At 32.7% G+C, this 64,920-nt stretch overlaps 1 protein-coding gene across 1 annotated transcript; it reads left to right on the top strand.

Annotated features, from left to right (window-relative positions):
• The first annotated feature begins 19,756 nt into the window (after positions 1–19,756).
• Positions 19,757–57,955, top strand: LOC123665585 (sodium-dependent neutral amino acid transporter B(0)AT3). Its single transcript, XM_045599870.1, has 11 exons — positions 19,757–20,018; positions 21,502–21,734; positions 22,204–22,434; positions 23,838–23,948; positions 25,814–26,055; positions 48,235–48,385; positions 50,090–50,291; positions 51,492–51,651; positions 52,706–52,868; positions 53,245–53,445; positions 57,733–57,955. The coding sequence occupies exons 1-11, from the start codon at positions 19,757–19,759 to the stop codon at positions 57,898–57,900; spliced, it is 2,124 nt and encodes a 707-aa protein (XP_045455826.1). The 3' UTR covers positions 57,901–57,955.
• Positions 57,956–64,920: the final 6,965 nt, after the last annotated feature.

Below are 64,920 nucleotides of genomic sequence, written 5' to 3'. Positions count from 1 at the left end.
GGGAGACCCAGAAAAACAGATATCCAAACCGAAAAGAAATATTAATATGAGTACCAATATCTATCCCGAGCGGGAATTGAACACGCACACCACCGGTGTTAAACACCGGCACGTACGTGGCACACGTACCACCAAAAAGGTTTTCGAGAATCAAAAAAAATCTAATCTTTTAAGTAAGTCAATCGTGGTAGTAAAATCATCATCATCATCATTGGCCTTAGTCTGTCTATTGCAGAAGATTTAGACAGTGTCAGAGAGACACTGTGTCGCCTAGGACACTCTTCAGGAAAACGCAGAGTTGTCTAAGCTCTGCGCCACCCGCTCGACCTCACTGGCTAGGCCCACAGAAACGACGAGTCGATACGTATGGAGCCAGTTCGGCTGCAGGAGTCTTTTGCATTTTAGAGCTTTGCCACGAATGCTTGGCGGAGACCCCATTCCGGGTTTCAAATAAAGTTTTCCTTCTCCAGGACCCAGATGATTTTGAGCCAGGTTTATCCCTCGGTCACCTTTTACAACTGCCACGGGAATAAAGGGGGTAAAAATCAACTTAACTTATAAATCCCTACATTTTGACGTTATGTACATTTATAAACCCTAGGTAACCATATTTTGAGCAGGATTTTTCCTGCTGTGCCCTACCCCAGCAATATCCTGCTCAAAATCTGGAGCAGCCCGACCAGGGAAGTCGACCTTGCAGAAAATCAGAGCTAAATAATACTGCTTTCAAGCAGTGTTGTGTTCTTGTGGTGAGTAAGGTGATCAGAGCTCCTATGGGCGATTAGGGGCAGGGTCGACAACGCGCTTGCGATACTTGTAGACTTGAAACCTCCAGAGGCTACGGTAATCGCTTACGATAAGGTGAGCCGTACGCTTGTTTGCTAACCGCACAATGTTACCCAGTTACCATTATTTTTCCGTAATATTATCCCAAAGAAACTGTATAAAGCTTCCGGATAAACAATTGTGCCCTAGCTCACGTTGTAAACTAGAATCATGCTATCGTTTAATTCAATAAAGTCCATACATATACGGAAATACACAAAAAAGTCAAAAATGCCAAAAAAATACATTTTTGGTTTCAGTATCCATTATGGAACGTCCTTCAAGATATTTTCAATATACAGAATTAAATCTTTTATAGTTTTATTATACGTATAGATATTTGTAAGTTATTTATCTACATTAGGAAGTATAAATAGGCAGTATAAATAATCAGAAATAAATAATCAAGTATTTAACGGTTAAAATCAGAACAATAGGTAGGTACTACTAATTAAACCGTAAGAATTAACGATTTTCTCAAGGATGTTCTATCTCTGAATTCGTTTCGACTGATTATAGCCTATTTATATATATCTTAAAAATGGTATATGTATGTGGTTTAATTAAATGCATCTCGCGTGTATCTATGTTTACTTGTTAATTAATAATAGTATTTTATCAATCCGTGGCTTCATCCGCACGCATTACAAGATTTTAGCTGTTCTGTTACCTTCTGTTAAAATATAGCCTGTATAAAATATAGCCTGTATATATATATCTTTTAATGATAAAGATGTGTGGATTTAGTGGCGCTGTAGGTCATACAAGATTTTTCTAATTCTATAATAAAACAGTTTTTTTAAGTAACCGCTGTGTTTCTTTCTTGATTTATAGCTTAACTTTTAAAAATAATTAATCAATTAAAACGAGCATAGTTTTAATTTGTAAAATGACAGGCTAAGTGCTTTTGAAGCCTACTTAAATAAAGTACTTTTGGATTTAATTTAATTCACTAAGAATAAATTATTAAATAAAAAAATTACAATATGTGTTATGGTTTAGCGACGACGTAGCATTTTACTTATAAAAAAGGGCGTGCGTTACAAATTTAAAGCTTTAGATTTCCATTCCAGCGCCATCGACAAAAACGTTGCCGTTTCATCCGCAAAAAATAAATCCCTCATGCGCCTTAAGAAGTTTCACTTCAAAAATTTCAATGTCCGCTTAGTAGGTTTTGAGTCAATCAATGACAAACAAAAATATTGGTATAAAAATATAGATAAGGAAATCATTTTTTTTTTCTCAATTTTAAATTTGTATAATAACTATAATATTTTCACAAGCACCTACTTTCAGATGCTAAGAACGCTGGAATGTAAAACCTCTGACGATCATTACATAACCACGATTTATTATTGATTTTCGCTTGCAACATACATTTCAAGCTAAGACGCTGATTATTTTTACTAACTAAACAACTTACTATAAATATAAATATACTATGTACTAATCAATTGAATTAATGTTTATAAATAAATAGCGATATTTATATCTTTATTTGCGTCTAGTTTGTATGAAAAGGAACTCGCTTTGAACGAAAGAAAAGAAATGGCGGATGATTTCCGCGCATGCTCAACCCCAGCTTGAATCAGACGTGACGTCATTGGGGATAGTGATGTGATTTTTAAAACCAACCCTTCGAATCGATAAAAAGATTGTTATATTAATTTTTTTTTTCATTAAAAAAAAATTGTTCAAAATTTGTTATCTTAAATATTTATTTGTTAAGTTTTTGTCTGTGTGATTTTTTAATTGAGTTAAATTTTAGTATTTCACATTATTATCAGAAATTAATTATTAATAATTTTGAAGTTTTCCAAATTCAAAAGCATCCAAAAATTATTTAAATTTATTTTTACGCATTAATTTAATTATTTTCAAAATTAGATTAAAGCGAGTAACACAATAATAGTTATTTTTATTTAAAAGATATTATCTATTATATATCAAATATTAGATATGTTTATTTTAGTCAAACCTACCTGCTTGAATAATTTGAACTTGAACTTATATTCTGTTTATATTTTAATTAACTAATTAACAAACTATCGTAATAATGAGATATTATCTAAGCCAAAATATCCATAAGGTTACGTTATCTTAATTTACTTTAAGTGTTATCACTTTGTCCAAATGACAGTAATGGATCATTTATATCGAAAATAAATATTTTTCCAAATTAAGATTTATTACTTACATTTTTATTATTTTATGCATATTAAATCTTTTAGATTAACTATATCGTATGTCATTCGATGAAAGAAAATAACAAATGAAATGTTTAACATACGGTCGTCTTTTCCTAGGGTTTAGGTAATAGGCGACTGACAACATATATACTACATCACAATCAACTTCGGATTGAAATTCGAAATTTTACTTACTTCAGCCTATCGCAGTCCACTGCTGGATATAGGTCTCCCTCCTCGAAACCGTGTAATGCGGACGACAGATCCCACGATCCGTCGTTCGCCAGTCCCGGCGAGTATGTGGAAAATCCCTACTCTATTAACTCCGTGCCTTCTCGGTGACACACCCTCAACGCCGCGAAACCCCGCGCTGCCCCTGTACCCTAGATTATCCATTCAAAAAATAAACAAATACTCTAACTGTTCAGTTAAAGTTTATATACGAAAAAGGACTTGATGATTGCCCTTTTTTATTTTATTTAAAAAATTGTCTTTGATACATGAAAATAGCATATTCAAATCTTACGTAACTGCATAAAAATATCTATCGATCAGTTTTTTCGATAGAAAAACTGTCGATAGTTATGCGTGAACATCTCTACTCTCTCCTATGTCGACAGTCAGAGTCAGTGTAGAACGCCCGACGCGAATGTCTGCTCGCGTTCGAAATTAAAATTTTTCGAATGAAAACTCGGGGTGTAAAGAAATAATTCCTGTGTATGGCCAGTGTTGATAACGTAAAAACGTGAAAGAAGGTTGTAGTTTTTATATATTCTATAATTTTTACACACATAAATTATTTATTATTAAAATATTTAAAGCTAAATCGGCTTAAATTGTTGCTAAAAACATTATAAAATCAATGCATGTAAATCATTGTAATATCAAAATTAACGCTTCATGATTTTTTTCTCTAGAATTTAAACTTTAATTACATGATTAATTTTTTTAACTACTATGAAGTAGTATATATATATGTATATATATATGAATATATTTTACATTATTTATGATTTTAAATAAATTCATTGTATAATAAATAGATATATAGTCTTAAACACACAAATTAAGTATATAATCTAATTATGATAAGAAATTAAAAAAAAAGATCACCAAAGAGTTTTGGTGCATTGTAGGTTTTACATATCCTGAAGGTGTGTTATTGATTGTGCGCGGTGGGGAGGGGGGAGGTGCAGGGCGGGGTGTGGGAAAGGTCGGGAGCTATTTCATCGGTTCCTCATCACGTGGATATAGCTCACCACGTGTAGGATGTTTACTCTTTTAAACTTTAGGCTGTATAGCTGTATCTTTGCTTGTGTATGATTTTGTTATTATGTACAATAAATTGTTACGTAATGTTTTAATTATTTATTTATAGTAATAAATTTAACATTACGGCTTAACAATGAATAATTTACTCTTTATTATAGAATTTTTCAGTCTAGTGTAGTAATCTAGTGTAGTGGTGCGAGTAGTCGCCTAAAACACCGACGGTTTGCGGATTCGATTCCCGCTCGGAATGGATATTTGTATTTGTACAAATATTCCTTTCCGGTGTGGATGTCTGTCCTTGTGAGTCTCCCCACCGTGCTCCGGAGAACTCGTTAAGCCGTCGGTCCCAGTTGTGATTTATGATAATAAATACCTGATAGCGATCGTCACTCTTAGTAGGGAACATATCCGCCACCCCGCAGTGGAGCAGAGTGGTGAATTAAGCTCCAATCCTTGTCCTACATGGAGAAGAAGCCTATGTCCAACAGTGGTATGTTACAGGCTGAATCGCTCGTTTCAAATATAGTTTCGTCCTACCGGGGCTTGAGTGTGAGGCATTTACTATTTACTAAACTGTATTTATTTTCATAACTAGCTAATCCTGCGAACTTCGTACTTTTATATATATTTTTTTTAAATGATCATTATTGATTTCATTTAATTTATACAGACCTTGTCATGAGAGTAGTCAATATTTTTTTTTATAAAATTACGTACGGTACGGACGGACGGTACGGTCGATCGGAAGTTACGCGCGTACATATCCGCGACCATTTTTTATTGACATGTATTTATAAATAAAATGGACCATCTGATAAATTTGTCGCTTATTATTCAAAAGATCTAGTTACAGCTCCGTACCTACCAGATATCAAATAAATTAGAATTAGATGGAGTAAAAGAAAATAGCATAATAATCTTTTATCTGTTGGATAACTTCATACGTCAGATAGGTATCTAACCGTTAAGGTTAACGGCACAGTGAAACGAGCCCTTAGTATGTCATATACATATTTACGACTAGCCGACCTGTGTCCACTTCGTTGGACGCTAATTATTATTTATTATTTTTGTGATGCAAATATATAGTAAATATTTCAGCTCACTCGCATTTATCCGACTTGATTTACATATACTATTACATCTCACTGAATTGTTTGTTCGATAACAATAAAATATAGCCAATATCACTCCTGAATAGTGCAGCTTCCTCTTAGTGAAAGAATTTTCATGATCGGATCAGTATTTGAGAAGATTACCCTCTACTAACAAACAAAGTTAGAAACTTTACCTGTTTATAATGTTAGTATAATTAAATCTGAGTTATGATACTCACAGCTAGACAGTGTAACTGTTAATGAACGTTAATTTTAATTCCAGTAACATTAGACCAATTAAAACGGAGGTACAATTAATTGACCTTCTCGACCTTAACCTTTATATATTGTAAATTTTATATTTATACGTCTTCGATAGTTTTAGTAAGAGATATTAATAATGTAAAACGATTTCAATTATAAATAATCTGTTGTCGATAACATTTAAAATATAGAAACTCATTAATCTTTAATATTTATTTATTTATTTTACACTTTATTGTACACCAAACAAATAAAATAAACAAGCAACACTAACAATAATGTGTAGAAAAAAAATGTACAAATATTTGCAGACCGGAAGGTAACATATTCTATGTTTGGATTTTACTAATGTTAACCGTGTACAACTACAATACCATGTTCATGCAAATAAATGATTGTTATTATTATTAAAACACGAGGAAAAGTTTATTATGTATATGCATACGTGTATGAGTTAATATACATGTGTATGAGTGAGCGCACTCTGCTTGAAACCTGGAGCAGCTGGACTAGGTAAGTATTGAGATACTTAAGGTCTCAAGTAGTGTTGTGTTCTGTAGTGATCAAGGTAGCCAAAACTCCCGGGGAGAGTCGAGGATAGAGTCAGTAACGAGTTTGTGATGCACTTGGTGTTGCAAGCTACAGGTCCACAGGCTACAGTGTCCGCTTACCACCTGGAGGACCGTATAGTTATTTTCCATCATGGTTATAAAAAAGGGAGTCAAACCGATCCATGCGACAAAAGTCAAAATGGTCAGAAATATCATAAATATATAACTTCTATTCATAGCTGTTGTTTTCTCTATTACGAAAATAAAATGATTAAAAATACCTGATGTCAAACGCTATTTTCGTAATGTATAGTCTGAAGGAAGATTTTATTAAAGCAGAAAAGATCTTACGATTTATATTTTAAGAAACGGACAAATATACCAAATGTAGACCAAATATGGTATGTTTGTCACCTGTTTCTATTTATGACTACTCCTTAGCTCTTTGTGAATCCGGAATAAATCCTTCAACGTCGAATTCGCACTAAATTAAGTTTCGTTTATATGTTATAAATAGCAGGGCTCAATAGGTATTACGAAATTTAGCGGTACGAGAAAGAGGCTCTAAAAAAAAAATAGGAGCTTATTTGATAAATAAAATGGTAAAATCGACAATTTTGTGCCCTTCGCACTTTTCGTGCCGGATATAAATTAAAATGAATGATCAAAATGTCAATCATTTCCAAGCGACTAAATTGGACAATTCTTTTCTTTTTTTGTTTTCGTTATTGTCATGACAAAGTTTATATAAAAGAAAGTTTCAAAGAAGCCGTTTTGGTAGAAAAAATGTGACATTACGAAGTTTGCCAGGTGCGCTTGTTTGTAAGAGCTCTCTTTGCTACCAAAAAAAAAGACTTTCGGTATTTTATTTTATGCTATTTACAGGAATTAGACAATTTATTCATAAATACTTGACTTTTAGATCTAGCGTCTTAGCAATTGTATTTGTTATTCTTGGCCAGAAAAGGTCACATATTTTCTTCCAAATACGAAAAGTAGGGCACTTACTTATACAGCAAAGAGCGGGACAGGGAGGGACTAAAAGCGGGACGGGCTCGCCCAAGGCCGAACGTTGATGATACACGTGGTCCCCGGGGTAACTGAATTATAAATTATGTTTACAGAACTATATACACCTTCCTAAATAACTTCTTATTCTGAACAATTCTTATGCATTACCTTAAATCGTTTCATGCGGAATCAATTAATATTGGTATAATCGGTATATCTTATATAGTAAGTGATTAACTTGGCCTATGGACGTTTGCAACACCAAGCTCACAAGCGCGTCGCGGAATCTAGACAACATAGAAACACGATACTACTCGAGAACAGAATTTTTTGGCTATGATCAAGCCATTCTGTAATTTTGAGATATTCGCCGAGTCCGGCTATTTTTGATTTCTTAGTAAGATATTTCCGTTTATGCTCTACTTATTCAAAACAGACTACTTTATACAATGATGCTAATCTCTTCTAAATTGTAATTGATTTTCATTTCTTTAAACTCAAAAGGCATTAAAAAGTATTGAATTGTCAATACTTTTTAATGCCTTTTGCAGGCAAACGAAAAAACCGACTTCAGTTATATCGACAAGTAATACAACGTAGGTAGACGAAAAATTAGTCAAGTAAATACGCATTGTCAAAGATTACTCCAAATGTTGTAATCAGATCTCGATGAAATTTAAATGTGACCACATGATAAACATCGGCTATCGATTAAATTAATAATTGTGTTTACAAGCAAACGAAGAAAAACCGACTTCAATTATATCGACAAGTAATACAACGTAGGTAGGCGAAAAAATAGTCAAATAAATACGCATGATCAAAAATTACTCCAAAAGTTGTAATCAGATCTCGATGAAATTTAAATGTGATAAACATCGGCTTTCGATTAAATTAAAAATCATTAAAGTCGGTACACCCATTAAAAAGTTATGCGTATTTTCGAGTTTCCCTCGATTTATTTGGGATTCCATCATCAGATCCTGGTTTCCTTATCATGGTACCCCACCAGGGATATCTTCTTCTTTCAACAAAAAGAATTATCAAAATCGGTTCGTATATATATATACTAGCTGTGCCCGCGGCTTCGCCCGCGTTGAAATTAGTGTGTCACAAAGTTTTCCCGGCAAACTTCCAGTGAAACTCTCATCAAAATCGGCTTAGCCGTTCCGTAAACCTTCCTCTTGCCAATGGTAGAGCCCTCTCTCCAATGGTGAAACCGCATGAAAATCCGTTCAGTAGATTTTGAGCGAATCGATCACATACACTTTTGGAGACTTTGTTTTATAATACACTAACTGTTGCCCGCGACTACGTCCGCGTGGTTATGCAGATATGCATTACTATTAAGATGTTTAACGCAAAATATTTTTTATTTCAGTCACTTGAAATGCTTATCAAACTGAGTAACTTTTTAAAAGGCACAATTTAGTATAATTTAATAGTTATTTTTATAAAACCTCTCTATAAACCAAATTTTTAGTTTTATTTTCAGGCTGTATATGTTTATACAAACTATCAACCCCAATTAAATCCCCTTAGCGGTGGAATATCGTAAAATCCGTTCTTAGCGGACGTCTGCTAATTATAATCTACCTCCCTGCCAGATTTTATCTTTGTCCAACCTGGATAGATAGACCATCCAGCGGTTTTTGAGTACTCGTGATGAGTGAGTTAGTGACCTTTCTCTTTTATATATATATAGATTACGATTCATTATTTGGACACCTCCTCACCATCTATAGAGCATACATTTTAAATTTCAAGTCTCTTACTTCAAAAATATAGAACTTTCATACAAACTTCCAACCCCTGTTTTATACCTTAAGGGTCGAGTTTCGTAAAATCAGCTCTTAGTGGATGTTTACGCCCTATAAGAAACCTACCTGCCAAATTTGAAGTTTGTAGCTGTTATAGTTTCGGAGATTTTGTGATGAGTGAGTCAACCTACCATTTCCCGTTTTAACCCCAAAAGGGAGTTGATTTCTAAAGATACATTATTTGGACACCTTCTCACTATCTAAAGAGCGTACATTTTAAATTTCAAGTCTCTTACTTCAAAAACATAGGACTTTCATACAAACTTGCAACCCCCGTTTTACCCCTTTAAGGTCGAGTTTTGTAAAATCCGTTCTTAGCGGATGTCTACGTTCCAATCCATCAAGTTTGTAGGTGTTATAGTTTTGAAGATATCGTGATGAGTGAGTGACCTTTCGCTTATATATATATATATAATATATATATATATATATATATATATATATATATATATATATATATATATATTATACGGTCTAATTGAGTAACCTCCTCTGTTTTTGAAGTCGGTTAACTATTCCAAACGTTCGTGGATATTCAGTGGCGCCTGCGGAAGCACCAAATGTGCGGTCACAGTAAAAGCGATCGATCTATAACGTAGAAAGGCCACATCTCTCAACATTTGCGTGTTTCACTGATTTGTTGCTGCATTGTATCACGCCATTTTTGACGCTTAAAATTAAAAGTTACCCTCAGCTTCGTTTATAAGGTGGTTGTTTTCTTTTTTCGGATCGGAAATTAATCCACCACGCTGCTCCATATACCGGCTGATATATTCGCTATTATGTGTAACGATCGCTATCAGGACATCCAAAAAGGAAAGACATATTTGTACAAATACAAATATCCATTTCGAGCGGGACTCGAACCCGCAAACCGCCGGTGTTTAAGTGCGTACATTGCACACGAACCACTACACCAGGCCGGCTGTTATTGTATTTAACCTATATATCCATAATGTAGATACACCTTAAAAGTCATTTTAATAAATAATTAAATTATTAAGTATCTGTAAATTCTTTTTAATCTAGAATAATTTTATTTTTCTAATATAATTAACAAATGCGACGTTTTGAAAATTTGCTAACATTATTGTACAATCATATTTAAATGTGACTAATTTTAAAAACTATTACTATTTGCTGAGACTATTTGATTAATTATTCGACGTCATTATTGTGAATGCCGTGCCCATCTGTAATTGCAGGTAGACGAACATTTTAACAAAATGTACGTACGCTCGATAGTTTGTTGTGTACCTTGCGTTGATGAGCCTTGAATAAATAAATAAATTAATAAATAAATATAGAAGATAGATAAGGACATTATTTTTACTTGTATTTTACTAATATATCTTTATCAGTACCTAAACTAAATTTTCGAATAAGTATATAATTTCTATACATAACCGTTTTAAGTTATTGTATTTTCAATCGAAACAGATAAGCGTAATGTAAGAAATCATCCTCTTAAAACTAAGTTATTAGTTTTGATAACTCCTTACAACTTCTTTTTTAGATCACGTAAGTCTTGCCTTAAGATATGACCTCGATGATAATAGTTGTTAATATAGTTTTAACTAAAACTATAAAAATGAAAACAAGAAAAAATATCTTTGTTTTTAATAAAATGTAAATCATTGAATACTACTTCAAAATTAATCTGTCCACGTACTTACATTAATCTGTACACGAAGTCTTACGTAAGTCTTTTCTGGAATATTTTAGCTGGTGGTTGGTCAGTGGTGCGTAGGTGGTTGGTAGTATTCGAGATGTCAACTTGAATCAATCGCTAACTGATTAGTGAATACCAAAAACTGGAAATGAGTAAAACCATATCTCTTGGATAGTTATGTATAATAGTTTCAGGCGAGCAACGTACCCACCACGTCTCTAATGTTACAGATGTCTGGACGATTGTAGCCATTTAACATCAACTGGGGTCTGCTCCTTTGCCTCCCGTTTATTAAAAAAAAGTATAATTTTGTAAATGGAATATGGAAAGTTAATATTTTGATGTTAATAAATTACTATCTCGTGTTAAAAAAGATATAAAGTCAGTAGCACTACAGAATACATAAAAGCTTTGATACTGACACTTGTATCTAGATGTGATAAAATTAATGAAAACATAGATAAATTAATTTGAACTAGCCCGTTGGCGCAGTTTGTAGTGACCCTGCTTTCTGCTCCGGCGGTCGTTATTTCGATTTCCACCCTGAGTCTGGGTGTAATATTTATTTATATATATGTATTCTTTATAAGTATGTTTATCGAAAAAAAATGTAGCTATACCAGTCGGCTATTACCTATAACACAAACATTAAGTTGCTTACCTTAGAAACAGACGACTGTGTGTGTATTGTGTAGATATTTATTTATGTAGATATTTATAAAATGTCAATTTAGTATTAGGTCATAAAACATATTTTACATTCTTAATATTTTTCTTCAGATTCTAAAACACTGTAATCACAATACAAACTAAAAGCTTAATTATTTTCAGTATAAAAACGAACACAACACATTTCTATTTCGAAAACTCAGACATATTTTCATAAGTTTGTAATCTCAAACACAAATGAAATTAAATTTACATAATAATATATGAAATTTACATCTAATTATATGTATAAACAAATAACTAAGAACGTATTAAAGCGTGAAGAAAGATTTCATTGTACTTTTAAATACGCAAAAGAAAAGGATTATATTGCGTATTCATTAATATGACATGCATATCTAAGTTGGTTTTGTTTCGCTTATTATGTCAGTAAAATAAAATTAATAAAAAGATAAATTGCATAAAAGAATCTATATAAATGATAATTGTGTTTGCAGGCAAACGAAGAAAAACCGACTTCAATTATATCGACAAGTAATACAACTTAGGTGGACGAAAAAATAGTCAAGTAAATACACATTATCAAAGATTATTCCAAAAGTTGTAATCAAATCTCGATGAAATTTAAATGTGACCACATGTAAGACATTGGCTTTCTACTAAATTAAAAATCATTAAAATCGGTACACCCAGTAAAAAGTTATGCGTATTTTCGAGAGTTTCCCCTCTATTTCTTCCAGATGCCATCATCAGAGCCTGGTTTCCTTATCATGGTACAGCTCTAGGGATATCTCCTTTCCAACAAAAAAAAGAATTATCAAAATCGGTTCATAAACGACAAAGTTATCCCCGAACATACATTAAATATACATATATACGGTCGAATTGAGTAACCTCAAATAAAAAGTAAGTAAATAAGATCACAACAAAATAATACTGCTCTCAAGTTCCGTTAAATTTCGAACAACACATGTTTGAAATTAAACGTTTCGTAAGCTCGACGAATTGTTTGTTTTTTTTTTTTTTTTTTTTTAATTTAGGAACAGGGCTTAAGGGCTAGACTCGCTCGGCAGTAAACTTAATCTACATAATGACTAAACAAAACGGAAGCAGTCGGTTTATTAACCGCCTTAAAAACAGATCGAGGTTCTCAATTCAACTGTATTTTTGTGTTACCTTATAATTTTTATTGGGTGTACTGATTTTGATGATTCTTTTATAATTTTGATATGAGTGAGATATGAATAATTTTTGAATTTTCCCTATTAATGCATATTTAATTGATTTCGTAATCGTTTTATTAGTTGTCGATGTTAATATTGAAGTCTGTTTTTTGTGGAACAAATATAATGTGTACCTGAATAATCGATATATAGTTTACCGTTATAGCTTACATAATTTATATATTCAGAAATATTTCTAACTATTAGTCATAAATTCGTACAGTGCAGATTGTATGGCGCAATTATATCGGATGTGTGTCAAGGACGGCGGGTCGTAGGCCATTGTTGGTGGAACTCGTTCTGTGAATAGTTTTTAAGGGGTGAGGGTTCAGCTTTATAAAGCCCTTAACTGATTTCGTAATGCTTAAAATTTAACGGTTGTTTTACTAAAATATGTTTTAGTTTACTAATATTATAGATGAAAAAAATTGTGAGGATGGATAGATGTTTGTTACCATTTCACGCTGATTGATGATGAAAAATCTACTGAGCTGATTGAAATGAAACTTGGGGCGTAGGTAGCTCCAGAATAACATATTATTTTTTTTATCGCTGGGAAATGCATTTACACACTAGCCCCACAGCCCGGAGGCAACGGGAGTGTGGGGCTCCCGGTACGGTCAGAACGCTCACGGACTACCCACTAAAACCCAGCGGTGCCCTCATGGTCATTGTGGGGCGCCACGGGATAGCTAACACATGCAGCCGCGACCGAATAAACAATATTCCAAACTATCTACGTGACAAGTTTCGGTAACTTTTTCGTGAAAGTTTAACAAACGTTCATCAACAGTAGGAAGTGGAAATATCTAATCATATAATAGAATTGGCTGATTCATACATGAGAGTAATTTCGGAAAAAAGCGTTTAAGGTGTCTTTATGAAAGATAAAAAAGTGAAAACACCGTTTGTGTCTTTCATCCCTCATCACAAAATGTCTGTTCTACTTAGTTCACAAAATATGCTATAGGTTTTATTGTGACTCATTTTTTGAGTTTAGTCTGGAATAGAAGCATCTAATTATTACTCTGTAAAAAATTGAAGCGAAATCGTAACGAAGTGGTTTTGTACACTTATAATAAGCAAAGCAGATGAAGTCATACGGATCAGTAGGTTCAAAACAATGGAAGTTTTTTTGTTCATTAATCACTTAATTAGCTAAAATTGTGTTACCGCGCTTAAATAATGGTTCGTTTTAAAGTTTAGTATCGATATTTGCTCGCACATAAGTCGTGTATCTGATATATCATAAGTTCAGAAGCAAAGCCAAAAAAAATTTGAATCATAATGAAAATTAGAATTAATAGCGAGTGCCAAGAGAATTGAGAAGACCTAATTAGATCGATAGTCGAATTTGAGACAATAACCTTAATAGAATTTTGGAAACCAGAAATAATAGATACTTTTTGTTAACCTTTTAACTAAAACTACACAAACATTTAATAATAACACAATATATATTCCCAAGAGTAGTTATAAAGTAAAAGAGACAAATCTTTGTGGTCTGTTTTACTACCTCTAATAAAAAATATCCTATATGTAATTTATATGTAAGCCAGCGACCTCTTTCCGTCCATATTTTTTTACACGACAAGTAGTCACCAACATATTATATATTAAAACCTTTTCCGAAGCACGCTGCATCTTATGGTATAAGTATTATTCCAATCGGTTCAGTAGTTTTTACGGTAAAACCGAACAAAAAACCGGCTTTCGATTTATTAGTATAGATAAGATAAAAAAAATTATAAATAAAAAGTGACATACGTTCATGTAACTTCAGCTCCGTGGTATTTATAGAAAAAATTTAATTAACCATTAATAACGTGTTGACATGGAGCTTGTTATCTAAGAGATAAGAGATTGGTAAAACTGACAGTTTGTCATAATGGATATTTTAAGAAATATACTAACGGGCCCGGCAGACGTTGTCCTGCCCGGAAAACAGCGCCACCTACTGGGTCCCATTGAGATAAAAACTATACTATCTCCCAAGTTGGACCAAATTACAGATGCTTACGAAAGTTGATAAAAAATGGCTCAGTAGTTTCGGATTTTATCGCCCACGTACAGCGTGATACGAAATTTTTATATATATAGATAGGAAAAATGCCTCAAAGTCTATATAACTAAATAGTAAAAAGAGATCGCTTTTTAACGATAAGGCACCAATGAATATATTGTTAATGTTTTTATTTCATTACTATGTATTATTTCTGTTTCTGGTGTACAATAAAGTGTATTATTAATATTATTATAGTATATGTTTACAAGTTGGAAGCATATAATGTCTTGAGACATATATTTAATTTTTATATACTCACTAGCTGAGCCGGGGGACTATGTACAGTTATTTATTTTAATAAATATGTCGATTTTACTTAATAACACATTATTTAAAAAAAAAAAACCTTGTCCTTATAATAAGGAGCACATAAAAAAATCTAATTTAGCGCAGTCGTTCTAAAGTTATGCTCGTACATTTCAGCGATTTATTTTTAATTCTATAGATTAACGGACTGTAAATCCGAAATAATATTTTTTTTATTATTATTTATAAAAACATAACTAACAAAGATGACGTCTCAGTAGTATTCAAAGTAAATGATGACGCGAGCTGTCACCGGTTTGATTCCGAACATGAAATATATATAAACTAGCTGACCCCGCAAACGCTGTTTTGCCATAGTACAAAATTTCAAATATTTTTCTCAATTTGATCGCAGCACCAACTGTCGGGACAAACTGAAATTAAAATAGAATGATATTTAATATTTGATGCTGCGATGGTAGCGCAGTCTACCGGATCCAATGTAAAACATTCCAAAATTAACAACTACTTATAAATGAAAAATTAGTTAAATAAACATTTTCCAGTGGACCAAATTGTGAATCTAAACCAACCTCGAATCCTCTTGATCTCACACAAAAAAATTCATCATAATCGGTCGAGCCGTCTAGAAGGAGTTCAGTGACATACAGACGCACACAAGAAATATATATATATAAAGATAGGCCGTATATGTGTTATTATTTCAAAGTAACATATATTCACATAGTGAATATTGACATTCTAAGCTTCAATATTCATATATTACATAGCGTTTATTATATTCAATCGTTTCTTAAGATTAATAACTTTCAATACCGCCGAAGGGAGGAAGATGAATTCGTTGATATCACGTAGGATGAAAAATACGTAAAGGAGATTGATAGGGAAGGTGGAGACCAATATCAATTGAATTTCAAAGAAATATGGAAATTTCATTACAAATATTAAGCCCACATACAAACGAATTTGTATTAATTTTTTTGATAACCAAATATTTAAATATAATTTACATGATGGGGTTTTAAAAGTAATCGTATTTATTAAAAGTATCTTTTCTATATACCTATATGTGCCAATGGCCTATATATGCCAATGGCTTTATATAACTATCGGGTATTTCAATTTTGTGCCTAAAAACTACTTCTACTACTTTTACTAGTTTAACTTATTTGTATACGTATCTGAGAAATGATTTGTTGTAATTTAATGACAGTCGTTTGTTGTGCGTATGTATATAGTAATTTATTTATTTGTTTCCTTTCGAGTTTATGGTATTCGCATGTAAAGCAAAATCTCAAAAACGATTTTACAATTGACAGAAAATAAATTTAAATTTTATAAGAAGTATATTATAGTTAAACAATATTATTCGGTTCAAAATTACAGTAGTGATAAAGATGTGGGTTTAGCGACTTTATTTCATTGAAGAGTAATTGTTAACACCAATTACACAACAACGTAAACTTAATCTTAATAAATACTTTAGAGCTGAGTGTTACAATTTATTAAGGTGAACACCACATGCAAAAAGAAGCGTTACATTCCAATATTAAAAAAAAAAACATATTTAGTAATTATTAATAAAGTAATTATTTTATTAAGAACGAGCTTTGCCGCAACCTAGTCCGCGTGGAATGAAAAAAAAAATTATTATTCAGCTAGCAGATTTATAAAATAAATACATTTCTAAAATAAAAGTAGCCAAGTTACCCCTTATTACATTAGCTATCAGCTAGTGAAAATCTCGTCAAAATCGATCCAACAATTTCAGAGATTAGCCGGAACAAACAGACAGACAGACAAAACTTTAAAAAAATGTTATTTCGATATATGTACCGTGTATACATCCATTTGAATTTAGTAAAATGCGGTTATTTTAATATCAGAAACAGACACTCCAATTTTATTTATTTGTATAGATGCCAAACTAATGTCAGCCATTTTGGTGTCCACTTTCCAAATTAAAGGTAAAGTTTCACGAGTATTAAAACCCAAGGTTATGTTTATATGCCTAATTACTATGTTAACACTTTGGTCAAAATTTCCGCAGACACATCTGTGAAAAAATTAAGCAAAATTTTTAGTTATCTTTCATATAGAATTCTCATGTTACAGTATTAGTTAACATACTCCTCCGAAACGGCTGAACCGATTTTAATGAAATTTTGTGAGCATATCGGGTAGGTCTGAAAATCGGGCAACATCTATTTTTCATACCTCCAAGTTATTAAGTATATGGCAAAACAACGTTTGCGGGGTCATCTAGTATACTATACAATTTTATATACGTTTTGATTCTTCATTAGCTTTCAGTAAACCGTATTGACACATCTTAAATAAACTTTAATTTAAGTGTTCAAGCGAACGACTCAATTAAATATTTCTTTTTGAAGCTCATGGATAATTTCTTTGAATTTTCAGCTGAATCGTAGTTTGTTTAGTTTCATCATTACAGCCTATACAGTCCACTGCTGGACATAGGCCTCCACAAGTTTACGCCAAAAATAACGTGAACTCATGTGTTTTGCCAATAGTCACCACGCTGGGCAGGCGGGTTGGTGACCGCAGTACTGGCTTTGTCGCACCAAAGACGCTGCTGCCCGTCTTCGGCCTGTGTATTTCAAAGCCAGCAGCTGGATGGTTATCCCGCCATCGGTCGGCTTCTTAAGTTCCAAGATGGTTGTGGAACCTTGTTATCCCTTAGTCGCCTCTTACGACACCCACGGGAAGAGAGGGGGTGGCTAAATTCTTTAGTGCCGTAGCCACACAGCACTAGCATTATTCAGTTTAATAGAATTCAATGTTTTACTGGACGTCTGCCAGAGCAAACTGTCCATTGCACCACTAACAGACTTGTTAAATACGTTATACAGTTAACCTACTTTTATAATTCATATAATTCTTAATATGCCTTTAGCTTTGAAGCCAACTTGTTTTCACGAATGACGCATTTGTAAATCGCTAAGCTTTATATTTGTTTAAAAGAGCGTTAATTTAGGTAGAGTCGAGAGTGGTTCGACTACGCTCTAGAAAATTTTATTTGAAATAACGATACTTTATGATATATTAACATGTCAATTGGCGTATTAAAAGTAATGAGTACCTTAAATGTTCTATTTATTTATTTATTTATTTATTAATACTTTATTGCACAATACATTAAACAATTGTACAAAAGGCGGGCTTAATGCTAAAAGCATTCTCTACCAGCCAATGTTAGGACGTACAAGAGCAGACGTTTGTAGGTGTGCAAAATCGGGTATTAGTAAAAATTCAGATAAAGAAGAAAATATGCATTTTATTTCTATGTAAATTTAGTATAAAAAATGTATCTTTTCATTTTATTTACAAAACTAATAAGCGATAATCAAAAGGTCTGAATTAAAAACGCATTTTTGTTATGTACTAGCTATTTTTTTTTGTAGTATTAAAATTCCTTTCGTGGACCTTAAGGAACATACAAAAAAAACGTGGGGTGCTTGATATACTAAATGTAACAATTATATTACTTGCAACTATCTATGTGCGGAGAGTTATAAAAACATGATAAAGGGTTATGAAAATATAGTAAAACGCACCCCACGTTTTTTACTCTGAATTGAACTATTCTCTTAATAACTTAAATTTTATTATAATTTTATTTTGAATTAATTAATTATGATTGATTGTTTGATCTTCTACTACTTAATATAAACTCTTTGTAATTAAAAATTAGTTTCTACTTTTTAGTTCGATTAGCTACAAAAGCGTGGTTTTTTAGTTTTTTTTAAACTATAATTTATTAGTTATATAGATATGAGTTTGAACAATATAATGCGTCTTTATATTGACGTATTGTGACCAAGTGAGTGTATGTTTGTTTGGACTCCCAGATAGTAAAAACTATGTGTAGATAAGCTTTAGTACATGTACAATAAATAAGAAGAATTAAGTACAAAACAACTAAACTCCACGAATGTATAATAAGGTGAAATACACACATTGAAATTACAGTGTGAATCTAAGTTTCATTACAGAAACACATAAAATATGAAATACAAGTAAATAATGTATATATACACGAGTAAATATAGCATACATTAAAGTTATTATACTGCAACGTCAATAACAACAACGCAACGTCATGACGCACGACTTAATGGCGTACGTACCGGTACAGTACGAATAAAAACTACGACTTTTCGACCGTTCTACAAATTAATTTTGTTTATTTTTGAAATTTTCTCTCATTAATTTCAGTTCGTTCAAAAAATTGTAATATTGATGTTGGTAAAAGCATTTATAAATTTTTATTATTTTGTTTCAGATCCTCCACAAATATTATCTCTTCAGCTGATTACATATTCAAAATGGACGTCATAACGAACTAGTCACACTAAAAAAACCGTTTAGTGTGCAGCCATGTTCGTTTAGGTTTTTAGTATCATATCAATTAACTCATATGCACAGAGAGGCCACATACGTATTTCGGGATTCTCTAAAATTAAGACAGAAACTATTACAAAGAACGACGACATATTTTAAAGTCGTCGAATTTGTAAAAAAGGACGCAATACGGTATTTTACATACGATTACGAATTAAACACCTAATATTAGATCATATATTATGAACATATTCATAGGTAACGACTATCATTCGAAGAACCTCGTTAAATTGAAAACTATTTAAATTACGTATAATTATTTTTAATAAAAGAAAATACAGACAATAAATAAATATTATTAAGGTTAATTTTCTTAAAGAATATTAAGTTTAGAATTCATACAGTGAGCTAAATTTATAGGATACATTAAAAAAATCTGTCATCCTCGATCGTTCGATTTTCAAAAATGGCGGCTAAAGCTGAGCCTATCGGACCAAGAAACGGTCATGAGTTGGCGCCGTTGAACACGAGGGCAGATGGGTCTGAAAGGCCTCACGGAGTAACGATAGTCCTTCAAGGATCAAGGAATTCCTTACAAAGAGACGCTCCGGATGAGGATAGAGCTGCCTGGTCCGGAAAACTTCAATTCTTTTTATCTATTATCGGCTATTCGGTCGGACTTGGTAATATTTGGCGGTTTCCGTATCTGTGTCAACAAAATGGCGGAGGTGAGTCATTCTTAATTATAGTTATACGTAGAAAAAGTACAATTTTGGTAGTTAATTAAATTTTAATTTGTATTGGATGGCGGTTGCAGAACATATTTAAAAAAAAACAAACAAAAAATTTATTGGTTTTGAATACAAATATTAAAGGTCGTGCAGATCAAAATCGTAGTCTAAAATTAAACAGTACCAGCGCGAGGTACTGCGGTATTGATTTTGATGCTACGGACGTCTACGTCGTAGACCGTAGATCGTGCTACGACCCACGTATTTGTCTTTTATTACCTAGAGACCGTGAAATGAAGATTAAAAATTAAATTTAGTTATAAAATAAATACAATTAATTTTAGTTTGTACATGTATTTAATTGGAACAAATAAACGTGTATATTCTATGGTTTCGATGCTCAGAAAAATTAGTCTTAGAATGCTAAGCTTGGGTGATAATTATTTTTAGATACTTTTTAACTTTAATCTTTATATAAAGTCAAAGATTACTTAATTTTTTTATTTTGCCTATTTTTTTAAATAATATTTCATTTATTTTTTATATAATATTATTTATTTAATTTGTAAATGGCAACTCAATTTAAATTTTTACATATAAATACGTTTTACATTACAAGGGCCAACATTACCGAATATTTGTTCAAGAAAGTTCTTCAATAACGTTTTGTTATTGGTCGCGCGTGTCTTGGCATAATAAAATTTACGACAGAGAATCCACTTTGTTCTAAAAAAAAAAAAAAAGAAATGTGTGTTTTCAACAAATTCTTAAGGAAGTAATTACAATAAAATGTATTTAGTATTGGAAAAATAGAGTATAAGTTTATTCTCTATAGACAAAATATATTACTTTATAATGGTATTTTAAACTCTTTCTAATTTTCTCGTATTTTTTTTTATTTAAATTAGTATTGCAATGAATAGTATATTTACAAGAAAACCTAATGAAATAATGTAGCCTTATCTAGGTTACAGCCGCTCAATCTATTAAAAAAAATATATATTTTTCCGTAGCTATGGCTCATACAGTCTTAACATAATTGTCATGAACTTGAAAAAAATTCTATTTTGATGTAAAACTGTCCTTATAGTTTAACCAGTCATTATTTTTAATGATCACTTATTAAGTTGTTGTTGAATCGTATGCTATTCTACAGAAATTGGAAGATACACTAGCTTATATGACATTAATTAAACATATTAAGTTAATATAATATACAAAACTAAAACATTTAGTAGCTTAACAAAATATATTTACACTGTGTTATGAGCTTTATTTACCATAATACATCATTTGAATTAGCGTTGTCTTTGATATAAGGGCACTAAAGGCCCTCAGTATCCAGTTACCTCAAAAGACGGACTTTTACTTACACACTAAAAGAACGAGTTCTCAGAGATCCCTGAGTGGCCTAAACGACTCTAATGATTAATGTAAATCGTAATATGCCTTAATATTACCATAATATTTATTATTTCAGGTGCATTTCTCATTCCATTTTTCATAATGCTCATACTGGAGGGTATACCTCTGTTCTTGATCGAAATGGCAATTGGTCAGAAGATGCGCCTCGGTTCTCTTGGAGTCTGGAATACTATTCATCCCTGGCTAGGAGGGATCGGGATAGCCAGCTGCGTTGTGACTCTGTTCGTCGCTCTGTACTACAATGTCATAATTACTTGGGTCTTCTTCTATCTCTTCAATAGTATTCGAGTGAGTTTACTAACTTAACTAGTACTGATTTGTATTCACATTATTAAGTTCACAAACTTCAAGTTACGTCTTTGGTATAATCTGAAAAAAATAACTTAGATATAACTTAACTTATATATACCAAATTTAAAGCAACGGTAGCAAAATGCCGTAAAGTTGTGACTTTCGAGCGCGGCTAGAAAAATTTATTTCATGACTTTCAAATTTCGTAGCACCATATAATAATTTGACAAAGATTTGAAATAGCACTGAGAAAAGACAGAATAATACACTAAATTAGGAATATATAGGAAATATATAGGAATATAATTTAAGAAAAAAATTTTGCGTCCAGATCTAAAGCCCAATATTTGCGAAAGTTCTGAAAAGTTCTATAAGCAATAAAAATTACCGTAACTACATTTTTGGATAGCTTTGATTAATTATGCAATAAATAAACAAGTGTGTGATGGCAAAATTTTATGTGTAGCTTAGCGCTGACCAGCTACCCTGGGCCCACTGTCCTCGAGACAATGGAACAGCCGAAGCCGAATGCACCAAAGCTTCAGCCACCGTGTACTACTGGTACAGGGAGGCTCTTGACGCGTCCCCGAGTATTGAGGAACCTGGTGTCCCTCGTTGGTGGATAGTTCTCTATTTGCTTCTGGCTTGGGTCATTGTTTTCTTCATCGTCATGAAGGGTATTCAGAGCAGTGGAAAGGTAAGTTGGACGAATTAGATATTTTTTTCTTTATTTCGTAAAGTTATAGTGTTATATTCTAATTAATTGTCTGAGTAATCATCTGTACTCGTGTTGTCCGATATTAATATATAACTTAGCCTGTTTTGCGCAGGTTTTAATACCAAATTTAATTTTATTCAGGAAAATAGTTAACTCTAGTTAACTTAATAAATTAATTTTATTAGATTTGTAAAAATTGCTATTGAGGATGATAATACCATAGCAGTTTTAAATTACATCACAGAGTTATCTTAGTAAGCGCTTCGTCTATAAGTTTTCATCTATGTATTTAAAGTACAATCAATACAACAGGAAATAAATAAAAGACGAAATTTAAATACCAATATATTGTAGCAATAGCAACAGTTTTCATTATAAAAAAAAAAAAAAGTTTTCATTAATCAACTGTTATCACTGGATTCAAATGAGGTCACAATTTTCATCGCAGTATCGACCTTGTACACAAACACGGCATATTCATATGTTCTCAAGAGACAATAATTATTATGATTAGTGATCGCCCAGTGGTCGAATTTCGACCGTAATTAATTTAAATTATAAGTTTGAACATTATTAAGGTTCTGTTGTCAAGGACTCTTCTATAATAATAAACAAAAGAGTACATATGCGTGTGCGTGTCAAATACATGGTAGTGTGTGTAATGTTTTTTTTAATTGATTTAATCTATATTTATACATAATTAAAAAAATATATTAGCACCTGACTATTACACACCTTCTCTATATAAACTATAAGTGTTCAAAATTTCATATCCCTCCGTCCGCGCAACTTTCGTAAAAAAGGCGTACAAAGTTAAGGCTTTACGTATTAAGATAATCATTATATAATTAAAATTTAATCTGTAAATATACGTTAATCATAATACTCTTTCAAACAATTAGTTCTACTTCCTTCATTTCTTTGTACATAACTGTAAAATTATCATTATATACTGATTTATATTTTGGCAAATAAAGAAAGTATATAACATTTATAACTCCCAAACTCCCGACTGATGATTCATATTTAAGTTAAAAAAAACAAGTGTGCTTTAGACCATGCGACTGAAGTAAAACTTCTTTACTTGTCCCTACAGTAATATACTAAACGTAACTCTCTCTTTCTATCTTCACTAACTTATATCTCCTTCTCAACTTCCGTTCGCCTCGACTAATCACACATTTCGTAACGCTCTCGTCACGAATTCACCAACTTATTCCCCAAGTCAAGCGTTCGTAAAGAAGTTTTACTTCGAAAATTGACGATCCATTTGTTGATAAGTGTTTACCGTGGATTATGTATCCAAAGAGCTCTTACCACACCACAGGAGCACATCACTACTTGTTAGCAGCTCAAATGCTCAATATTTTATATTTCTTCAGGTTGTCTACTTCACTTCTCTGTTTCCGTACGTCGTGTTGACTATATTCTTCGTTCGCGGCATAACTCTGCCAGGATCAGCTGATGGCATCATTCATATGTATAAACCGAAGGTATGATTTACTTTGAATCTATTTTAGACATGTTCATCGCTGTTTCGTTTATTTAATTTCTTTTAGTACATAAATAAGCCTATAAAACTATGGTTATGGTATGGTTTAGTTATATGGTTGAGTAATTAACGAATTCTTTTTTCAACTAATTCAGCTACTATACAATTGTATTACAAACATGTGCACTGAGGATTTCTTGTATGATAATTCTTTTATCGTTTCTATAAATTTTATTATGTATATATATGCTCGTAAAGATAAAGAATCACATCTACACTTGATGAAAACTAAACAAAAGGACAGGCCGGTTTCCGCAATAACAATTCAACAATAGATCTTAAACATGTTCTAAGGCAAATCCTACAAAAGTACAACGAATACAACAAACATTATCAGGGGTTTGTTGATTACAATAAAGCATTCGACTCCTTAGACCATGATTACACCTGGGAAGCACTGCGTATATAGGGTAAGTACATAAAAATACCCCAAATCATATATTCTAAAAGCACAGCTCGAGTTAGACTAGAAACTACAGGAGAAGAATTTCCTATAGAGAGAGGCGTTCGGCAAGGGGATCCAATTTCACCCAAGTTGTTTTCAGCGGTCTAGAGATTATATTCAGAAATCTGCAATGGGATCACGTTGGATAAACGGTGCAAAGTTAAATCACTTACGGTTTGCAGACGACCTAATTTTATTTTCAAAATACTCAAAACAGTCAGATCAAAGCGCGATAGCAGAGCTTACAATAAACACGGCAAAAACATAAATTATGACGAACACCTCACAGACATATCACATCAGAGTCAATGCACAGGAAATAGAATACGTGGAAGAATTTATCTAGGACAACTCGTAGCCGCACGAGATACTATGTCTAAGGAAATAGATAGAAGGATAGCTAACATATGATAACAAAAGATACTGGTCCCTTAGTGAAGTAATGAAAAATGAAGACATGCCGTTTAAAGAGAAAAGAAAAGTATATAATATCTGCATTTTACCATGCTTAATATATGGTTGGCAAACATGGAAAAATTAATGAATAAAGTAAACGTTTGTCAAAACGGTATGGAGAGAAGTGTGATTTGGGTAAAAAGATTCGGTAAAATAAGAAGAAATAAAAAATATTACTAAATTTAAGGAGGTAAAAAAGACATGCAAGACTTTAAAATGGAGATGGACGGGACATGTGATAATAGAGACAAACGAGAAATGGACATAAATGATAACGGAGTGGTATCCTAGGAGTGGAAAAAGAAGCAAAGGGCGACAACTGAAACGTTGGGAAGATGACCTTAAGGTGGCTGGTCCAGTGTGGATGAGAATAGCGAGAGACATATCAATGTGTAAAAATTTAGAGTAGGCCTATGTCGAATGACAAGCTGTTTGGAACCGATTGTCGATAACAAATTAGTATAAAAATCCTATTATTTCTAAAAATTGTGGAACAGTAATAAAGGCTTATTTTATTTTATTTTCATTTATATGTGCTCGTATGTATGTTTATGTGTATATGTATGTATGTATGTATGTATGTATGTATGTATATATGTATAATTTTATATTCTACTGAAATTTATTCAAATTTATATAACAATTATTTATACACTTCCTAACCGCTTTTCTATGCCCTGGTCCTATACTCAAAGGTTCTAGAAGAAATCGCTCTCTTAGCGATAAGACCGCCTTTCTATCACTTTTGACTTTTGACACGCCTTATTTCTCAACAAAGGTTGGGTGGTGCAAAAGTACAATGCAAGGTGCAAAAAAGGATATTATTATTTTTACTAATATATCGTCAGAAAAATTAATGTCAATCTAGATAGTCAAGTTTTCTGATCTGAGCTATTGTTCTACAGCTCGCCAAATTGTTAGACCCGACAGTGTGGCTTGACGCGGCCACTCAAGTGTTCTACTCGTTCGGTCTCGCGTTCGGTTCCCTCATCGCGTTCGGTTCCTACAACACTCCCAACAACAACTGCGTGAGGGACGTGTTGCTGGTGTCTGTGTGCAACGCCCTCACCGCCATCTACGCCTCTGTGGTCATCTTCAGCATCCTCGGCTTCAAGGCTTACACGATGGTCGAAAAATGTATTACCAAGTAAGTGACTTTGTATATTATTTTTTATTCTATTTAACTCCTGAAATATAAATAACGACGTTGATTATAGGGATGATGTTGAGACCTTTTTTGGTTATTACATTAATTTGGTTTACTTCGATACTTCTTTGGATTATTTCAACTTTGCTTTTATCTTTGATTGGGTTTGGAAAACTAAACAGAATTTCTATTAAATATTAGCTGATCAAAAAACTAACATTATCTAATCGACTTTGAACAGAATTAGACTAGAATTCAATTTAAAAAATCTATAAATATAATATTTTAAGCTATGGCAATATTCCAAGTTCCATATAATGCTGACTTTTCGTTTACTTCATTGCAATAATGTACCTCTATTGACGATTCATTATCGTAGCAAAATTTTTGAAGTAAGTTGAGTAATTCGAGGTTTACTTAAAATCCCAAATACAGTTACATAAGAGTTAGTGTCGGTATGTATAGCGATTTGACTGCTCTATATGTTTCCTAAGTCATATCTTTTATGCATAATATCGATTAAAATGGAATTTGTTTTCTCTGCGAGATATTATTATTTTCTATAACACTCTAGCTAACTCACGAACTACTTTGTCTTACTTATATATACGTGCTGTGTTGTTACGGCAGTAAAGAATATAGCCATCCCCTCTCTTCCCGTGGGTATCGTAAGAGGCGACTAAGGGATAAAACAGTTCCACTACCATCTTGGGACTGAAAGAACCGACCGATGGCGGGATAACCATCAAACTGCTGGCTTTGAAATAGACAGGCCGAAGACCGGCAGCGTCTTCGACGCGACAATGCCAGCCCTGCGGTCACCAACCCGTCTGTCCAGCGTGGTGACTATAGGCACATGAGTTCATGCCATTTTCGGCGCGAAATTGTGGAGGCCTATGTCCAACAGTAAACTGCGATAGGCTGAAATGATAATGATGATGAATGCTAATATATATGTTAAAACAACTTCGTTATAATTTCACTATAATGACAGATAGACAATAAAATATATCTGAAGCTAACAGTTATGTCTTCTATTACTATCTAGACCACAATTCGTGGATTTGTTTTTCGAAATATTTCTTAACTGAACGTTGTCTGGTTATAATTTTTAGCCGCTTAAAAAAAAAGATGATTTGAGTAAAACTGTTTTGGATTTTGATTTTGATGGAGGTTCTCGATTCGACTATAATTTTTATAATTGTTGCCTCATAACATTTTACTTGGTGTACTGATTTTGATATTTTATTAAATCGAAAGCTAGTACTTATCACAACCGAGAATCTATGAGTATATAACTTCGTATTTAATACATAATTTTTTCGACTACCTTCGTTGTATTACTTATCGATGTAAATTGACGTGAATTTCTTTGAAGTTAAAAGTATGAGGGTAAAATTTTCACGGATGAAACGGCAACGTTTTGATAAAGCGGCAACGTTTTTGTCGACGGCGCTGGAACGGAAATCTAAAGCTTTAGATTTGTATAAATATAAACAAGACTTAAAAATTAGTTTGCCAAAGAAGTTTTGCTTCTGACATGTGTACTTTGTAAATTTTGTTTTGTGAGCAAACACAATTATATATATGTCGCCGCGGACGCTAATCGGACTTCAAATAGACAATCTTCGATTAAAATTATAAAATTGTTTTCAAATTATTAAGTTAAGATTTAATGTTTAAATGTTTTTAATTAATGAACGGCATCTTAGTGAATTAATTATCTGTTTTGTAATTTCTTGAAGTAAGTACTTGTTTAGTTACTATTTATTTTTATGTAATGCTTTCGCTATTTAAATTGCTGAATGATTAACGTGAAATTATTATTGTAATTTTAGAAGTCATTTCTATGCTTTTCTACTTTGATTTATTTGTTTAATAACTTAATTTAATATTGTAACGATTCTAATGCGTGTACTTCCTCGACCAATAGGAATGCAGTATGACAATGTCTTGATGCAATGTGCATTGGCGGGAAATCGAGTTGACGTAAGCGTATTTGGATCGGTAAAGAGGCAGATTCTTTTTGGTATTAGCGAGTGAACGATAGCCATTGTTAAGTAGTGGAAACTCTGTCCATTTTCTGCCGTATATTTTGAGACATTTAAGTTTTAGTTTAAAGTGAAATTTAAGCAATCACCGATTTAGTGTTTTAGATTATTTATTTATTTATTTATTTAACAATTTATGTACACTAGGAAAGCAAAAGGAAATAGCTCTTATAAACAATGCTGGTACAAAGGCACTACTTATCCCATGATGGAATCTCTTCCAGTAGTCCTGCTACAGGAAACTTATAAAATAGTCGCAAAATTAGCGTGTACAATCTAAACATATAGATAGTAAAAATATAATATAAATACATAATTATATAATATATAAATAAATACATAATAATTTATACACAAGTAGATACAAATAATACGATACTTATATATACACGCATACACATATACGATACATAATATAATACATACGATAATAAATTCCAATACGCATAAGGACACTTAATTAAATTGATTTTAGACTAGGATTGATTAAGGTAGAATTTTCTCACTCTTTTCTTAAATAGCGATAGTGTTTTGCAATTGCGAATTTCATATGGTAGGGAATTCCAAAGTCTAACGGAATGTACAGTAAAGGAGTAAGAATAAAAATCGGTACGGTGGGTGGGCATCTGAAGAAGAGAACGTTTAAGTGATCTGCACGGAGAATCATCGTCGTGAGAGAAAGAAAAGCGGTCCCGTAGATACGAAGGAGAACGAGGATTAAAAAGAGTCTTAAAAAGGAAACAAAGTATTCTAAAATTTCTACGATGGCGGATAGGTAGCCATTGAAGCTGTTTACGAAAGTGACTTACATGATCATATTTTTTTAAGCCGAAAATGAAACGCAAGCATTAATTTTGTAGTCGCTCAAGTCTGTTAAGCAATTCTTCGGTGGTATCTAAGCAAGTGACATCGGCGTAATCAATGATCGGATGTATGAGAGTTTGCACAAGAGAAACTTTAGTCTTGAAGGGTAAAAAATTTTGTAGTGCTTTTAGAGAATGGAGCGAAAAGTATACCTTACGACTGATCTCATTGATATAAGCATCCCAGTTAAGATTGGAGTCAAAAACAACACCTAAGTTCTTAGCCGAGTCGGAAAAAGTAATAGGAACGCCGTCGACGGTAATAGGGGGTAGTTCAGCTATATCAAGTCGAGAGCGAATGCGTTTACTACCTACGATTAATGCTTTAGTCTTTCCCGGGTTAACAGTAAGACCGAAACTATTAGCCCATTCAGCAATACGCCTTAGATCATCATTGATGGAGATAATAGCAGACGCGACATCATGTAACTTACAATGGCGATAAATTTGCAGATCGTCAGCATATAAGTGGTATTTGGAAGATATGACCTTAGTGATCGAGTCAATAAAAACTGAAAAAAGAAGAGGGGAAAGTACGCCACCTTGGGGAACTCCCACAGTAAGGTTACACCAGTTGGAATACGATGTATTTACTTGAACACGCTGTGAACGATTCCGAAGATAAGATTCAAACCACGCTAACGCGGATAAAGAAGTATTAATAGATTTTAGTACGCTAAGAAGGAATCGAAGTCGATAGAATTGAAAGCATTACTAAAATCAATAAGTATAAGGATTGTAAGCGATTTATTCTCCATGGCTAAGCGAATATCATCAGTTACGTCGATAAGAGCCGAAGTTGTGCTATGGCCTGGACGAAAGCCAGATTGATGTGAATTGAGAAGATCATTAGAGTATAAAAAGAAAGAGAACTGCTTGCGGACAATGCATTCAAAAACTTTAGAGAGAGTAGGCAATATGGAAATAGGTCGGAAATTAGCTAAAGAAGAAGGATTGGTAACTTTAGGCAAAGGAATAACATTCGCTTGTTTCCAGGCTTTCGGAAAGGTACTAGTGGTAAGAGAGTAGTTAAAAATATGGTTAAGAATCGGTAATAAGAATGGAAGAATCAGCGTAATCATTTTCAAACATAACTTGTCATTGCCAGTGGCCTGCGATGAAATTGAAAGGACTGCAGTTTTAATATCTGAATCAGTTATAGGTGTAAAGGAGAAAGGAGTATTGGACAATGGTAATTCTGATAAATATTTTAGAGTGCCTTTTTTGACGTTAGAACACAGTCTCGTAGGAGAATGGGAAAAAAAATTGTTGAGAGCATCTAAGTCAAAATCGCTAGGTGAAAGGATAGGTGATTTACCGATACCCACGGACTTAAGAAATTTCCACACGTTTGAAGTACTTCTATTTTGGAGAGAATAGTGAAAATATTGACGTTTGGCGGCACGACAAAGACGGTTGCATCGATTACGAAGAGTTTTGAATTTTTGGAGATTACTTCCGGAAGGACAAATTTTGAATTTCCTTTTAGCGCGATCTCTTAATGCCATTTGCTCCTTGATAGTATCGGAAAGCCAGGGAGCGGGATTATGCTTAACTTTGGTTCTTTTAAGTGGTGCATGTCGATCATAAAGGTCTAAAATCTTCGCATTAAGGCTTTTAACTTTTTCGTCGATACTGATGCCATTCAATACATCAGACCAATCAATATTCGAAGCGTCGCTTTCCAGCGCCTCCTGGTTAATATTCTTGTAGCTACGTCGAAAGATTACTTGAGGTATACGTTTAGGGGGACGCACACGATTATTTTTATTATTTTGTTTTTTTCTTTGTGACGGTAGTGTAAAAAATAAAGTGTAATATACCCACGAAACATATTATCCTTTATAGTTAAATCCATGTTATAATTAAATCTTTATTTTCCATTTTGCTTTCGGCTTTCATTTAACGTTATGGATAGTACTAGCAGAACCGTAGGCCTACCTAAGGCCAACGGTTCTGCCGTTTTTAAAAATGCTAACGAGTCATCAAATTTGACATATACTATTTTATAAATGTATGTGGTAATCAAATTAGTTACAGACAATGTAGTACTTTATATAGTTTATTTACATAACACTTTACATAACAGTTCAAGGGGTAGAATTAGGATAACCCTTTCTCAAGGATCAATAGAATCATGTTGGTGTAATGAATTTAAGTGATTAGTGTATATAATTAATTGTGAAATCCTTTGTTATTCACTGAGCAATTAAATTAATTCAATACATCGTCCTCAAACTGTGAAATACATTCGAATCAATTTTATCCCAACAATAAATGTTATAAATAAATAAAACAAATAAACACTTCACATTCAACGGCCCCCAGTAGGATTTTCTCTCGTGTTGGGGGTCCGGAAACACACAAAATACACAAGCACAACGCCCAGACTACGACAAACATCTATATGGCCGATACAAATGTCTGTTGTGAGCGGGAATCGAACCCGCGACCGCCAGCGCAACAGCCAGTGCTATGACCGCTGCGCCAAGGCGTCGTCGAGTTATATAAAATAGTTTACATTATTAATTGTAAGAATTGGTATATTTCACAATTCAAAAGTATATTTTATTTTACAACAAAAAACATATTACCTACGTTGAAACAGTGGAAAAAAGGCGCTCATATTGATCTCATGTGTCTCTTTTTTTGTCGCTGTCAAAACTGCAAAATTTTTATCTATTTGTCTATGAAATGGACGTGATGTTCAAAAGCGTAATCACAGCCAAACTCGCGGTTACAGCTTGTTAATAAATATAAACTAGTGTTAGAAATATAAGCTTAATAGTAGCTGAGCTTAATGAAGCTTTTCCATTAACTTGATCGTTCGTTAAGTAATAAAAGCGTTAAACGCCACCACTTTATTTTAATTGACCTCTCGGAAATCGCGATCAACGATGCTGTAATATTAAAGAAAAAGATTAAGAAATAATCTATCGTAGACGATGATATAACAATAAAGTTTTTTTTCAAAATCCATACAATAAAAAAAACGAGTGTGCTTTAGACCACACGACTGAAGTTAAACTTCTGCACAATAGGTGCACTGTGTCTTAGATATGCGAAACGTAACTGGCTATTAGAGAGAGAGAGAAAGAAAATGTGTACTCGCATCTTACACTTTTGCACCGTTCGTCTCGCTCGATCATACTTTTTGTAACGCTCTCGCCACGCATTCACCAGTCTACTCCTCAAGTCAAGTCATCAAATTCAAAACAGTAAACAAAAACTAAACATATTAAAATATACATATTTTTTATACAGATTTAATTAAATACATTGTTTAATGTCAATACTAGACAATGCTATGTCAATTCGTCAAATAAACTAACAAAAAATTACGCAACTGCTTTCGTTGTATAATATTTATAGCGGAAAAAGCAGACTTACACATACAATAAAATTGTGTGATGTCTGAAAAAAAAAACAAAAAAAAAATTTTACGAGTCTCCCTATCTGTAGAACACATTGTATTGGCGTTATGCAACATCTGCTGCATGAAATTATATAAGATCTTCGGGGTTGTGATCCTGAACCACGCCTGGAAATATGGACCAAATCCAAATATCATAAGTAATATTGTAGTGAAGTTGTAAAGTAGTGTAACCCGTAACTACGGGTTCTGTAAAAGAACTCACTATAGACGGCGCCGCGGTCGCTTAGAACCGAATATAAAACCATCATATCAAAAATTTCCACCTAACGGGTATATTGGTCCATATTTTAATTGGCTATAGCACCGACACGGTCAGTCGGAGATGTATCATGCAGGTTCGATCCCCGCTGGTACAGTCGATTTTTGATACGATATTTAAAAAAAAGTTTAGAATTCCCTAATGTGTGGGTAACACAAAAATAAATTAATACGAATTGTAAAGCAGGATTTAACAATTCCCAAGAAATTATTGATACGTAAATTAATTGATTGATAGCCTAATAGCAGAGCCTATAGAGAGTCGTAAGAGTCAGTAAGAGAGTCATCCATCTAACTGCAGTGGAGCAGTATGATGGATTAAGATCTAAATCGTTCTCCTATTTGGAGAAGAAGTGGCCAGCAGTGGAAATAATCAAAATTAATTGAATCTCTCATTCAAAAATTAAAATATAAAAAATATAAAATTCACATTTTCGCAGCCAATTTTATAATCACATTTTGGCATCAAGATTCACTAAAAAAATCTCATAATTTAGTTTGTGAGAATGACTTAAATAGCAAAATGTTTTTGGCAAGAAAAAATGAAACACAAATACGATTATTCAAATCGATTCCTGTTGAAATTTTTTCTCAGTATTATGGCGCTGAAGACACGTGACCTCGAACGGAATATTCCCTTTGAGACGAAATTTACATTTCAAATGACACTTCATAATAAACAAGACTAGAATATGTTGAAATGGCTTTTGAAACTACCCCTTCTTGAATTATAATTACTACAAAGAGTCTAACGCCGAGTTGCACGAAACAAAATTAAAATTTAAGTAGAGATTAAACTAATTTAATAACAAGAATTTCATACAATTCTTGCGATTAAATTAGTTTAATCACCACTTAAATTTTAATTTATTTTCGTGCAACTCGGCGTAAGCTATTTGCTCCGTTTCGGTTAGCCTAACTATTTTAATCATGTTATCAATATTTTCTACATAGGGTAGTGGTTGTGTGTAAGATATGTTTGCGACAAGAACGCCTTATTTAAGTTGGAATATTGTTAATTTATTAAATATAATTATATTTTTACAATAAAGTCATAAATAAATATTAATCATTCATTTTACAACCATAAAAACCACTAAATAAATTTTAAAATAATGTATATGCAACAGTCGGCTTTATTGATAACATACCGATCTCTTTCAGCCAACCGTTTTGAAAAGCGACAAATTCTGTTGCCAAACCAAAAAAAGAAAACTTAAGAATAATAAATACTGTAATACTGTGCTCGAATAATCGCAATAAGTATTTATTTTTTAATTAAGGATTCGATTGTAATTAAAAGAAAATATTGATCAGCGTTTTTCATTAATTAAGTTTTCAATTAAAAGTCAGTATTGAGGTACAAAGAAGAGTTCAGTGATCTTACGTTATCAACATCAAGAGTGAGAGGATACCCATTAGTCGGCAGATTTATTTGTCCACCTTGTTCTCAATTAAACTGATAAACTCTCATTATTAAAGATTCATTTGAGTAACAAAGACCCACTTGTGTTGCTATCTCATTCACTTAAACAGAAGGCCATGGTTTGACGTCCATAACTCATAAGTAATATTTCTTCGACAACCGATATCTATAATGTTATACGGTTAGTGTGGTATAATTAAATTTACCTTTGTCGACGACGAGTTCGATACGCAAGTAAAGACATTTGTTTTTTTTCAGATACCTGTCTCATTTGTTATCTTTATACCTTGATTCAAAGAGCACGATGTCATTTACGCTCTCAACATCGCAATCCCTGTTAGATGTTTCTGCGTTTAGCTATTGATAGCAAAATATTCTATTCTATAATAAATGGTCACCAGATATTGCTTAAGGTTTTATAAAGATGGAACGGGTAATCATTATGTTGTTATATAAGATCTGAAGTGTGTACGAGATTAACGAGAATTTCCTGAACATGTAATACAAAAAGGAATTTAAAATCTTCCTTCTATTACAAATGTGAAAGTTTGGATGGATATATGTCTGTTCCTCAATCACGCTAAAACGACTAAACTGATTTAAACGAAATTTGACAGTTCTTTAATTGACAATCTGAAATATTTTATTATTGAATTATTTGGGTTGCCTGGAAGAGATCGCTTTTTAGCGATAAGGCCGACCTTTGTACCTAATGATATTTTGTTAAAACCTTTCTTTCTTTGCTATTTATTTCTGTTTTTGGCGTACCATAAAGTATATTATTATTATTATGTTACTTATGATTTTTATTTAAAATTATTTTGTAAAAAATTTCTAACAAATAGCTTATTTTAAATATTGTAAGATTGTAAGATATTGTAAGATTGTATACAGAAAATAAACTTTCATTTTTATAAGCATGAGGTAGATCGCACATTTGTTTGCCTGAAATGGCTTTTGAGGAATGAATTTTTCAGTAACCCCGAATCGGGTCTTACTTTGTGACCGACCTACTTTGGAAATAGGTAATAATTTATATCGTTAACTGATGTTAAACTCAATAAAAGTTAAACGTAAGTATAAATATAAAAACAGTTTACATAAGAACGTTACGTAACATTTTTCGGCGACGTTGTAATGTATTACCAAGAATGAATTTTATCTAAGTGAACCCTTACTTTGATATTGAAAGCAGATACAAAAGATATAAAAATATTTAGGGATAGGGTAAGGTTTCTTTTACTTTATTGTCATAAACATATTTTATTTACGTATACATAAGATTATGTAAGATTTGTAATTCGTTTTTAGGTGTATGTTATATGACATGAATTTACCAGGTCTCTTTTGTAACTTGAATATTATTGGTTCTTGCAATAACTCTGCCAAATTAAGTGGTCACTACTACAGTAGTATACGTGTTAAGTTGTCGATCCTTCCTATCTTTCCAACTTTATATGAAGGGCATGATCACTGGTCGTGACTAGGATTTATTTAGCGGAGTCATATGTAAGTAATATAAATTTGGTTTCTTATTTAATGAAATTGGCTGAATTTTATTTAGAAGTTTACGACTGTTAACTCTTGTCTATATCCAGTATAAAGACTATATATTTTTATATGAATATACTCACGCTTTCGTCTATTCCTTAGGTTTAAGTTTCTCGGGTAATTTTTTAAATATTTTAACGTCACACTATCTAATCTCAAGTTAAGAGTACTAACATAATCAATTTCGAGATAAAAAACAGTTTGTACATAATTTTGAATCTGCAGCTACCTACATTTACTACTAGCTATTTCTGAGCAAATAACAAATTAACTATCTCGCTTACACCCATATGTTTTTTGTAATCGTCATTGTGACCATACCGTCAATGATAGTATTGTTTAATTAATAAAGAAGCTATATTAAATAAGTAGGGTAGACGCAAAACTTTGTTTAGCAAAAATTGTCTAAGCGTAGTATATTATGTTTTTTGTAATCACTGTAGTTTGTAAATGTTATAGCAATATATTATGTCTTATGTAAAATGTGTGAGACTGTTACTTGCGGACAAGCTTAAGGGCTTTTGCAAGTAAATATAATGTAATGTGTGCTTTTCTTAATGTTACAAATAAATAAATAAAAAAATAAAAAAAATAAAACGTTAAGTTTCATTACAATCGGTTCGGAAAGTGAAACAAACATCCATCCATCGTTTTTATAAGTTGAGTAGGATTAATAATCGATTTACTAGTAATGCTTACGCTTCAGCCTGTAATATCCCACTGCTGGACATAAACCTCTTTCCTCGTGTAGGAGAAGGCTGAGGTTAATCCACAACGCTGCTCCAACGCGGGTTAGTCGATATATTCCCTACTATGAGTAACGATCGCTATCAGGTGTACATGATAACAACCGGGACCGATGGCTTAACGTGCTCTGCGAGATACGGTGGGGAGACCCACAAGGACTGCACAAACACCCAGACCATGGCAAACACTTGTATAGCCAGTACAATCGTTTGTCATGTACGGGGCTCGAACCTGCAACCGCTAGTGTAAGAGCCGCAAACCAATGCTGTGACCATTGCGTCAACGCGTGATCGATTACTATTTACTAGTTACTGTCACGCATTTAATAAAAATAGCCTGCCCAGCGTGGTGACTATGGGCAAAACACATGAGTTCACGTTATTTTTGGCGTAAACTTGTGGAGGCCTATGTCCAGCAGTGGACTGTATAGGCTGTAATGATGATTTAATAAAAATTGTTCTTCAAAGCAACGCTGCTAATGAAGTAATTAGTTTGTTATGCTGCTTCCTCATAACTGCTTTGACATCCTCGTTACTAAATACCACATGACAGACTAATAGTAAGCTATTCGATTAATAACTATGAGCGGAAAATCCTTACAAAATCCTTATCTATACTTACAGGTATCATCTACTTTGCTCGTGCGTAACTGGTGTAGTTTTAAGTGATCGTAAAGACATTGTCGTTAGTGGCTGAGGTATTTTGTATTGAATTTGGTGATCATTTTAATTTTGGGTTTGATTGAATTTTGGTATATTGATTTTGATGTTAGTGTTATTTTTATTGATTTTTGACTTGGTATAATTTGTTTGGCCACAATTGTTGAAACTAACATAGTTTAGGAAAAAATGTAACTAACAAAAATATGGACATATGTCTGAAATAAATTATTATTATTATTATTATTTTCAAAACACGGCGAATATATTGTGATTTGGTTGATGGGATTTGAGTTATGTTCAATGGTCAACTCAATATTTTAAACAGTATTTTTCATTTTTAATCAATTACTGAAATATAATTCTAAAAGAATTAGTAAAATACAAATATATCTATATACTTTATTGTACCAAAACAAAGCACGTGACATAGAAATATGTAAGAAAGAAAAAGGAGTGTGCTTCAGACCACACGACTGAAATAAAACTTCCTTAGCTCCTACAGTAATATATAAAACGTAACTCTCTCTTTCTATCTCCACTAACTTATATTTCCGATCACAGTTTTCGCAACACTCTCGTCACGCATTCATCAGCTCACTCCCCAAATCAAGCGTGCGTAAAAAAGTTTTACTTAAAAAATGTAACGTAAGGAAAAACAAAAAAATAAAGCAGGAATTATCACTATTTTTTTGTTTACTATCCAAATAACACATCTTCACCAAAATCTTAATGGTATAAACATAAACTCGAATCATTATTTCTCTAAGTACGTCAATATTAAAATGACTTCATCATCATCATCAGTTCAGCCTATTGCAGTCCACTGCTGGACATAGGCTTCCCCAAGTTCGCGCCAAACATCTCGGTTTTCCGCAATCCTCATCCAGCCTACACCGGCAATCTTACGTAGATCGTCGGTCCAACGGGCCGGTTAAAATGACCGAATAATAATAAGTGTATAGGTACGCATCATTCGGAACCATAAATACGTTTAATACATATTCTAAGCGGTTGTCTTAGCCATAATATATTAGATTTACTGTTGACGTTGCTTCGTGACGTTCGAGACTTTTCCGATAATGTTAATTCACTACAACCGTCTTTTTTTCGAAAACACAATTTTTTTTACGAATATAAGGCAATAAAAATTCTATCGGAGCACGTCTAAGAATATCAATATGTCGCTTAAGATAATATTTGGTAAAAGTAATATTCTGTTCACTTACAGATTATATAATTTGAGATTATTAAGATGGTGGAATGAGAATGGTCTTTTTTTTCTATTAAAAATTATGAATATGGAGATCAACTAGCTGTGTTTTGTTAATTGCAGGATGAATTTATATAAACATCAGCTGACTGGGCAGATTTTGTCTGTTTTACTGTCCACATAGTTAGTTTAGTTCAAATAGTAATTAGGCGTTCTGAAATTTTTGTTTTATGTAAAATTTTTATAATTATTTTATTCCATAAGAATCTTTCACAAAGTATTAGTAAAACTAAAAAAAAATAGCCAATTTGGTTGACCTATTCTCGAGTTTTGCACTTAGCCATATATTTGCGATTTTGTGTATTATACATAAACTAATCTGTATATTTAATGGTAGGTTTATCAATTACTAGCTGTGCCCGCGGCTTCGCCCGCGTTGATATCAGTGTGTCACAAAAATTTCCCGGCAAACTTTCAGTGAAACTCTCATCAAAATCGGCTTAGCTGCTCTGTAAACCATCCTCTTGAAGCCCTCTCTCTATTGGTGAAACCACATGAAAATCCGTTCAGTAGATTTTGAGGGAGTCGATAACATACATTTTTGGGGACTTTGTTTTGTTATACACTAACTGTTGCCCGCGACTACGTCCGCGTAGTTATAAAGATATGCGTTTCTATTAAGATGTTTAACGCAAATTACTTTTTTATTTCAGTCACTTGAAATGCTTATCAGACTGAGTAACTTTTTAAGAGGCACAATTTAGTATAATTTAATAGTTGTTTTTATAAAACCTCTATATACCTATATATATAAACCTATATACCACATTTTTAGTTTTATTTTCCGGCTGCAGTATAAATAACCTATCAGGTGAACACATAGCTGCACTAACACCTATCTTGAAATAGAGAAAAAATAAAAATAAAAATTTGCATGTATTAGAGTAAAAAAGGACATGGGTTCATAAGCCCGTGGATGTATAAGACTTGTTAAAAAAAAAAAAGAACACATAGCTGCTGCATATTTTTCATACAAACTATCAACCCCAGTTACCACCTTAGTGGTGGAATATCGCAAAATCCGCTTTTAGCGGACGTCTAATAATCTACCTCCCTGCCAAATTTCATCTTTGTCCATCCTTGATGGATCGACCATCCAGCGGTTTTTGAGTTCTCGTGATGAGTGAGCCAATAACCTTTCTCTTTTATCTTAATATATATAAATCTCGTGTCACAATGTTTGTCCTCAATGGACTCCTAAACTACTTAACCGATTTTAGTCAAATTTGCACACCGTGTGCAGTTTGATCCAACTTAAAAGATAGGCTATATTTTATTTTGATATATTATGTTATTATTATATTTCAGAAAAAAATAAGGTGATACGAAGTTCGCCAGGTCAGCTAGTATATATATAGATTACGATGCATTACTTAGACATCTCCTTACCAAGTTTGTAGCTGTTATAGTTTCGGAGATTTCGTGATGAGTGAGTCAACCTACCGTCCACCGTTTTAACTCCAAAAGGGAGTTGATTTCTAAATATACATTATTTGGACACCTTTTCGCCATCTATAGAGCTTACATTTTAAATTTCAAGTCTCTTACTTCAAAAACATAGGACATTCATACAAACTTCCAACCCCCAAACCTACCTGACAAATTCCAAGTTTGTGTTATAGTTTCGCAGATTTCGTGATGAGTTTCCTTTCGATTATATATAGGGTAAACCAGAGAGTGATTGCCCACTGACAGTGATCGCCCACTTTAAGAAAAATATTCTCATGTGCTCTCTTTGAATCATTCTAGTTCGATTAGAATTTACTAGGTGGCTCTGTGATTAGTGTATAGTATTTTTAAAATTGACTGCTGGCAACTTATAAAGAAAAAAAATAGTAATGACGGATTTTATCGAGACGGGTGAACGTGTTATTCAATAAGGTTAGTAGTTTAACAGTTTTCATAAGGAATAACTTGCTTAAAGGCTCATTTTTTTGCATTTTATTTGATATTAAACTATTGGCGTATAGTTATCATGAACTTATATGTATTTTCTCAGTTTTAAATTAGTTATACCTGGTAATATTTAATTCTTAACGGTTATTTTAACGGTGGGTAATTACTGCATGTAAATCTGCATATTTTTAGTGATTGCCCACCATGATTTTAGTTATTGCCATATGATAATGTCTATAGTTATTGCCCAGGGCAATTATTGTTATGGGCATTTCTTTTACCAAAGTGTCTTGTCATCACATGAAGTAGTGTCTAACTTGCTCATTGCTTAAACTTGTTTCACAATTGCTATGCATGATTATCTAAATGGTTATTATTATTATATTTACAGTATGCCAAAGAGCACAAAAGTTAAATATAGCAAAGAGAATTTTCAGAAAGCCATCGAAGCTGTACAAGATATTTCCAACAATTTATCTACAAGATAAACTGCTGAAAAGTACGGTGTTCCTAGGTTTAATTTCCGATACCACATTAAAAATCCAGGACATAAAACTAGTTTAGGGCCATCACCTATATTAACTATAACTGAAGAAAGTCGTTTAGACGATTGGATAATAATTTCGGCAAGAAAAGGATTTCCCAAAATAAAGAAGACATTTTAGATACCGTGCAAAAGTTCCTGGTGGAAAACTTGCGTCGTAATTCATTTTTAAATAATAGGCCAGGTGATGGTTGGAGGAAGGCATTTTTAAAAAGACATCCGAAGCTGACAGTCAGAACATCAGAAGGAGTGACAAAAGCAAGTTTAGCTTAGCCAGAAACGTCAATAAAGAAAGGAAAAGGGCAAACTGAACGACAGCCTTATGCCATTAGATCCCAAAATTTTAAAGCAGCAAGCATTACATAGAAAACAAAAAGAAAAAGAAAATCTGTTAAAATTAAAAGAAGAGAAGAAGTTGATCAAAGAAAATAAAAAGACTGAAAATGAAAATAAATATACTAAGAATATTGGTAAAAAAAATCAGAGGAAAATACAAAAAATAAAAATTTTACTCTGAATTCTATTATTGAGATTATTAGTTCTAAGGAAATAGATACAACTTTAGGGAATAATAGCCAACAACTGATTGATCATTCTGAGCCACAATTTGAACTGATACCAAAAAGTTAAAAAAAGAATTAGACATAGTAAATAAGGAAAAGCGAGGAATCCCAACATCAAAAAAGATCACTGTTTTAAATAATATTGTAATAAAACCTAGTAACATTGTACCAAAGCCTACTTGTGGAGTTTGTCATTTTAATGTGATAAAAAATGAATTGACTTGCAGTTCTTGTTCAAAGATCTTTCATGTGCGTTGCATTCCACCAAAACATAAAGAAAATATACCCGACAGCTCCGATTCACATTTATTTTTATGCCATCTTTGTTTTAAAGTAGATGACTCTGTCTCTGGCGATTCTGATTCATAAACATCAGCTAAAGAATTATTTGATAGAGTTATTAGAGCCAAACACAATTTGTTTTGAAAGATTGAAGATTATCCTATTAGATGTATAAGTCTAATATTTTATTTTGATTATTTATTTACGTTTAAAGTTTATTTTATCATTTTGAGTTTCTGGGCAATTACTATACTGTGATGTGGGCAATTAGTATAGGAAAGGGGCAATTACTGTACATTTTAGAAGATTTTAAGTTTATTTCATTATTATCTATGTTATGTAAGTTTTAACTAAAAACTGTTAATATTCTGTTGGAGAATTTATCAGGTAACAAGAAAAAAGTAATAAATGGTTGATTGTTATAATACTTTTTTATTTTTTTGATGTCAATGCATTAGAAGTCCTTAAGTGGGCAATAGCTATACGGTTTACCCTATATATATGTTATCTGTATATAACATGTAATAATAAATTCTGTTCTACATATAATAATATAATAATATAATATAATAATTTCTTTATTTCAGGTAACAATTGACCCATAAAACAATTCCTCTTAAACAATTCTTATAACAACTAGAAAAATTAATGAATGTCACGACAATTTGTAAAATACAATAATAAAATAATAAAATCACATTAATAATAAACAATACCTAATACAGATAAATAATTTTAACAATAATTCCATTATATTAAAACTAAAACAACTAATTACAACAACACAATGTCAAATATGATATTTAATAAAATAGATGTGCATACATATAACGGACACGTAAATTTTACTATTTAAAAATAAAAACATGTACCCAATAAAAACATATAACATAAATCTAATGTATTGTTGTTCACTTCGATATCTAAGGCAAATACAACTTAAATAAAATAAAATAAAATAAAATTAATAAATGTCACGACAATTTGAAAAAAATACAATCTATTCTATTCTGTTCTGATCTTTTCTTTTCTATTCTGTTTTATTATGTTCTTATTCTGTTCTATTCTGTTCTTATTCTGTTCTATTCTATTATATTCCGATCTATTCTGTTCTGTTCTATTCTGTTATATTCATTTCTTATTCTTTTCTGTTCTATGCTGTTCTTATTCCTTTCTATTCTGTTCTGTCTTGTTCTGTTCTGTTTTGTTCTATTCTATTTTGTTCTTATTCTGTTCTATTCTGTTCTATTCTATTCTGTTCTTATTCTATTCTATTCCATTCTATTCTGTTCTATTCCGTTCTATTCTGCTCTGTTCTATTCTGTTCTGTTTTGTCCTGTTTTATTCTGTTCTGTGCTATTCTATCCTATTCTGTTCAGTTTTGTTCTATTCTATTCTACTCTATTCTACTCTATTCTGTTCTATTCTGTTCTACTCTATTCTGTTCTATTCTATTCTCTATTCTGGTCTGTTCTATTCTGTTCTGTTCTATTCTTTTCTATTGTGTTCTGTTCTTATTCTGTTCTATTCTGTTCTATTCTATTCTGTTCTTATTCTATTCAATTCTGTTCTATTCTGTTCTGTTCCGTTCTGTTCTATTCTGTTCTATTCTATTCTATTCTGTTCTATTCTCTTCTGTTCTATTCTGTTCTGTTCTTATTCTGTTATATTCTATTCTGGTCTAATTCTGTTCTATTCTGTTCTATTCTGTTTTGTTCTATTCTTTTCTATTCTATTCTGTTCTGTTCTATTCTTTTCTATTCTGTTCTGTGCTTATTCTGTTCTATTCTGTTCTTTACTATTACGTTCTATTCTATTCTCTTCTGTTCTCTATTCTGTTCAGTTTTGTTCTGTTCTGTTCTTTTCTATTCTGTACTATTCTGTTGTGTTCTATTCTGTTCTATTCATTTCTTATTCTGTTCTATTCTTTTTCTTTCTGTTCTGTTCTTGTTCTGTTTCTATATACAGATAACAGGTATATAAAACATATAAATATCTTCAACATACACACACGGTCGTCTATTCCTAAAATAGTTAAATGCCTGAGTGTAAGAGTTGCTTATAAATGCTTAGGGAAATCACAAACATTTTAGTTATAATTAAACATCTTTTTCGGATTTTATGAGGACCAGTCCTCTCGTGACAACATTTTAGTCATTAAGTAAATTAAAATATCCATTGTATATAAGACTATTTGACGACCGCTCTGGTCTAATGGTACGTGTGCCGTGTCGGTTGCGCCTGAAAACCGACGGTCGCTGGTTCGATTCCCTCTTGGAATGAATATGTGAGGTTATACAAATACTACCTGTGCCCGCGGCTTCACCCGCATTGAAATCAGTGTGTCACAAAGTTTTCCCGGCAAAATTCCGATATAGATTACGATACATTATTTGGACACCTCTTCACCATCTATACATCATACATTTTAAATTTCAAGTCTCTTACTTCAAAAACCTAGGACTTTCATACAAACTTCCAACCCCCATTTTACCCCGTTAGGGATCCAGTTTCGTAAAATCTGTTCTTAGCGGATGTTAACGCCTTATAAGAAATCTACCGGCCAAATTTCAAGTTTGTAGCTGTTATAGTTTTGGAGATTTCGTTATGAGTGAGTCAACCTACCATCCTCCGTTTTAATCCTAAAAGGGAGTTGATTTCTAAAGATACATTATTTGGACACCTTCTCACCATCTACAGAACGTACATTTTAAATTTCAAGTCTCTTACTTCAAAAACATAGGACTTTCATACTTAACTACAACTTAAACTTACAAACCCCGTTTTACCCCTTTAGGGGTCGAGTTTCGTAAAATCCGTTCTTAGCGGATGTACATGTCTTATAAGGAGCTTACTTGCCAAATTTCAAGTTTGTAGATGTTATAGTTTCGGAGATTTCGTGATGAGTGAGTGACCCTTCGCTTTTATATATATTATAGATTAAGTGTTCATCTTTGTAACGCCGGAGTAAAGACAGCCTTAATAGCTTAGAAAGGTTACTTATTCAAATTCGTGCTGGATCAGACATATTTTCAAGTGATAAAAATCTAATAAAATAAATAAAATAAAAAATAAAAAATAAAAAAGCCTTTTATTTCTTGCTTTTTTCATATTACAATCTTAATACCAATGTACATGCAAAATTATTCACAAATACAAAAAACGTTTTTAAAAAAAGTAAAAAAAAACAATAGTAAAAAAAGTAAACAATAAAAAATAAGAAAATATCCGTTAAGTACCTAAACACTAATTGATATAGTTAAATAAATAGTAAATTTAGAATAAAAATATTAGTATGTATTGTTTTAGTTTATTAAATCATAGTATTTTATTTAAATAGTAGTAATTTTCTTGGCAAGAACCCTCTCAATGAAAGGTAAAGGCCTCCTCCAGAGATGACCAGTACTCTGTATTCTCTGCCGTTCGCAAGCATTGAGTACCTGCTACTTATATGATGTCATCTACCCAGCGTGCGTATGGTCTTCCTCTTTTTCTATGTCCCTGTGGACCTACCCATGTTGTTGTCTTTTTAGTCCAGCGATTATCGCTAAGTCTCGCAACATGTCCAGCCCATCGCCATTTAAGCTTTTTTGAATAGCTGAGAGCGTCTATGGCTCTAGTTTTTTGTCTTATATCAGTGTTATCTTTTGAATTTTTCTAATTTTCAAAATGCTTCTCTCCATACTCCTTTGGCAGGATGTAATTTTATTTTTTGTTTTTCTGGTGAATTTCCAAGTTTGGCAAGCATATGTTAATGAGGGGAGTTGGCAAGTGTTCATGACTTTAGCTTTCATCCGTATCGTCATATCGCTTTTGAGTATTTCTTTGAGACTCCAGAACTTCTTCCACGTGATGTTGATTCTTCTCTCCACTTCCAGTTTGTGATTTTTTTGGTTGAATGAGACTTGCTTTCCCAGATAGATGTGGGCATCGACATATGTTAAAGGTGAATTTCGAGATATATAGGTCTTTTAGTATGGTTTTTTTTTTTTTTTTTAGTTATGTGATATATCCACAGGCTTATTATGCCCGTGCTTTTGTTATTCCATATATTGTTATTATTATTATTTTTTTTAACATGCATCGGTACTTCACCGCAACTTAGAATCTAGAAGCCTTAATAACTAGTCTTAAAATTTCAAATTTCTAAAAGTCGACGCGAGTCCACTGACCAAGACTATTCTCATCATTACAGCCTATACAGTCCACTGCTGGACATAGGCCTCCACAAGTTGACGCCAAAAATAACGTGAACTCATGTGTTTTGCCCATAGTCACCACGCTGGGCAGGCGGGTCGGTGACCGCAGTACTGGCTTTGTCGCACCGAAGACGCTGCAGCCCGTCTTCGGCCTGTGTATTTCAAAGCCAGCAGTTGGATGGTTATCCCGCCATCGGTCGGCTTCTTAAGTTCCAAGGTGGTTGTGGAACCTTGTTATCCCTTAGTCGCCTCTTACGACACCCACGGGAAGAAAGGGGGTGGCTAAATTCTTTAGTGCCGTAGCCACACAGCACACAACTATTCTACATATTGCTTATTTTATATTCTTATATACTAATTATTTTTATTATATTTACACTTATTTTCTAACTACAATATATGTACACTTATTTGCTACTTACAATGTACACTTAACCTATGTTATTGTTAGTAGTTAGGTACTTTTTTTTTGTGGTTAGGAATCGTTTTATCCATTTAAATTTCATTTTTTTTTTTGTAATTTTTATTAATATATTATATGACTAATCCTATCTTATTAAGTAAATATATAAAGGCTTATCATTACAATTACATTATCCTATTCCTATACTATTACATTCAATTTTATTATTTATATTACTTACTTTACACTTTTATCTACGCATAATTACGCGCAATTTAGTATGGTTCGTCATGATGTTAGTTTTTGTTAGATTGATTATTAAGCCGACTTTACGACTTTTTTCGTTTAGAGTGTTTATCATTACTTGCAGTTGATTTGTTCTTTCTGATAGAAGGACTATGTCGTCGGCAAATCTCAAGTGATTTAAGTAATATCCATTTATATTTATGCCAAATTTTTTACTTGAAAAATCTAATACTTGGTGGTAAATAATCAATAAACGCTTCACACTCAATGCCCCCCAGTAGGATTTTCTCCTGTTGGGGGTCCGGAAAAACAAACAATACACATGCATAATGCCCAGACCACGACAAATATCTATATGACCGATACAAATGTCTATCGTGAATCGAGCCCGCGACCGCTAGCGCAACAGCCAGTGCTATGACCGCTACGCTAACGCGTCGTCAAAAAAAGTAAAGTAAACCTGGTATTCGAAAGAGTTTTCTTAATTGAACATCCCGTGAGCTGCAGTAGAGCAGCGTGGCTAATTAAAATCAAACAATTAGGTACAGCAGAGAATATCATGCTCAAAATCTCGAGCAGCCCAACTGGGGATGTACCTCCATCTTACAGGAGAACAGCTAAATCAAAAAAAATCAAAAAAAAAAAAACATACATAGATAATGCATATTCGTACAATAACAATGGTTTATTATTTGCGCATGTATAATAGATTGCTATCAATATTACCGTTAATAAATATCAATTTACATATAAACACAATACATTACACAGTATCCAGGAACCCGATATAGTTCTAAAGATAGAAAACAAGATTCCATTCAGCGATGTCCCTGAACATTCGGTCAAGTAGCTGTAGGGTTAATTGGTCTGGAGTAAACGTACATTAAGATTGAAGCTTGTTATTATCTATAGTAATGTCCTTATTAATTGTCATTGTTTGTATAGTAACTTTGACCTTAATTCTATATATTATTTACTACACTTAATAATTTGATACATTAATTTGTATACAACTTTGATCCGAGATCTTTTCCAGGGAGTCTGTTTTAGTCCGAAATATGTCATAAAATACTAAAAAAGGTGTGTGTGTACTTATGTACGTATGCAGAAAGTTATACTTCATTGTTTATTGAACTTATATGATATTGTAACTTCACATTGCTAACTTCATCTTCGTTGACTAGCTAACTTCAGGGTTTTTGTCACAGTATGCGCGCGCATCGTATAAATTCACACTCATCATTTTTCCCAAAAACGCGCCAAAAGGAGTGTATCTTTAAAAACACTTCGTGTATGACTTTTGGATCCCTACTCGACTTGATTAATCTTTATTAACGGACTTTAAAAAAGAATGGAGAGGTTCTTATATCGATTGTAATTTTTATCTGTGTTAGGTCATAACTTTTTCCTAGGGCTCACGATTTGGACAACACTTTCTGTATTCGAAAGCTAGTACTTATCATGTGGTCCCATGCAAATTACAAAAAGGGATTTTCAATTTGACTATACTTTTATTATGTGTGTTATGTACCTTTTACTGGGTGTACCAAAATTTGTCCTTTTTTTTCTTTCACTTTCTGTCACTTCTTGTGTAATCCCATTTAAATTATGAATTAAATGAAGAAGATGGTTGAAAAAGTTGAGGAAGATCTGATGAGTAGTATTTGAATTATCCGTATTTGAAATCGGTTTTTTCTTTTCTTTGAGAACACAGTTATTTAATACTTCAAAACTGCAAAGGTTATCTAAACTTCGTGTTCCTAATATAAGTTCTTTTTTCAGAGAAATAAAAGTGCTGGCTATGCATCAGATCGGAGGTTTCATGTTGAATTCTACTCAAGAATACTACGAAGAACACTTCCCAGCTCTCAACAGCACGGTCACATCTGCACTGAATCTTACTGGATGTGCTATGAGCAAGCAACTTGAAGAGGTATACACTATATTATAAATATTTTGCTCAAATTTAGGAATTTCAAGAATTAAATATTTACTAAAGAATAATTAAGAATACTTAATTATATACTTTTTCTAAACATCGACACATCATCGCAGATGTTGTATAAGCACATGCCACATCTGGGCAATATAATAATAGTTAGCCTCTTTCTCCAGAAGACTGTTTTTAGATAACGTTCGTTTATAATAACGATACTGTAATAATTATATACACTAAAAGGTATGTCGTAAGGCAGTTCCTTGTGAACTTTATGAAAAATGTATAATAACTGTTAGGTCAAAGGTCTATGGACATAAATCTAGAAGACTTTTTTTTAGGTGAGCGTTTTACTAAATATCCCAATTTAAGCAGTTTTGCAATAATATCACATCTTGGCAAATTTATTCAAGTGTCGTTAATTTACGTAAGCTTTAACTAAAACCATGAGTACTGACGTCATTCTTATATCTATACAAATAAATAAAATTGGACTGTTTGTTTGTAATATTAAAATAACCGTTCTTTCCTAAATGCATATTGCATATATGCATTTATACACGGTACATATACCAAAATAACATTTTTTACAATTTTTGTCTGTCTATCTGTTTGTCTGTCTGTCTGTTTGTTTCGGCTAATCTCTGAAACGGCTCGACCGATTTTGACGGGACTTTCACTGGTAAATAACTGATGTAATAAGGAGTAACTTAGACTACTTTTATGCATGACGCACGAAGTCGCGAGCACAGCTATTATCTATTTACATATAATAAAATGGTAGGAAAGTCAAAACTGTACATTGAAACATTAAATATTTTTTAAAAGAATACTTGGGGTGTGATCTACAATCGATACCGAAGCCAAAAATATAGTTTTTAAAATTTTCGTCTGTCTGTAATCCTGGACATACATACAGACTCTGTATGTATCTCCGGGATAAACTCAAAAAGTATCGCATGGAACTTCAAATTTGGCACCAATATTATTAAGAAGTCGGGTCAACATATAGGCTACATATTATAATGCTATCACCTACCGGGAACGAGCAGTGAACTTTTATTTCCTCAACGCATTCTGTAACAACGTGTAATCTAACGACGCATATTTAGATGTTGTTGTTATTATGTTAATAACCATGCTATATAAGCTGGCTTCACACTATAAAAAAAAATATAAGTAACTAAGCCGATAAACATAATTAAATGAGTATAAGTAGACAAGACAATTCTAAAGCAGCGCCATCTATGAGATTTTTCTGTAGATATGAAATATAAAGAATAAACGGGTAAATGAATGTTATTTTAAAAGGTATAATCGTAGGTATTTTTGTAGTTTTGTAGGTATATTATAAATAAAAATGAATGTTGCTAAGCGCATAACTCGAGAATGGCTCGACCAATTCGGCTGATTTATTTTGTATGTTTTTTAAGGCTCACGGAAGGTTTTTTTTAATACAAAAAAAAATATCAACTTTTGACAACAGTTTCTACATTACAAATCGGCGGTAATTACACATTTAGTAAAATTAATTTTTAAAAACAAATACAATTTTAATTTGTAAAATTATGACTTTAAATGCCTTTGATGCTGACTTGAATAAAGTAATTTTTAACATTAATAATTTAATTGGTTAATAATTTTAAGTACTATGATTATTAATTTTTCACTAAACTTTAAAACTATTTTCCATTTTTACAGGCCGCAGAAGGCACCGGTCTAGCCTTCATCGTATTTACTCAAGCGATCCTCAAACTGACTCCAGCTCCGTTCTGGTCTATCATCTTCTTCCTGATGCTGTTGTCTCTGGGTCTCGGCAGTCAGATCGGTATCATGGAAGGGATGCTGTGCACCATATTCGATATTGATTTCTTCAAAAGATTCAGCAAGCCGGTTATTACTGGTAAGAATTGTATCAAATAACTAGCGTATATTTGTAGCTTCTTTTCAACATATGTACTTCTTAATTATGCTTTATTGAATTAATTCCAAAAAAGTTAAATAGATGAAATGAACGAAAATAAATTTTAACATAACTTCAAAATAACTTTGTTGATATATGATTTTAAATTAACAAGGGTATGTTTATTGCTAAAATTATTCAAAAACGGAATCTTGGGACGATCTCGTGGACAAGAAATTCGTAGATGTAGATGGCGAAGTATCGAGCTCCGCAAAATGAAAATAAAGAACATGTTAAATATCCCGTTTTTGAATAATTTTACTTTATTGATGTTCGGTTTGCTGGTGACAATGACATGATTAATTGTCCATTCTATGTAAAATTTAGACTACCTTCTGATATTTTTTGTCTATTATATTGTTTAGTGCTCATTTCATTTTTTATACCCATATTTTAAGTACAGTGCACATTAGTACTAAGTTTCCTTTATGTGATACAGCAAGTATATGTATATTATATATATTATTGTATTATTAACAAACAAATAAATAGGCTTGCTATTCTAGCGCTTGCAGCTATATATTCGCCTTTGCATATTTCTTTATTAATAAATATTGTTCTTTTCATAAGTTCAGTTCCTATATTCAAATTCGTTTTAATAAATAACTGATTATCGAATAGAACGTGTCACGTTTGTAACTGAGCGGTTTTTATTGGCTTGTTCATTAAAACGGAACAAAAATAAGGAATTCTGTTATTTGAGGTTTTTATAGTTTTAAGACCGCCTTTCTTTTCGTTGCGCATCAATATTCAATATATATGTGGAATAGAGTAAACATGAGTGAATAAGACGACCGCTGTGGTGTAATGGTGTCTGTGCCGTTTCTGCGGCGCCTAAATACCGACTGTCGCGAGTTCGATTACCTCTCGGAGTGGATATTTGTGTTTATACAAATATTTATTTCCGGTCTGGTTGTTAATCTCCCCAACCGTGTCACGGAGAACACGTTAGCCGTTGGTCCCGGTTTTTATCATAGACACCTGATAGCGTTACGCATCGTAGAAAATTTATCCGCTAACCCGCATTGGAGCAGCGTGGTGGATTAAGCTCTTATCTTCCTCCTACATGGGGAAAGAGGCCTAAGCCCAGTAGTGTGATATTATAGGCTGAAGCGTAAATGAATAAGCGACTGTTTCCAGGGTTCGTGTGCACGGTGTGCTTCTTCGTGGGACTGATCTTCACGACGGGCGCGGGCGAGTACTGGCTCAAGATGTTCGACTCGTTCGCCGGCACCATCGGCCTCGTCGTCGTCGCGCTGCTCGAGATGGTCGCCGTCATCTACATCTATGGGCACGAGAGGTATGAGCCATACAGGGGTTTGTATGAGCCATACAGATGTTTGTATGGGCCATACAGGTGTTTGTGTGAGTCATATAGATGATTGTGTGTATAGATAATTTTATTTTAATTAAGTTTTTTTATCTATATTTTTTATTTAAATAGCTGATCCGGCGGCTGATCCGCCTTTTTTCGTGACTATATCAATGTTTTTTTGCCTAATTTTACACAACCGTTATTCTTACAATAAGAAACAAACAAAAATCCGATTAGGAGTAGTCATGCGGAAATTATGCGGGTTTATATTTGAGTCCAAATTAATTTCCTGTCCTCAAATCCTAAGTTATTTTTTTTTAGAAATAAATATCTATAACACACATACGGTCGTCTGTTCCAATGGTAAGCAACGTAATGGTTTTGTTATAAGTTAATAACAACCGACTGATATAGCTACATATTACATTATTTTTGAAACATACATATAAATAATACATATGTAAGAAACTTTCTATGAGCTAGTCACATATTTCTATGTTTCATGTTTGTATGTTTCATTTTTTTTGCATGATTTGGACGGCGGTTGCGTTTTCGATTTCTCGCTCGAAATATATTTTTTTATTTGTAGAAATATTTATTTCCGGTCTGGGTGTAGTCTTGGAAATTACGTTAAGCTGTCAGTTTTGACTGTTATCATATAAACACCTAATAGCGATCGTTACTCATAGTATATCTGTCAATCCGTAATGGAGCAGCGTGGTGGATTATGCTCCGATCCTTCTCCCACATGGAGAAAGAGACCTATGACCAGCGGTGGGATCTTTCAGGCTGAATCCTATTTATATTCATGTGCTCTCCCCGTTATGCCTTGGAAAGCATGTAAAGCTGTCGGTCCCGGTCATTACGATAGACATTTGAAAACTCGTAGTATAGAAATTATCCTCTATCCCATAGTAAAGTAGAGTGTGGATGAAGCTTCGAGCATTTTCTTATATAAAGAAAGATACATTTTCCAACAATGAAACATTAACTGCAATATGGTCATGGTTACTTAAGTAAAAATAAACATCATCGTCAGGTTCACCAACGACATCTACGAGATGACGGGCTACCGGCCGGGCTTGTACTGGCAAGTGACGTGGCGCTACGTGGGGCCCTTCATCGTGTCCTGCATCCTCATCTCCTCGCTCATCTTCATGTTGCTCAACCCTCCCACCTACGGGGCTTGGAATGCTGAGGAGGTCAGACTTTAGAATCAGAATTAAAAATTACTTTGTTCGACTAAGCTTCAAAAGCACTCATTACAAATTAAAATTATATTGGTTTTTAATTAATTAATTTTAGTTAAACAGATGCTACCACTGATTTGGAAAGTAGATTCTGCAGAGAAGAATCCGCAAGAGACTCCGGAGTTCCTGTTTTAAAACAATAATATATGATGACTAAGACTATTAAGTCTATTAATATATAAAACGGGATATTGACTGTTTTCTATTGGCTACATTAGTATCTACTCTGTTTGACTACTAACTGCGTTTCTTCAAACGGGGGGGGGGGGGGTGTGGGACAATGGACAACCACGTGAAAAAAAAATATTAGACTTTCTTCTATTTACAGGGTCGTGTGGAAAAAACACCGTATCCGAATTGGGTGTTGGGTATCGCAGTGGCCATGATCCTGGCAGGTATCCTCCCCATACCCGTGGTCTTGCTACTGAGGAGATTCCAGTGTCTCGCACTGGATGTTGACATCCACCAGGGCTCCATCAGGAGGATCGAAACCACCGTTTCCACCAAGGAAATGATGAGCGACCAGGACGTAAGTATTTTCTTTATACGGGGGGAGGGGGAAGTAATGGTTAAAGGGGATATGGTTTATGGTAGATATTTTTCTAATTTTCCATCATTTTTCATTTTCGAATTTCATTTCATTTTCAAGTTGTACTTTTTTTTAGAATATAATGAATGTCGAACGTTTTACCATGCAACGAATTTTGAGGGAGAGAAAGATATTTTTAAATAATAGCAATAATAAGCTTTATTTCAAATTCAATTACGTGTGCACAGGGTTTAATTACAACAAAAAAAAAAGTTCAGACGGAACACCTTATATGGGTTATTAGTATAGTCTGTGTTAAGAATGATCAGCCAACCACCCCATGATACAATATATAATTTTGACACTAGTTCTATATCGAGGTGTAGACATCCTCACAACCAAAATATTATGGTAATCAAAACGGAAAGACATTTTAATAACAAAAATCTTCAAGTTAAATAATATCCACTAAAGTTTCGAAGTCCACATACATCATAGTTTCATTAACGCTAACTCATTCTGTTTCTGTACTTCTGTATACTGTGTTATGCTCCCTAACTTGGTCATGCTAATTCCTGTTGCTAATTGTTGTATATACTTTATATGCTACTAATAATTTTCCTTGTACTTAAATAATGTTTATGGTTAGAAATGGTCCTTCAAGCCATCAGGATATATTATCGAATACATTATCTTGAAATGTTTTGTCACTTATAAAATTTTATATCGTATGGTCAGTTTCAATAGATTATTTTCTTTTTGGGGTTATTTTGTGCTGTGATTACGCGCTAACGCAACGGTCACAGCACTAGCTTTTGGCCGTTGCGCTGGCGCTGGCTGGTTTAATTCCTGCTCATGACAAACATTTGTATTGGCCATACAGATGTTTGTCCTGGTCTGGGTGTTTGTGCTTGTCTATTGTGTGTGTTTCCGGACCCCCGGCACGAGAGTAAATCCTAATGGGGACCATTGTGTTCAATTTTTTTTTCGAATACGACTTATTAAGATAGTGTGAAAGCAATCGTTTTTCAATATGGAAACTTTATATTTTGTGTTTGTGTTACGAAAAATCTAATGAAATAGACCATACGTAACATCGGCGTGGCTATACCTGAGTTCCGTATCAAAAATTGGTAAGCCCTGCGACCTATGTAACTGAATCCTGTTGGAAATAATTGAAAACAATATAAGTACCCTTAAATGAAAGCGATTTTTTAAAGAGATTTCGTGTTTTACTACTGAGCGGAGGCCCCTATAGTTTCAGGGCCATGTATTTGGGCATTTCTCTGTAAAATGGGCAACTTTAAGCCTATTTTTTCTCGATAAATAATCCTCTAGTTAGTTTTTTTTTTATAGCTATGAATGAATATTCTTTATTTATTATCATTTGTACACTTGAAGGGAATAAATACAAAGCACTACGTAGAAATGATGATATATAGAGATTAAATATGAAGTCTTTCGACTCTTGGAAGCTCCTTTTCTATATTTACAGGGCGCGGGCGTGGGTTATACTCGCACTCTTTACAATATTATGTAGGTAGTACTTAAAAAGATTGTAACGAAATTGTAACGTCCACCGAACACGTGTCTATCGTGTGGCGGAGGGAGTAACTCAGAGCAGTGCCTAGGACTTGCGACCTTTATTTAAACTTTATTTTCATGGACGTACATTATTGTTATGTACGATGGTGAGCGATAAGTCAGAAAATTATCTTTTTACTTTGAGTTATTTGAAACTATATTTTTTATAGTTTATCGGGCCTGAGACAGTGAGTTGTCCAGAGTTTACAGAGAAATACCCATATGCTAGATATAGATTTTACAAGAGTTCGTGTTTACTTCTGAAGGGGGGTCTGGAGGCCCCTAATAGCTTGAGGGCATAGTGATACGGTAAATATGGTAATAGTTACGCCCTTGATATGTGACTAACGTTGGTGGGGGTTAGGTTATTTCCCCGGAGAGCGCGCCACCCGCACAGCTGTTGCCGGACGCGGCCACCAAGTTCACCATCGGCGACTTTGATGTAAGACTGTTGTTTTTGTTGTTTGTGAAGTGTGTTTGGGTTCTTAAAACGTGTTTGTAAAATTAACTAAAATTAAAATGGCATTAATATTAAACTGAAAGAATAATTTGGTATGTCTTTCTAGAACAGGTACAGATAATATATTTCTGTTATCGTGTTATCTGGTTTTTTGTCTGAACGATTCGGTCAACTCAGTCTTCAAGTGTCTGTTGAGAAAGAAAATTAAATCAGAATCAATTTTTTTTATTTCAGTGAGCTTTAAAACCGCTTTGAATTACTTGAAGCATATAATTATATTTTTCCTTCTCCTACACGCAGAAAGAAGCTAATGCCCAGCAGTGGGATGTTATAGAATGAATCGTGATATATGTATATTTCTAAAAATATTTCTTTTATTAAGATTGACTGTAAAAGATTGAAGAAAAGAGTGAAAGAGATTTTTCGAAAGTTTGTGACTAAATTCAATAGAAGATCGGTGCCTATATCCAACAAACGATCCGTAATTCGTAAGTAAAACGAATCGTTTGTTGGATATAGGACTCTGGCTATAGTGTAAATAATTTTAAATATAGGGAGTGGACAGCAGCGACGAGAGGCCGACAAGGCTTCCTACCAGCATCGTGCGACGACCCAAGAAATAAATGTTTGTTTATTGTAATTTTACTTCGTATTTTATACGTTAATAACTTTCTAGTTTAAAAATTGTTGTTAATAAAAAGTTCTTCATTTTTTTTTTACATTTTAATGCACCTTTTCTTTGACATATAAATTGGGATTCAAATTGCCTAAATGGACGACAGCGAATAATTTTTATTTAACATATTTTTTTTATTTATTTGGATTTCTCAAAGAAGTTTTGTTATTCTAAATTTTAACACACTTTTTCTTTTGTAAATAAATTGGGACAATTTAATATGATTGTTTTTGGAAATAGGAACTTTTATAAAAATCTATTTTCCCATTAAAAAAAAATAATTATTATGATTTGAAAATTATCATTAAATTCATAAATAAGGTTTTTAAGGAAGTCCTTCTTTCAAAAAAAAAAAAAAAATCGTCAATTTTACTAATTATTATTATTGTTTTCAGTTTTTTTTTTCAGTGAAATTTAAAATTGGTTTATTGTTGATTAATGTTTTATTGAAATCATTTTTTTATTATGAAGTTTGTTGTAGATAAATGAGTATTTATATTATTTAGTTGTATTGTGTATAGTTCTGATATCTGCTAACACTAATGCTATCCTAATGTATGTAATTACCTATATTTTCTCAGACATGCTTGTTACCTAACATTTTCCATTTGACCCTTTAAGTTGCATTTTTCAAATCATCGTGCATGTAATTATTACCATCCATTACATACATTTATTTAAATATTTTGTATAAACGGGTTGTTTTGCTTTTTACATAGGAAGCAATGAAATTTAAAAAATATATTATAACTATTTTAATTTCATTTCTCTAATACCTACGCTAAAGGCCTGTTTCATCGGTTGTCGATAACACTATCTAACGGGTGATGAAATTTAACAACAGTTTATAGTATAATATTATTATTATCACCGAACTCTATATTTAGGATATATTTTTATTCACAAAGATGAATCTAAAAGTTTTAGTCTAATAATTAAGAAGGCGTAGATCCTAATGGCTTGTATTACCTCTTACTGTAAAGGTCTATTCGTAACTTATTTGTAGTATAAACTTCTTAACAACCGATGAAACCGGCTATAAATAATCATTTAATGAAACACTTTTTTCGGATTTTATCGCGGTTTATTATTAACTTTTGATTCCCGACGTTTCGGATACTTTACAGCAACCATGGTCACGGGAGGACTGAGGTGTCAGACGTCCTAACGTTACAAAGTTATTCGAAACTACCCGACATACATCAATATTTTATTTAGTCCTATCTACGCAGAATGTGCTAATTGAATCACTTCCCGCAGCGCCGGAGCCAAGCGTTCCTCTAACTTTCGAAATTCTTCTTCTAACCTCAAAACTTTAACCATGGATATCTCCATAACCATGGGGTTCTGAGGTGTGACAGTGGTACCAGGGGTAACGTTCCCCACCCTCTCTCCCCCCTTCCCCCACGGTCCCCAAAATTCGGTTTTACCTAATCTAAAGCTTTACCAAGTGTTTCATTAAATGAGTAAAATTCGCGTAAACATTAGAAAACTATAAATAATCATTTTTACGATGAATATTATTGCGATATAAAATAGCTTCTAATTATAAACATCATTTTTACAGTCTTCAGATTCAGAGCAAATACCGCGCACGACCGACCGCTACGAAGACTCGAGCAGTAGTGACGAGGAAATACTTAACGCAAAATATTCAACCGGTACCGGAATAAGATTATCAATGAAACCGATCGATCACAATCCTAATACATTCAAAATGGACGTCGTCGATTGATTGTTTGTATTCATGACATGGATATTTTTGTAATTAAATTTCTTTTATTTATAAATTTACTTTTTTATATCTTTATTTATGACAAAGTTTTATGTAATATAGTATTTATATTTAAAATTCGATATCAATTGACGTTACAATAAGACAATTAAATATTTATAAAACATTTTAGTTTTAAATAAATTCTTGTATTATTAATTAATTATATTGCTCAGTATACAAAGTGATACAGATCTAGAAGTGACTTTAAACTTGTATTTTTATTGTTCCAATATCTTTATTATTATAATGGCTTAGTTCATCATAAATAAAATAACTTAAAATTTATTTAATGACTTATTAAAAAAATAATAAAAAATCGCTTGAGATAGTAAAAGTATATTATCAATAATAAATTTCAAATTCATTTACATGCCCTTGAATTCAAGTTTCTATCTGTTTTTTGAAATTGGTTGTAGTCTCTTCCAAACTGTAGTTAGTATTTTTTTTCTGTTTTATAATCTTACATTTAGTACTCTAACATTATCCAGGTCAAGTAAATAGAAATTTTGAAATTAACAACAACTAGTAAAATTCGGTTTCTATAATCAAAAAACGGTCCGTTTTCCTTACAAACCGTTAAAATTCGTATACAAAATCTTTGTGAGCAAAACGAAGAATTTTCTTAAATATAAAAACCAAGCATTAGTAAAATTCAAAGCAGTAATTTATTTATGTCAAATTTTCGTTACTAACTTTAGCAACTAATGCTTAGAAATACCGGCATTATATAATGTGCTTTAATCTAGTAATGTTTTCCGATAATTATATAAAATTGTTCTACTCACATAATAATTTAAATATTTTTAAAATATATATTATAATTTATTACTAATATCAAAATGTATAATGGAAAATAGGTCCTCTTAAGTATAAGTGATAAAGCGTGCCATAGATAAGAAATAAAAGTGTACTTTTCAGAACACTTCTCGGGGACCTATATTCAAAAACGATTTGTTTTACTCCAAACTGCTCAATTTCAAACGCCATGATGTTTTGTGGTTAACAAATTGAATGTTTAGTACGCATAACGATTCGTTTTTATAATATAGGAACTGACCTTTACTTATAGTTTTATCATTCATTCGTTCGGTTTGAGGTAACTTCGATTTTTTTTTCAAATTACTATGGCCATCAACATTGAATTATTTCTAACGGCTTTATATATCTGAACTCGCTTATAAAAGATATATATCACAGTATTTCTATAAAGTATTAGTCAAAATTCTATCTCCAGAAACCAAAAACTCAACATTAGAACTGACCTTAAGTAACAATTTGAAGACACTATTTAAATTTTCAATATAATAACCTTATAAAAAGTTTCGTTTACATTTGACAATCAGAATGAAATCTTATTTAGTAAAAAAAAAACGAAATACCATTAGTAAAGCTAAGTTCCTATATTCAAAAAAACAATTCGTTTACAGTACGATTCGTTCCAAACACGATAGGTTCATAACTGAACAGTTGGTTAACAAAACGAGTCGTTCGAATATAGAAACCGAAATGCGAGAAAGTCGCGCGTACTCTGAACCCGCTAAGTATTATTTAGAATTACAAAAAAAAAAAAAAAAAACTATCGTTACGAACGTTTCTAAATTATATCAACTATTGAGATTTTAGGTTTAGGATAAACTTAATAGAAGCTTAATGTTTTACTTATAAGTCGTTATAAAAAAGAACGGTTAGGTCCGGTGTAACCGACGTTATCACTGTAAATTAGATTTCGGCACCTAGATAATACAATAATGTTCTATTACTTAAATAAAATAATTCGCATTGTTAGTGACTTTTTTACACTATAATTTTCTATCTATAAAAAAAACGAAATGGATTATTCCCCGTTATCAATGTTCAGAAAATGATACGTTTCACCAAGGAACGAATATTTCATACTATTTGAAAAAAACGCTTCGTAAGCAAAACGAATCGTTTTCTTAATATAGAAACAGGGCTTATGTCGAGAATATGAAAAAGTTTTGCAAGAACACGGTTTTAACTTTGACTATTAAGACACTAGCGCTATGAGTGACAAAAATGGTACTATAAGAGCCGATCGTAGTCTAATTTAGTTAGGAAACATTAACATAAATGGAATTAATACAGTGTCGTTCACAGCTCGTTAAGAAATTAAATTCAAATATGACATATTCAATATATTCTAGCATATTTTATATTTTATAATTCTTTGGAATTATTTTACAACACCAAACTCAGGACCGTAGTCTAGTCATGCCTAACAATGTTAAAAACAAGTAAATCTTATGAATCTTATGAATATCGACTCTTATACTTTTGCGTATGATAAGCCTGTAATGTTATGAATTGAATAAAGATCTTTCTGGTTTTTGGATCGATAAATGCATTTTTTTAATTATTCGATTTTTTAGTATCAATGATGTAAAACTATTTTTACAACAACAATTAACGTTATTTTTGATGGAAAGTTCCGACATTAAAATTTTGACACATGAATATGTCAAATGAATAGTTTATTATTCAGCTCATGTTCGTTGAAACTATTCTAATTTTTTATACAATTTTTGATGATCTATTAAGTATTTAGTCACAATGGGTTGAATAATTATGAAGAAAACTAAAATTAATGTTACGATTAATAGTTTATGAGAAATTAAAACGAAATCGCAGCATGCTAGTCGTAGTAATTTAGGTAATGTAGCATTAATAAAAAAATTGGACAGTTAGAAAATATAAAACCTTTATGGTAAAAAAAATATTATCCACACAAAAATTAAAAAATAAATTGCTAAATTTTTAATTTCAATAACATTATTTTTAAGTATCGTAACATTTATAAAAAAAAAATTAACGTCCCACGGTGAACTTTTAAAATTAGGAAAGGGTTTAAAACATCTATGCGTCGAACGCTGACACCATCAGGGTACCTCGGTTATAGAAGAATCTAGAAATATCTAGAAAGCTTTGAATCGTACTAGAACTATGCTTAAATTTAGAAAAAAAGAGACATGAACTAGATATATTTAAAATCAAATAAAGCCTGATATTACTGTAAATAAAATATCCGCTAGTAACTGATAGATAATACTTTAAATTTCTTTCTTATCGATTTTGGGAAGTTATTATATAACTTAATTATATTAGTTACTTATTAAATTATTTTAATAAAAGTAATATTTTTTGAAAAACTTTTTAACTGCAATGATCAATTTTCTTATCATGTGTGTTTATGTTCTCTTTATAATGACTAAAGCTAAAAAAGCAGTTCCCACGTAATTAAAAAAGACGATAAAAATACGTTTATACAACAGCAAAATAACGTCAAAATTGATTGTTATTTTAAGGCAGTTTTTTTTTAAATAATTTCCGAACAAAAAATGGATATAACTTATTAATTTTTAATTATGTATAAATTAAAAAAGGTTATGTATTTGATTAAAAATAATATATTAATTTTAATATTTGTATCTAATTATCGTAATTAAATTGATAAATATCGCTCAAATGAGCTGTAATAGCATGTAAGTATTTCGTAGATAGCTTCGGGATGACATCCCGCACTAGTTGTAGCGAACTGATGTTTTAAGATAGTGATTACATTTTGAAATGCAAAAATAAAAATATTGCCACGATTTTTTTGTTTTATTTATTTTAAACAACACTTTACATATAAAATTACTAGCGTGCCCTCAATTCGATCGAATAGTTCCTGAGATTTGATGATGATGATTGAGCATTCGTTTGCGACATCCCCAATTTTATTCTCTCCACAGAAAAACTTTAAGCTAACCTAACTTTTTAATTTGAAGCCACCAAGCGTGGCATAATTCATACTAAGGAGATTCTATAGGAATTTCTTCACATAAGCATATACACAAACAAACTATAACACCACATACACTACAAAAACCACATTAATGATTTAAAAGTGACATTATTACTCAAAATTATAAATATGAAAGCTAAACCTCCAAATCCACTTGGGATTCGTCATTAGTTGGATCTCCCGCGGGATATATAAAGCAGAAGCAATTAGCAGCCATCTTGCAAAGGGAAAAGTTTTGATTAACTCGTAGAGTACTCTTGAAACGTACTTGACAAAAGCACGTTTATAAGTTTGAGTTCTCGATACTATCATTATTTCTAGGTTTGGTGAAAACAATTCTAGGGTGATGGCTTCTAACGTCTATCAGGTTTTAAATCTTGACTTTTTTAAACTGTAACAACACAATGATGTAAGTGGTGCAGAGGTTGAAGACAGCGAGCGACAGCGAGAAGTCAACGGAGAAGAGCCGCCACACGGTGAACTTGATGGGGCACATGTCGATGTATTTTATTGCTATCAGAATTTTATTACGTACAGCGTCATCTGAAAACATAAAGGGAAACAAAAATAGCAGATGACCACCGTAAATACAGACATTATAATGTTACGAAACTTTTAAGGTAAAATAAAAAAACTATAGGTGGAAACTTTTTTAGTCATCATCATCATCATCACTTCGGCCTAATACAGTCCACTACTGGACATAGGCCTCCAAAAGTTTGCGCCGAAAATGGCGTGAACTCATTTGTTTTGCCCATAGTCACCACGCAGGGCAGGCGGGTTGGTGACCGCAGGGCTGGTTTTGTTGAACCGAAGACGCCGCTGCCCGTCTTCGGCATGTGGATTTCAAAGCCAGCAGTTGGATGGTTATCCAGCCATTGGTCGGCTTTTTAAGTTCTAAGGTAGTAGTGGAACTGTGTTATCCCATAGTCGTCTCTTACAACACCCAAGGGAGAGAGGGGGTGGCTATATTCTTACTGCCGTAACCACACAGCATACTTACCTTTAGTTTTATAGCTTTACCTAACTAAGTTAACTGATTCTACAAAAGAACTTACTAAATCTTGTGTTGGAAATTAAAACATAAATTTTTCTCTTACTATTGCAGATTTTGAGCTGTCTGGCTAAATTAATTTTTATATTTTCCACTTCAGAGTTGAGTAGCTCTCCGAACAGAGCCGGAGTACAAAACGCTGCAAATACTATCACCGCTTCGACGATTAGGACATGGGCGATCTGTAAAACCTGCCTATAACATATCTTTAAAAAAACAAGTTTCCTTAATGTATATAAACCCTTAACCTTCAAAGAATAACGTTAAATTGGATACTTATTTTTTGTGTTCGTTATTGTGAAGACAAATCTTAAAAAAGAAAATAAAAACATAATGTATTAATAAAAAAAAATGTGGTACAAAGTTCGTCAGGTCAGACAAAATCCTCCTTTATCTATATGTCTCTAATATCTATAGAGTTCAATTACAAAGTGTTTACAATATAGACTATAATTCAAGACGCTTGAGGACTTGCGACCCTAGATTCGTAAGTCCGGTTACCGCTCTAAACAGATAACATAACATAGCATAACAATACACTTTATTCTACACCAATACAGAAATACAATAATAATAATAAAAATACACACCAACACATATCAGATTGACTTTAACAAAGTATCATAAGGTACAAAGGGTGGCCTTATCGCTGAAAAGCGGTCTCTCCCAGGCAACCTAGGGGCAGAGGAGATGGTATTGTGTCGGTGTAGGTTTACAAATTAAGACATAAATAGATATTTATATTTATAAAAATATTTGCTTCTGGTCTGCGCACATGCCCTTGTCTCCCGTGCCTCAAAGGGCACATAAAGCAATCTATAACTTAAAAGTTCATATTTGATGACTTGAAGACCGTAATGTAGTTTCAAGTAATTCATGAGCCATTTCACAAATTTTCGCTCTGCAAGTTTAGGTAAATATGGTCGCATCGCGCGAGTCGTACGGGCCACGCGATCTTTGTGCTACTTGGTATAGTGTGACAACCAAAACACCGTCTTGATCTCTTTCTAATGTATAATAAAAATTAATAATTATGTTATAAAATGTTTTTACATAATTAATTTGTTAAAAATTTCAAGTCAGTTTTTTAAGTTAACAAATGAATCGAATATTTACGACATAAATGAAATTGCATTTTATTATGCTCCAGAAAATCGGAGTGTGAATGTGAGTTGCATAGTTTTGGATGCAAGTAGATCATCAAATTTTGCCAGCTTTAATTTTTTTATAAACTCAATGACACCGATAAACATATTTATTAACAAATAACAAGACAAACATATTTAAATGCCTATTTGTATTGATAATGTGAGAAAAAAAATAATAATTTAATATTTTTTTAATACAAAATGTATTAAAAATAATTAAATATTTTAATTATTATATTTGGTCTTAAATAATGTAATAGCACCACCCCCTTTCCTCTCGTGGGAGTCGTAAAAGGCGACCGAGGGATAAACCCGACTCAAAATCATTAGGGTCCTGCAGAAGGAAAACTTCATTTGAAACCCGGAATGTGGTCTCCGTCAGGCATTCGTTGCATAGCTCTAAAATGCGAAAGACTCCTGCAGCCGAACTGGCTCCACACATATCGACTCGTCGTTCCTGTGGGCCTAGCCAGTGAGGTCGAGAGGGTGGCGCAGAGCATAAGCAACTCTGCGTTTTCCTGAAGAGTGTCCTAGGCAACACAGTGTCTTTCTCTCTCTTGTCGGTCCCTCATGTCTGAGGATCGTGGTCAGCATCAGGGTTGCACCTGGAGCGGATGATGTGTCTCCACCGGTCTCTGTCCATGGCGTCTCTTACGACCGTGTATAACTTACAAAGTGGCAGATGAGTTCTTGACCTGGTCTACTCATCTCGTTGATGAACGACCGCGCGATCTTTTGCCGTCCGTGTTCCCAACCACAATCAGTCTCTCCAGATTTTTATCGCCTCTGCGCATCGTGTGGCCGAAGTACGACAAAATACGCCGTCGGCATGTGGTGGACAACCTGGTTTTGATATGGAGCTGGGCCAGGATCGACGCATTAGTGCGTTTCGCAGTCCAAGGTATTCTCAGCATTCGCCTCCAGCACCACATTTCGAATGCATCAATCCTTTGCCTTTCTCGGGCCAGGTT

Source organism: Melitaea cinxia, chromosome 24, assembly GCF_905220565.1.
Source record: "Melitaea cinxia chromosome 24, ilMelCinx1.1, whole genome shotgun sequence".
NCBI lineage: Eukaryota > Metazoa > Arthropoda > Insecta > Lepidoptera > Nymphalidae > Melitaea > Melitaea cinxia.
This window is presented reverse-complemented; position numbering and strand designations above follow the sequence as displayed.

Bases quoted from the DNA above. Each gene is read 5' to 3' on its own strand.
- LOC123665585 (XM_045599870.1), top strand. From the start codon at position 19,757: ATGGCGGCTAAAGCTGAGCCTATCGGACCAAGAAACGGTCATGAGTTG. The intron at 51,652-52,705 runs GTATGAGCCATA...CATCATCGTCAG, and splicing joins TACATCTATGGGCACGAGAG to GTTCACCAACGACATCTACG. The intron at 52,869-53,244 runs GTCAGACTTTAG...TTCTATTTACAG, and splicing joins GGGCTTGGAATGCTGAGGAG to GGTCGTGTGGAAAAAACACC.